General features: G+C 38.3%; 2 protein-coding genes across 7 annotated transcripts in view; both read right to left on the bottom strand.

The window, feature by feature from the left end:
• Positions 1-29060: 29060 nt before the first annotated feature.
• On the bottom strand, positions 29061-65951 carry trim36 (tripartite motif containing 36). 6 transcript variants are annotated; one of them, XR_015936026.1, is made up of 11 exons: positions 65584-65949; positions 57486-57723; positions 53193-53536; positions 48386-48532; positions 47381-47476; positions 43697-43950; positions 41705-41826; positions 39135-39428; positions 34404-34701; positions 30668-33194; positions 29061-30074 (listed from the first exon to the last, which is right to left on the bottom strand). XR_015936026.1 is itself a non-coding variant. In XM_088629937.1 (11 exons), the coding sequence occupies exons 1-11, from the start codon at positions 65911-65913 to the stop codon at positions 32834-32836; spliced, it is 2514 nt and encodes an 837-aa protein (XP_088486063.1). In that variant the 5' UTR covers positions 65914-65951; the 3' UTR covers positions 29061-32833. The 6 variants fall into 6 exon arrangements, 5 of the variants coding, with proteins under 5 accessions (XP_088486063.1, XP_088486064.1, XP_088486060.1 ...); XM_088629937.1 differs by adding an exon at positions 55703-55732 and having other exon boundaries at positions 29061-33194; positions 65584-65951; XM_088629938.1 differs by lacking the exon at positions 65584-65949 and adding exons at positions 55703-55732; positions 58467-59155 and having other exon boundaries at positions 29061-33194.
• A 4678-nt stretch (positions 65952-70629) lies between these two features.
• pggt1b (protein geranylgeranyltransferase type I, beta subunit) overlaps positions 70630-72089 on the bottom strand; it is a 20161-nt gene continuing 18701 nt past the window's right edge. Inside the window, exon 9 of the mRNA XM_088629933.1 lies at positions 70630-71732. Within this exon, the coding sequence (XP_088486059.1) occupies positions 71551-71732 (182 nt within the window). The 3' untranslated portion in view covers positions 70630-71550. The remainder of the gene's footprint in view (positions 71733-72089) is intronic.

Genomic DNA, 72089 nt, shown 5'->3' with positions numbered 1-72089 from the left:
TAAATTTGTTTTGTGATTTTAGCATCTATAAAACGATTCCCCTCAAACTCAAGCGATTTAATAGATATATACTGTATATGGTATGTCATCTTATCCTGCTTCATTCTAATTTTTCCAAGTCTTTTTTGAAAATGTAACATTTCTGCTTTTGAGTCTACCTGGAACAGTTTCAAAGTACTGCTCAAAGAATATATCATTCCAGTGCTTTACTTACTCATTGAATGTTTGAAAGTATTTCTCTTGTACATACCTCAACTACATCTTTTGATTTCTGACTTTTGTGCGCTATCCTAGTCTTTGTATAAATAGAATTCTTATAATACAGAATTTTAGACCCTTAATTAATCTCCATTCCCCCTCTGTGCTTTTAAGCTGTTTTTGTTTAACATACCTCCATCTCTTTCATTTTGCCATCGCTATAATGGAGCGATGGAGCTATGTTGTTGTCCATCACTTTCTATCAGCAATGTTTCTATGTTTTCAATTAGATTAGAGTCACGTTAAAAGCAGTGAACAGCCACTAGTTCTGGAATACGTTTAACACTTAACGCTTTCAGGTGTTAGTATCTGCATTCCTAGTACTTTGAAATATTTTTTCTCTGGATTCTCCCTTTGTCTCTTCTCCTTAGTCTGTATACATCCCTCATGCACCTTTTCTTCAGATCCCCCACCACAACCCCAGTCTGATTTACATATATTGGAGTTTCTCAGATCCTTGCTCTGAACAGTTTGGCACCCGTCATGTTTAGATGTGTTTGCTGAGATAATCCACTCCAAGGAAAGTGTTAAAGTTGAAGCTTTTTTGATATAAATAACCTCAGTGCTGTGATCATGCATCAGTAGTGTTTATGGGTATGGTTGTGGTGTTCTTGTGATGAAAGTGTTGGTCTGTTTTGCATGGTGAGAGCATCACCGGTTTAGTTGTTTTTTCCACTTCATTCATCAGAGTTGTGTGCTGCTGATGCCTGTTTATGCTTATGTAACTTGTCCAAACATAAATAATGCCCGAGCTTTGTGTTTCTTCATGGAAGTTTTTGTTTTACTGATATATTGCTTCTGTGCTTTGTGGTGGGGTAGGCATCGAAGGAAGTAATTGTCAATGTGAAGAAATCATGATTGTGTTCTCTGAATGTTCCTCCTTGGATGAGCCATGTTTTAAATACTTATCCTAGTATCGCATCCTCATAAAATCCTATTCTACTACAAAATTCAAAACAGTGCCCTCAGCACCAGAGATAATTCTAACTGTGAACAGAACTGGAAGCAAAGAATATTAATTGGCTATCTCCAGCTCAAATATACTATCAAAGGGGGACTCTCTATATAAACAAGTCTTCCAAAACATCCTGAGAACACAAAAGAAGTTTAAAGTGATCTTGATATCTGTGAGCTCGCTCTAGATTTCTGCTGTTTTTCCAACAGGGTGACTTATGTAACGATTTATTCTCTCAAGTGTGTGGGGGGGAGACACTAATATGTTCAGATAGAAACAAATGTTTTCTGAAATGACTTTCGAGGTCATCTGAATATACAACTGTGGTAAAGTAACAAGATAAAAGTTTAAGTGTTTGTAAAAAGATTACAGTAATCACATCTTGAAATAAAACCTGCATAAGCACAAGACTATTTTGAATGACTTAATCTTGAGTTCTTATCTTGTGTTTTTGTTCAATCTTTCTCAATAATAATTTAGAATCTGCAGTTAAGTCCTGTTTTCCCTCCCATGCTAATTCACCATCAGTTCCATGACAACCTTTAGGCACGAGGTGGCATAGTAATCCTTTTAACTGTTCCTGGTAACTTTCACAGGAGCTTGAATCTGTTGTTCGGTGTTTGTGAGGGTTTCATACCTTGTAGTTTTGCAAAAAGCAAATTTGTGAATGCATGACTTAAACCTCTATGGGGAAAATGGAGTGGGGTCCCATAGCTCGTGAAACAAGTATTTAAGTAGCAATATTTGTGTTAGAATTGTTAAGAGTTTCAGAAATAGTTTTAGCAATTCTTTGCAGTAAGTATTGTTAATGAAAATGAGCACTGGAACCCTAAAAGAGCATTGTTTTGCCCTTATTATTCAAGTTATGCAAACAAATTAATTACCATTATGACAGCAGTGAACATCCCTACACTCCAGTTTGGCAGCTGGAAATTGGCACAGAGGATGCTAGAGTCAAGGATTCAGCTTCAAGAAAAGGGGGTTGATTGCACTTTTCTATTACAGTGGGCATGCTAGTCACTAGAGGAGAGAAACCTCTGACCACAACAGGACATGAGCTGAAAAAGAAAGGGGTCTCCATTTATAAAGGATAATGCAGAAGAGGAACAGACGGGGGGTATAGGCGAGTGCAGCAGAAGGCTACATTATAGCTTGCTTTTTTAAATCTTAGTAGAGCACACTTCCTTTACTCTTGACTATTTTTATTTTCATTATAAATACAGCACTATAGTACTGTAATATTTCATAACAGATATGAACAGTAATAACAAAAGAAAGCAAATTAAGTAAACCCACTCCCTTCCCACTCAAATCACTTACTGTTACAAATGGTCCAATTCTCATTCTTATCCTTTCCACTCATCTTCTTTGGCAAGAATTGAGTGAACCAAGACTGATAACTTTGGGACCACAGAGAGATTGTTTTGTTAATTAACTTTTTTTATTTCACAGAACAACCCTGACATACAGGTCTCATTCTGATAACGGGTCTACACACAACACATCAACAACCGACTACAACAGACTGACATTTTTCTTAAGGAAATTGAATGACGCGTAACCCATTTTGAACTTCTGCATAAACATGGTAACTCTGTTAACCAAACTATGCCTTTACTACAGTTTTTATTTAGTTTGTACATGTATAGGTTCAAGATCACACACCAAAAATCAGCAAAGGTTGTTTGGGCCATCATAGAATCCTTAACAGACTTAACTATTTTCATAGAGGCACTGCCTGCTTTGTTATTAGGCCTAAAAGTGTTGGAATCGGCTCTTCCTGGTTAGTTTCTTATCTAGATTGCTCAGTGTAGTAAAAGTCTGACTTGAGTTTCCTCAGACCTCAGAAAGGCATTCTCTGAACAAGAGTGAACCTTCCTTCCTGAACCTTCTGAAGATTTCTTTGGTAAACAAACAGTCAAATGTCCCAAATTTAAATGAACTGATGCCTCTGGGCCTTAGTTATCTGGAAAAATCCTGAAAAAAAAAGGCCATAGGTAAAGACGTTTTCTGTCCCACCACCTTTGATCTGCATCTGCTGCCTTGTCCTTCATTGAACTCTTTCAAACTTAAAATTTAACGTTGCTCAGCCAATTGCAGGCTTATGTATTGCCCTCCAAACTCTATATGCATTGTATTTCAGAATTCTCTGAACTTATACCAGTCTGCCCTTCAGTTGACCGAGTTCTGATTTTAGGTGATTGTAATATTCATGTAAACTTCAATAACTATTTTTCTTTTGAAATTCTAATCATTTTTAATTATGATTGCTCCATCTCGGTCACCAACCTTCTTTTAAAAAGTTATTGGTAAATTGTGCTTATATTACTCTCAATACTATGAATTCTTTTTCCTCTTAAAACTCGACTGATCTCAAATACTAGGTCATGTCTGTAGCAGCAGTGCTTAATAAACCACATAATTAAGAGTTGGTTTAGATTCTTAATTGAGGCCTCTCTCTTTGATGCTGAAGAAAGATGTGAAGACGGGGGTTTGAATTTAATCTTTTCTGTAGGGGGTTTAGACTTCCAAGTCACAAGCTGGGGTTTATGGCAGGAAAGGGGGGTCTGATTGGGATAACACTTGGTATGAGTGTGATAAAGACGGATCAGGGTCTCCCCTGTTAGAGGGAGGGCGCCCGCAGATCTGTACTCTCACTCGAAGTGGGAAAGGACTTGATGTAGCAGGGGCTGGCGCCGTTGATGACAGCGCCACTCTAACACTGTCTCGCACCCCGTCCAGGGGGTCTGCAATGGCACCTACCTTCCCTGATTTCCCCCATACGATCAAATCCAAAACCGTAAGATATTGACCGGTGGGCTAAAGTACCGCACCCGAAATTAGAAATGCAGCGAACCTGGAGTGCGCTTCAGGAATTAAAAGGATTCATGTAGAAGTAAAACAAGAATACAGCACATTGTATTACGAAGAGAAAAATATATTCTCGATGTGTATGTGTGTTTTATGAATTTGTGTGCCGGCATGTATGTGTGTAACTGTGAGTTTTGGTCTACTAAATGACGGTGTGAGTGTGTTTAGCCAGCGGGACTGGCTAGAGACGTAACTAAAGAGACTTGACGAAAATCAACTTAAGGAGATTGGAAAATATAAGAGCGTCTGAAACGTATAAGTACAGTACAGGTGGACGTAAAAGTAGTTAAACAGTTTTTGTATTTTTATACAATTAGTTGCAATAATGGAAACAATTTGGTTTTATTCGAATGTCTCGAAACCAGACATGCTGAAACGCTGTAGGTTTAGAATCGAGACTGGAGAGAATAACGTCTTGTGAGAAAATCTGTTTTCCTAACGATTAGATCCTGTAAATCCCTTGTAGCCTCCCTAAGTCTGTCCCAGTCCAGTGGTTAAAAATGTACTGTTAATGGAGTGGTGGTTTCTCTGTTAGGGGATACTGGAGCACTACTGTCATGCTTGTTTCACTCCTCTGTTCAACAGTGTGCTATAGAGTAATGCATATAGGAAGACGGCAGGAGGCCACAGGAGCATTGGGGCAGCAAGTTTTACTTGCTGAGTACCAGATTTTAATGGGTGGTTTTATCCCAGATCTATTGGGTTGGAATATTATGTATTACAAAGAATGACTATCCAGAACAGGGTATCATGTGGCTTCAACTGGCTGTGATCACTCAGTATGTTGATGGTATTCTGAGTGCTTCCCCTGACGAGGAAACCCACAAGTCTGAGTTGCTTCAGCTTTAGAGTGTCTAATAGAAGCAGTTATGATAAGGCCCTTTTGTGTCTAGCATTGTGAAATTTTAACAGGGCCTGGGTGCAATGTTTTTTTACAGGGTGAGCACAACTCTTAACAGATCTGCTTAAGGGGGGAGTGCAGTACAAGGACAAGATTGCCTTGGTTCCCGCAGCAAAAGCCTCCTGTAATAATTTGAAACAAGTTCTCTTACAGGTGCTGAGACTGGGGTTTCCTCAGATGGATCAACCATTCCTTTGTATTATTGCAAGTAGCTGACAGAGGCCACCCAAGGAGCCCGCGAGCAGGTCCTGGAGGCGTGGGGACCACCACCTGAAGGAGGGCACAACCTCATCCCAGGAGAGTGGGTGTGGATCAGGAAATTTCCTTCACAGGTTCTCCAGCCCAGGTGGGACGGACCCTACCAGATCCTGTTGACAACCGAGTCTGCGGTTCGAGTGGAAGGAAAAGATCGCTGGATCCACGCGCCACACTGCCGACGAGCCTCATCCCCATTTACAGACTCAGAATGAAATCATTTCTGTTTATAACAATAATTGTTGCTGTAGAACTATGTTCCGCAGGGATTAATGATCATCTCTCCCACAAAGGAGAACATGGAATTAATTCCTTTTTAGGCCTCTCCTATCTGACAGCTAAGAAAACCAACCAAAGTGCCTGCTGGGTGTGTGCCGCATTACCCAAATATGTACAGGGAGGACTTCCTATGGGGGCCATTCCTTGGCGTCTCGAGGAAGTCATAGGCATGATCAGAGGGATAATTTAGGAGATTTTAATATGACAAACTATGGGGGTTGCCATAACACGACTTTAACCTGCACAACATTACAATATCTACTGGAGCGAGGCTTAGAGCCCACGAGTTTCACAGGCTCTTACGCTCCTAAATATAACAGAAGCCATACACCACCATACCTGACTCTAAATAAGGAACGTGAGGGAAACATATGTTTCCAGCACACTAATGGTTTGCACTTGGTTGGATGGAGTCGTTGCAACCTTACCATCGCTGCAAATATATCCACCTCTACCTTCCAAATTCCAGGAATGGGATCGGCACACCCCACAATTCGGTATAAGTTTCTTATTTTCAGAGGCATGGGGAGCGCCAAACGGAACATCTTTCATTTGTGGAAAACGAGCCTACCCATGGTTGCCAGCCCAGTGGTCTGGGTCATGTTATTTAGGATATGTGGTTCCTCATATCCGGGTTCAAATCCACAGCCCCTTCGGACCTAACCACAGACCACAAAGAAAATTGGCTGATTGGGAATATTATTTAGGTATTAGTTAATTCAAATGGCCTCGACTTTAGAAGAATTAGCAAATTCTACCTCATCTAGTCTGAAGGCTGTTAATGATGAGATGGTAGCCCTCAGAACAGTGGCCATGCAGAACCGACTAGCTTTAGATTATGTACTGGCGGCCCAAGGAGGAACTTGTGCAGTAATTGGCACTGAATGCTGCACATATATCCCTGATAATTCTGAGCACATCTCAGATCTGGCCCAACACATTTACAATGAGGGACAGAAATATCAGGACTATTATACTGAAAATTGGGGAATTGGATCTTGGGTAAAGTCTGTGTTTGGGGCCTGGGGCGGAACTTTTTTTACAGTGTTTATTTGTAGGAATAGTATTGTTTATATGTATAATTGTAATCATCACGTGCACAAAAACATGTATCACATCTTGCCATAACCGTGGAACGTACAATGTCATGGCAATACATACCTGTTCGCCAAGAAAGGAAAGATCTGCCCTGACATTGTATGTATAAAAATAGGCTACACTGACGTATGCCATATTTTATAAGGGGGGAATGAAGAAAGATGTGAAGACGGGGGTTTGAATTTAATCCTTTCTGTAGGGGGTTTAGACTTCCAAGTCACAAGCTGGGGTTTATGGCAGGAAAGGGGGTTAACTGATAAGGATTGCAGATGCCAGCTAGGAACCCCCCTGGGTGTAATGTTAAACTGACCATTTGCCCAGAACATCGTAAACTGGCCAAATACCATGAACCCCCCTCTTTACCATCAGACCGAGTGACGTCAGAAACGGAGAAGAAAACTGTATATAACCCAAAAGTTTGTAACAGTACGGGGAACAATACTTCGGTTTTGTTGTTTCTTGCGGGAAACAAGACTTCGGCTTTATTGTTCCTTGCATGCAATAAACTCATCTGTTTTACTTCATCTCGGGATCAAGAACCTTATTTCTTCTGTTACAACAATGCCAACCACAGACTAAATCACCTTTGTAGTGTGGAATGTAGGATGGAGGAGTTTGTCTTTGATAATAGCATCTCCCAGGAAGGTGATACCAACCAGTACCAGCACTTCCCATGATTGAAGTCTGCTCCTGGTGCCTGGATGATGGCCTTAAAGTCATAGTAATTTCTGTATGACGGTCTTAAATCACAGGTTATGGTCCATCAATCAAAAAGATGGCCAACCAACCGTGTACTTGTAGGGCATGGAGAGGTCACTCTACCTGGTGACATCTTAACCAATCGCCAATCCCAATATCTTGTTTGATTTTTTTTGTAAAAAAAGCCATGCTTATCATTTCGAACTCTACTTCTCTCCACCGAACCAACTTGGCTGGCTGACAACGAAACCATGTCACTGCCAAAACAGTTGCCTAAAACTTTGGGACTTTAACTCGACATAAAGTTTGAGTGAGCCTGTGTGTAAAGGCAGAACTCTGCCCACAGTCTAGCCTTCAGGCAGGACCTTGCAACCAGCTAGCTACCACTGTGTATCCGCTTGATCCCCAGAGCCCTACGATTGGACTTTCATCAATACAACTGTCATTATTCAGCAGTAGCCTATACGCTGGGAGCAAAATGAGTTTCTCCCCTATTTGTGCGACTCACCCTTACCAAGGAAGTCACCCCACTGCACAGACTTTGTCCCAGTTCAGCTCAACGCTATCCTGGACATCCCACTGAAGACAACAGTCAGTGTGAAGTTAAAGCAGAACTTCTCTCTCTCCCTCCCTAACAACTCAAGCCACATCAGGAGTGGATGAGCATCAAGTCAGCAGAGGAGACTGGACAACACTGCGACAAACCCCCATCACCTGTTCCCTTATCCTCCCATTTGTAAGTTAAGAATCCCTAGTTGTGGAATAGTTCAATATCGAACATTACTGAACTCGATAATTCAATTTCTGTCCTAATATCAAATCAAAGTTTATTTATCAAATGCACAACAATACGGCGTGCAGCAGTAGTTGCTGGCAATGAAATGTCTTTATATGACATGTTGATATCAATTGAATTCACCTAAGTAATATTCACTTATGAGTATCTAAATGTTGATTATAGACTTAGTATAAGCCTCGGTGTACTAAATACATAATCCTTGTTTTTCTATCTTTACTTGATATCAGCTATAGCTTTATAACCCTCATGTAATGACAGTCGCTTGTATTGAAGCTGACTACATGTATTTACTTTGAATTGCTTTTATGTGCACGTTTTATATCAATAAATGTACTCCATGTGTTGGGAATCTGTGTACAGACTGCTTGTTAGTCTATTGATTGATTCTTGATAGCCAAGGTAAGGAATTTACTGTTGCAGTTGAAACTGTGTCAGTAAATTCACAGAAACCCTACATCATCCTGGTCCACTGATGAGTAATGCATAATGAAAACAAATGGTTGCAGACCTGAGTGCTTGTGGGAGAAAAGTGCTTTCTGTTCACCTTGAGCTCATATGGACAATTTATATAGTTGGCCTTGAGGTCGGCTCGTGCTTCTTACTATTCCAATATTATTGAAAGCGTTTAAATCCTTAATGCCTCTTTAGGGCAGTAAACCAGCTTCTAAACCAAATTAGGATGTCTTCTTTCACTCTCTCGGCTGGGTAATATAACAGGTAGCTTAATATTTTTTAATAACATCAATACTATCAGGCATACCTTATCAACTGTAATTGATAGCCATGCAAGTTGTTTATTTATTTCTTTTATGAGTCTCACTGCCACTCTGGAACAAATGTTTTCACACTTACAGAATTTGTCACTCTATTCTGACTTACTTAGCTCTGAAATAAATTTTAATCAACAGTTCTCTAGATGTACAGTAATTCCTTCTCATGTATTTAGGAAGTGTTTCTTAGCACCATCTTCTATTATTTGTACTACAATAATTCCCATCTACTTCATTATTTCCTCCCCAATTGAAAGCTTTTAAATTTTCACATAAGCCTACTTCAAAGTTGCCCTTTTTAGCAAAACTATTGTAATGTGTTGTGGAATCCCAACTAGTTACACTGGTATTAGGGCTGCTGATAGCACTGAAATTGCTCTTAATCTCTGCAGATGCTGGGTTTTCACTCTATGCTCTTACTATTAGACCTTTCAGCAGATTTTGATATTCAATTGATCAACTGGAGCAATCAGTTATGCAGGTTTAGTAATGTGTTGTATAGCAGTGGTTTAAGTCTTACCTTTCTGAAAGAATTCGTTAACTTTGACAATTTTAAATACATTTCTGCAATCTCTGGTGTTCCTTAGAGCTCAGTCCTTGGCCCTTACCTTTTCAATATTTACAGTATATCTTGCCATTAATCCAGGTTATCAGAATATATGATGTCACCATCACTGTTATCCCGATGATCCTCTGCAAAACATCTTGATATACATTTGTCAATGGGTTAAAATTACCTCCGGATAAACAAGAATGAGACAGATTTTAATTGGCTGTCCCCATCAAGTCTCTAGATTAGGCTATGTAAAACTCACTTTTTAGCGATATCAATTTTCCCTGCACATTGTTAAAAACCTGAATCTTCCTTTTCTTTCAAATCACATGTCTGTAAACTGCAGCACATCCTTCATCTATCTGCACAAAGTATCACAAATTAAGACCAATTATTTATCTTACTGATGCCAAGAAATTAGTTCAGGCTTTTTTATTCTCAAGGTGAGACTACTGCAATGCCATATTAGCTGTTTCATCCAAGAATTTATTTAAGAAATTCCAGTATGTCCAGAACTGGACTTCTCAAGTGCTGACCAATACCGTAGAAGCGGAACATATTTCTCCTGTGCTGAAAAAACTGCACTGTTTACCAGTCTCTTGACAGATAGATTTGAAATTTATTTTGTTGACCTATTAGGCACTGCACTGTCTGTCCCCTGTGTAGATTCAACAATTACTGTCCCCACACATCCCAGTTCACTCGTTTCATGCATCTAGTTCTAGAATCCTTAACATTCCAAGGACTTCATATGGTCTATTAGGGGTACTGCAGCATCCACCGCGAGGCCTTGACAGTCAACAGAATGCCTAAGGATTTAAAATCTGTTAGACTCCGCTAACAAAGTTGTGAGTTTTCAAGGCTCAACCAATAAATTCAGATCTGCTTTGCTCGACTAAACAGGCTCACCCATCTCACTGAAATTGTAAATGCTCAGTGCTATTTTTATTATATGTGTGTGCGTGCACTCATGTTGTCATTGAGATTTCTGTGGTTCCTATGAGAAGATGATTTGTAGGTGGTACTTGGATGCTTTGGTTTGATCAGGGGTGGCACTTGGTCCAAAACGTTTGAGAACTGCTGTATAATTGATTGATCATGGTGGTCTTATCCAGCTGTTTCTTGAAAGTCACACTTGCAGGACATGTAAACATCAGCTAAAGCATGTCAACACAAATTTGAACACTGCCCATTACTCTGGTGTCCAGGGATAGAGCAGATTTCTACCTCACTTTATTTTAGTTTATAAGGCCTTTGTGTTAGTGTAGTATGATTTATCTGCTAATCCCTTCACTTGAGAGGCAGAAAACCTGTTCATGACAGATTGCCACTGCACACACTGTGCAAACACAGAAACAAAATTGCGTCAATGCTAAACTGATGTATTATTCAAACAAATCAGATGCCAAAGCCTCCAAATTGTGCTAATTCATTTCTGCAGAACAATGGGGTTTAGTCAAGATTTCTTTAAAAATTAATCTAAAAGAAATGAAGTGTTAGGTTGCAGAGATGTACACATAAAAAAAGCTATAAAATTTAAGAGGTCACAGACTAGCACAAGTATCACACCATTATCTTGTTATATTTTAATATGTTCCTGTTTTTAGCCAGATTTCAAACTGGAACCTTGAAAAGGAGGCTAATAAATTAAGGCCTGGATCTGATGACAATGTCGAGATTTTGAACTACCAAAATGTAACCGTGCCATACATTTCTCCATAAAATCAAAATGTGAAAAAATGCAGCTAAGCACAATTTAATACAGTCTCCACCTGACCTTGTAAAATAAAATAGAAGATTTTTGGCTAGAGTCACATTGACAAGTAAAAAGATCGCTAGTAATTTGAAAATCATCAAGCCTGACTGATAATAGTACAGCCACACCAATCACATTCAAAACCACTTAAGTCCCAAAACATCCAAAAGCGGGTCTTCATAGCATACCCAGTACATCTGTGACAAATGACAAAAAGCAATCGTCTGAAACATACAGTATAGTATATTTTCTACATGCAAGTTTCAAAAAGATGAGCTGATGTGCTACATTTTTTTTTAAAGTCACTAACAAACCAGATTTTTAAACAGGAATGTCTTCTACATCTAGTTTTGCCTTACATGTGTTTCAAAGGACAAAGATATGATCATTCAAAAGTGCTTTGAAAAACTACTTATACCACACATTAAGGCCAGCATCCCAAAAACACTTGATCCTCTCCAGTTTGCCTATCGCAGAAACTGCTCCACAGAGGATGCAATCTCTATAGCTTTACACACCACACTAACCCACCTGGATAAAAAGAACACCTATACAAGAATGTTGTTCATTTACATTAGCTCAGCATTTAACACCATCAAACCCATAAAACTTGCTACCAAGCTCTGGGTCTAGATACCACCCTGGACTTCCTCACCAGCAGACCCCAGACTGTCAGGATTGGCAACCTTACCTCCAACACACTCACCCTTAACACCGGTGCTCCTCAAGGCTGTGTGCTCAGCCCACTGCTTTACTCCTTGTTCACCCACGACTGTACTGCCACATTCAGCACAAACACCATCATTAAGTATGCTGAAGATATTACAGTCGTGGGCCTGATCACGGAATGAGACTGCCTACAGGTAGAAGATAAGACACGATTGGTGCAGAATCAACAACCTACTGTATGTCTCAACATCAGCAAAACTTATGACTGATCGTTGACTTCAGGAGACAAGGAAAGGTCCACTCCCCCATCTACATCGAAGGGACTGTGGTGGAGATGGTGAATAACTTCAAATTCCTAGGTGTTCCTCACATGGGCACTCGACACCTCCAGTCTCATCAAGAAAGCACAACAATGGTTGCCCTTTCTGAGAAGGCAGAAGAAAATACGCCTGAATCCACAGATCCTCACCAACTTCCACATACTGTATGTACAATGGAGAGCATACCAGCTGCATCACTGTCTGGAACAGCAACTGCACCGCATCCGACCGCAAGCCCCTGCAGTGAGTGGTAAAAACTGCCCCACACATCAATGCCTTACCATCCATCCAGGAAATCTACAAACACCAGGTGTCCGAAAACAGCCACCAAAATTATGACTGACCCCACTCACAACTTGTTCACCCCCCTACCATCTGGTAGAAGGTTCCTAATAATCCAGTCGCACACACCAAGACTCCAAAATAGCTTCTTCCGCAGAGCCGTCAAGCTGGTGACCCTCCCCAACTTCCACCCACCCAACTGTGATCTCACTTCTTCCTGTGCCACACAGACTGTACTCCTACACCACACCTTCCATAATCGAATGTAAGCCATTGTGTAATTTTGCCGTTTTTAACAGATATGGGTAGTGCCACACTAGTACCATACTCGTTGTTTACATTGTTGTTGTATTTACGGTCTATTGTCTTGTCTGCTGTTCTGTATATACTGCACCTGAGTGACTAATGAGAAACTTTTCATTATACTACTCACCAGTGTAAGTATAATGACAAAGTTTAATTGAATTCCACTTAAAGTTGTTAAGCATTGGACAAATTTCAGTCACATTTGAAATAAAGGAATAAAGGAAGAAATGTAGAAATCATGAGCTATAACTTGCAAAGAAGTTATGCAATTTTCATATACAGTATGCTCTGCCAGTAACAACACTATGGTATAAGGGTATCCAAAGTTCTTTAGAAAAGATTTACAGGACTATCAAATGTACTTCAACAAAGAACTAAGTTGCATATCTGATGTAATTTCAGTTTGTCTTTGACGTTTTTAACAACTGGTAAATGCCTGAAATAATATACCTTGTTTAGAGGTATATTAGTCATACTTGCTGTATCAACAAATCATTGTCAAGAAATGATAAAATATCCTCATGATGTAAAACCAAAAAGTTTAATAGAGTCATTGTATAACATCACCACACATCGTTTTTATCATGCAAAAAAACTTCATACATTTATAACTTTATACATTTAAAATTCCTTTAGAAAGTATTGAACTGAAGACACTGCTATACCAAAACAATTGCTCATTGTTCACTTCATGATTTCATGAATCATGTTGTGATTTGGGCTGCTTCTTTTGCAGGTATTACCCTTCAATGGGACACCAGTCCACCACAGACCACATACACAAGGAATTTATGGAAACCCATTAACCTAAGCAGCATGTTTCTAGGGAGAAACCAGAGCACCCAAAAAATGCACATGGACAAACTGCACACAGCAGACATACTTGGAATTTTCTCAAGCCCAGTACCCAATGAGATGGCAGCTCTACAATACCACCATGTCTACATTTTAATTTAGACAATATTTAGTTTTTATGTTCAGGGCTTCATGGAAAGCACAAATAATTAAGAAAAGGGATTTGATATCCTGTCTGAAGCTGGCAAATAATAAACATTTGCCACCAAACATGAAAGGAGAGCCCTACAGCAAGAGAACTGTTTACTTAACAGATGTGGTGGAAAAATATGCATTTGAAATATGTTGGGTCTCATAATTATTGTGCTTAGCATAAAGAGAACTTGAACATTCTTGAAGTCGCATGCCATTTTAGCATGCGGACAGATTTGTGCTTCATTTCCCTTGATTTATGTAGTTATTCTTCCTCATAAATCCTTTACAGTACAACATTTATTCAGTGAGACTACTATTATAGGAAAATATTAATTAAAACGTGGGGGGGAAGAAAGGCAACATGACAAGCTTTCCTGATAAGTAGTCTGCGTTTAAGTGTTTTTGGCTGTAGCTCATTCATTATATTGTAGTGGTGATGCTCTGCAAGAATGATATACGAGACAGAAAATCTTGAGCTGGGTGGTTTATATGAAGACTAGTAATAAAGATGGTAGGGCAGCTTCATCAAAGAAACACTAAGTGCCATTCATAAGCTTGGTGGTCCATACAGTAACTGTGTGGGAGACCTGCCTGCACACAGAGCTGTTCTGTACCTTTCTTTCACTCCCTCCGTTCAAGAAAGTGTGAAAATCTTCAGAGACTAAAGCAGCTGCTGAACTTGACATCCTTACAATTCATACAAAATACCCACTTAACATTACAAGGGTATCAGGCAGTGGGATGATGAGACAACAGTATGGCCCCTGTCCCACATGGAGACAAAGACAAAACCGACTGCAGTGAAAGTGAAAACGCTATAAGAGGCAGATGACACCCACAGGAGGCTGTGAGAATAGGGTGGGAACAGGCTCAAGTTCCTCCCAGGACTGTCACCAGTTGTGGTTTTGGACTGCTTGATGAGGTCACCTGCCAACCTGTGGAAAACATCCTTGAGCGCCTTCAATGAAAAGTTCAGTTCAAGAATGCATTCCAAGACTTAAAACATTGTTGAGGTGAATAAGTACACCAAGGTCCATGACCCCAGCAGTCCTTCATACAAGGAAGTAACAAAAAAAAGTCTGGAATACCATTTCATCTGCTGTTGGTAAATGGCACAGTTATTGTGTAGTGTTAAATAAAATTAACACTTACGTAATGGAATTAAATGGGACTTCTTTAATGCTACAATCTGCACACAGCAGTGGTGAAATGGGCAGCACTAGGGTCCTGGGTTCAATTCCTAGGGTGCTAGCTTCATGGAGCTCGTATATTCTCCCCATGTTCAAATGGGTTTTCTTCCAGAGTCCAGAAACATGCTGGTAGGTTAATTATCTTCTAGGAAAACTGGCCAAGTTCAGTTCTGGGGTCTGCGTGTGCCCAGCGATGGACTGGCACCCTGTCAGATCACATGCATCCATTGCTTGTCAAGGCTCTGGCTCCCCACTGACTCTGAATTGCATAAAGTGATTGGTATATGGTAATGGGGTCTATTGTAAAGTTATCAATTGAGTTGCTTAGTTATACAGTTGACATCAAAATGGCAAAGACACAGAAGAACTCAAGTTGTTGCGCAATAGGATACACTTGAAAAAAAAACTAAGTAAATTACCAGCTAAGTAAAAAACACTATGCACATAGAACACCCATTTCAGAAGCAAAGTAGATCCATCTTTATTTGCACAGGCTGGTGTCAGCTCAGTTTGTGCAGTACTGCAATCATCTGAGAAATCACAGGCCTTTCTCAACTTCTTTCACCTCACACTTTCAAATTTGATGTGTTAGTATATAGACATTTGTTCAAACATTCTGTTCGGTGTCTAGACTTATTTTGAAGTCTGGAAGCAAATTATGCTTCTTCCATTACTGCAATTGTTGCTTAAAGTGAATCTGTGTATGTCGTGTTGTTTTTGCTTTTTTGGCTAATATTTTGAGTGAATTGCAAGGGAGGGCATCAGACATACAGTTGCTCAGCTATGTCAAGATATCTAGAACTATTTTCACACAGTTTTGTTCATTATAATAGCTTGAGAAAATTAATAAAAATTAGCACGTAAACAGTCATGGTAACATCAGAAAGGATGGCTGCTTTTTACCTTCTAATACTTGAGTACTGATAAGGTTTGCTACTTTTGTTCTTTTGCTTGAGCGGTTTTCTCCAATGGAAATGGAATTACTTTTTTTTTTTAAAGGAAAAGCACTTTTACTCAAGTAACATATTTGAGTACTTTTTACACCCCTGCCAAACACCTGACAGGGTATTTAAATCCTCTTTGCATATACTTATTTGTCTCCCTGGTAAGTCTCAACAAGTTTCCAAAGTTGCAAATAAAGTCATCCTCTTCTGCAGTAGAAAAAAAAAAAAGAAATCAGCTTTTCTACTTTACACTTCATAACAGATGACTAAGAAAGGCTAAAAGTGTACAGTACATCCATCTTCTTAACAATAAGGTAACTTGATTTTGGAACTAATTACCCAAATTCTGCTACCCCCCCCCTCCCCAGACCCACCAATACAGTCCAGTTTCTTCAAGAGGGGTTGGTGGTGCTAGTACAGAAATAACTTCTTGAACTGTCCAAACATATGGTCATCATGGGGATACTGGATCACAACTGAATTATGTACCTGCATTCATCATGAAAATTCTTAAAACTTACTTTGGGGTAAGTCATTTGGGTAGCTTTTTGAAAACAGTTTTTTTTTTATAGGCAAGGTTTTTGCCATGTTCTAGAAGTGCCCAAGCAGGTTTAGGTTTAGGGTTTGAACAACACCAAGACTTAGTGATGCATTTGCATTGCTTTAGGATGCTTTTGAAAAAGTGTTGTTTTGTTGTTTCCTCAAGAATGAAATTGCAGCCAATATCACAGTTTTTGCCAAGCCATATGTATGCTAAAAGCGTTTATCTTTTGGATTTAAAACCAAATAAGACAAGTATAGCCAAACTTTAATGGTAAATGCATTTGTAACATATCAAGGGCACAAAACATTCATTTTATAGGCTTTTGGAGCAGCAGATTACAGAAAAATAAGTTCTGGACTACAGGTAAATGGAAGCTAAGTCTTAGATGAGCTATACCTGAAGTGAACACAATGAAAACACACTGCAAAACAGGAAGCCTTATTCAGGTGCACCTCAGCTGAACTAAAGTGTAACTTACAGTGGCAAGATGAAAAAGTATATTATTCCAAGCCAACAAAAAAAATTGTTTATGCCCCTGTGACATCTGGACCAGAGTTCTTAAAACTGGCGAACTTAATCTCTGCTGGAGCCTGTTGAATTCGATGAGATTCTTTGTGTACATGTGAACACAATCATGAATCATACACTTGAAAGATTTAATGTAATCGAGACATACATTACAGTATCTGAAATACACTGAGAAGTTGTACAGAGCCATGCAAAAGTATTCAGATCCTTCCAAAAGGGTTGTGCTGTACAGGGCATGAGTTCAAAACCTTAGCCAGAGAATTTAACATTAAAATTGTACCTGAATTGACAGATATAAGTAAGTATGAATCTCCTCTCCCAAACTGCTGTTTTTTTATATATATAGCACACTATAACAAGTTATTTTAGATGCACTTTCAAGCAAAATTGATAGTTCCCTGGTTTTAATTATGGCCTTGTCAATTGTCACAAGACCCCTACATTCCAGTAGAAGGCCTGATTAAGGATAATGTCTTTCATATTAGCATAAATTTGCCTTTGAAATTATGAATTGAAACATGTCCAACAATTTGCTCCCCCCAAATGCTTCTTTACTTGAAAATAAATTCATTCATAGTGCAACATTCTTACAAATGTCTTATAAATGGATCATGCAAAATTACTGCTATGGCACTCAACCCAGCCATTTGTCACATATGAGACTCCACTGCGAGGATGACAGGTGTTTGGAGTGACCAGGACCTACCACTAGAGGGCGGCAAATGCTTTCTACTTCATGGTTAATTTTATGTTAATTGGTCAATAAATTGTATTGTTGGTAAATAATAATTTAGACACTAGGGTTTCCCTTAGCTCATATATCCCAACTTGAGGATCTTGTCTTTTTTATTATTAGAGGTCTTTTAAGTTTCATACAGATCAAACCCTTTTGTCTCTGTCATCTAGAAAAGAGAACGTAAATGTACCCTACCTTTTCTCTTAGTTGGTCAGATTAATCAGTTGGTCTGATTAAGGGAGAACATTTATTTTTGGAAAAAAATTATTTCCACTTTGCTGGAGCCCCTAAATGAACTTACCTTCTGCTCCACAGCTGTCCTTTTAAAGACTTTTAAAGAAAATAGAGATCAGCTGCGCATGATTAGAATTTCCGCAGGAATCATTCTCTTTAAAAGGTGGGAATTAAACCGTGATGAAATGGTTGGAATTGACTGGACATGAGTGCCCTCTTGTGGCTCCAAGTGGAATTACCGGATGCGTTGTCACAGAAAGTTATAACAAATTTCGGCATGAAATTTTAGGGCTGCAACAGAAATACTTCATTTGGCAGTCACTATCTGCACTCTCCATAGGTGCTCTTTATTGCTCACAAAGTAAAAGAATGGGCCCTTTACATTCTGTTTAGAATCCTGAGACCACAATGGGCCACTTGCAAGGATTTGCATTCATTTCCCAGAACAGTTCACTTCAGCCAATCACTGAGCTGTGCCCCAAAAAACTACTGTGTGACACATAGAGAGCTTCTAAAGAGAAAGTGCTGGAGGTCACCAGGGGTGGAAATGCACCTGGTTTTTCATGAGCATATTTATGAGTTACCAAGAACATATGCTACTTCGGGAGTTGCAGGTCTTGATACTGCAGAATTATTGGCTGCTTTGGGGTCCTAATGAGGTTCTAAGAATCAAATGGAGGAACTCCCTTTTTCTCGGTCTCCCAGGAGGTAAGGGGGTTAAGGAAATAAAGCACCTCAGGACACTAATCGTGAAGGAGCCCTCACATCAACACCCACCTCAGGGGACTAAACATAGAACTGGCCTAATATTAAAGCAACTCCTTCTTGCAATGCTTCATCACACAGATCACCAAATTGGAAATATTTAAAGAATAGAATGCTCCATAGTAGAGGAACTGTTTTTCTTTTTCATTCTGCATTTTTTGATGGATTGTCCCTCTTGCTTAGGTGTGGTGGAAAGTACAAAAATGAAAGGCTTGAAATGGAAACCCCAAATTCGGCTACACTTCACAAAAATCATAGAACATGTTTCACCATCAAAATCCATCAAAATTTCTCTATATGGCAAAAAGGCTCTAGCCTTAAGCTATAATTATATTATATTTATTTGTCTGTGCTTCGCATTACGTGGCATTTAATTGAACAGACAAGCCAATTCATATTCCTGGCAACAAAGAAGGAGAAACAGGTTTGGAATAATGCTGCATAAATCATTAATGTTGAAAACCTGTCATTTGGGATGTTCATTGGTGCTTTTTTGTTGTGGTGGAACAACCGAGAACCTGAAAGTAACAATTTCCCTCGAATGTGTTTCAACAAGAAAAAAATGAATACAGCTTTGGAAAACAATTCCATGGGAAAAAAGCCATAAGTATTTTTTACTGTACTTTACAATTTTAAGATGGGATAGTTTAGGATGGCTGAAATTGCTTTCCAAATGAACATGGTTGACATATATTCACCAAATTTGTCAAATCTCAGAAGCTAGGCAAAGTTGGGCTTGCTCAGTAGTGGGATGTCAAATCTCTATGAAAAACCAGCAGCCATATCACCATGAAACTCAAAGCTGGCAGCCCACCTCAGCAGGTATGAGTCTGGCCGGTATCTGAATGGGAGACCTCCTGAGAAAGCAAAGGTTGCTGCTGGAAAACAGTTTGTGTGGCCAGCAGGGAGGGCTCACCCTGCGGTCTGTGTGGGTCCTAATGCCCCAGTATAGTGATAGGGACACTACTGTAAAAAAGTGCCATCCTTCGGATGACACATACATAAAACTGAGGTCCTGACTCTCTGTGGTCATTAGAAATCCCAGGGTGTTTCTCAAAAAGAGTATGGGTGTTACCCCATCATCCTAGCCAAATTTCCCCCTGGCCTTTAACAATCATGGCCTCCTAATAATCCTCTTCTATGAATTGGCTTCACCACTCTGCTCTCCTCCCCACTGATAGCTGGTGTGATAGTTCTGGCGCACTATGGCTGCCGTTACATCATCCAGGTGAGGCTGCACATTAGTGGTGGTGGAGGGGAGTCCCCATTACCTGTAAAGCGCTTTGAGTGGAGTGTCCAGAAAAGTGCTATATAAGTATAAGGAATTATTATAATTATGAATTATTAAAACCAGATCACTGCACTTAGTGGTGTGAGTGGACAATAGATAGCAATCTTCTCTCTGGAGCAGAATTTTCTAAATCTCAGTATGGTAATTGGGGACACTGTTCTGGAAGGGATCATTCTTCAAATGAGATGTTAAACTAGACGTTCTGACTGAGGTCATTAAAGATCCTGTGGCGCTATTTTTTAGGAATAGAAGTGTTAAACCTGCTAGAGTTTAGATTCTACTCTGGACTTGCAAAATCTAGCCTACCTAAAGCTAACACTTAGTTCAATCAATGAAACAATTTCTCTCACATCTCTGCCTGACATGCTGTGTAATGGGGCTTTTGACATTTAATGGCAGGGCGTGTATCACCCAGGTGGATGCTGCAATGTGTTGGAAGAAAAGGGTCTCCTATAAGTTGCTCTGGAATCCATTTGGGTGAAAAGTAATATAAATGTAATTAATTCGACAAATCCAAATAATTATTTTAGTTTTTGCTATCAAGTGTTTGTCCACCCACTGTCCACCCAGCACACCAAAATCTGGAATTACATTCTCTAATCTTCTTAATTCAGCCGGACATATTTCATCCAGTCATTGCCTTGTTGTAACTGTACTGATGAACAGTAGTGGAAGCTTACCAATTCAACAAAATAGTTTACAGAGAATTCTCTCTACATTTCTTTCTAAGATCGTTTAGACCTTATTTTGATCAATGCAAAGACAATGGACTTTTTATTGCATTATGTTAACCTTCAATGACCTGTCCTCTCATGTTTGCCATACAGTAATCTTAGATCCTTCACTGAAAGACTTTCCCTTTTTTATTTGAAAAGTGATCTCTTGTACTTTTCTTTTGCTAATGGAGAAGCTCCTGCATTTCACCATGAATAGTAAATGAGCCCACTGTGTTCTTTCACACAATCTGTCTTCTGGCACAAACGAGATTCATTTCTTTCACACTGAAGCTATTCTTGTTCTGTTGGCACAAAAGGGAGCCAGCTGCTCCCAGCATGGTACCTGCACTGCTCAGAGCCACATATAGAGCAATGAATCACAATCACTGTTTACTTGAGGTGGCCTTCTGCGTGTTATGCCATCCAACCACTGTCAGAAAGCCACTGATCCAATAAAGAGACTTTATAATAAAGTTATATAACATGCAAGTAAGGCCTCATTTAGAATGTATTTGTCATTAGGCAAAACAAAAAGATCCTGCTTCACTGGAATCAGTTCACAGAATAGCAACCCAAAACATGCCAGGGCTGAAGGGAATGTCCTACACTGACAAGGTGAAAGAACTGAACCTTTTAAGCCTTGATCAGAAAAGATTTCAAGTTGACGTGATCCAGGTGTTTGAGGAGTCTGAATACAGTGACAAAGCCAGCCCAGCAGACCTTTTCAGAATGAACAGTGGAACACAAACCAAAGGACACAAGTGTTTCCAGAGGAAGGCACTTCCTTACCTTGTGGGAGTGGAACAAACTGCCCAGCAATGTCGTTGAAGCCATTACCCTGGTTTCTTTCAAGAAACAGTTGGATGAGAGCCTTGGATCGATAAACTGTTAACTAAAGGGGCAAGAGGTTCCAAATTGACTCCATGACATCAGAACAATTACACCAAATATACAATCCCTTTACAGCAATCCTTGGTGGAGGCTGCACATTGGTGGTGGTGGTGGAGGGGAGTCAACATTACCTGTAAAGCGCTTTGAGTTGAGTGTCCAGAAAAGCGCTATATAAGTGTAAGCAATTATTATTATTATTATTATTGTGTTTCCAGTGTCTATCGAGCGGTTTCTTGATATCCCTTGAATAGGAATAGCTTGCAGTTTTAACATCACATCAGTTTTAATAACCTCTTATCCAATTAAGGGTCACAGTGGCCCAGTATATTGCATGGATTGCATGGATATGGATATACCATGCACAGGACTCTAGTCCATCATAGGGCACCAACACACTCACACCAGGGCCAATTTCTTACAGAAGCCAATTAACCTACCAGCATAGATTTGGACTGGTGATGGGAACTCAGGCACCCAAAGGAGACCCTCTTGAAGATAAGATCACTTTATTGGCCATATACAATTTCTTGTGTTAGGAATTTGTCTTTGCACATAAACCCACTTGCTCAGCCATGTATACTGCACCCCTGGAGCAGTTGGGGTTAAGGGCCTTGCTCAGGGTCCCTACAGAGAAGGATTCCTCTGCCGACTGCAGAATTTAAACCAGCAACCTTCCAGCCACAGGCACAGATCATTGCAAATCATTGAGATTATGCAAACTCCACACAGATAGCACCCCAGAAACCGAACCCAGGGCCCCACTGCTGCAAGGCAGGGATGGTCTAATCCTGTGTCATCTGTTCTTTCATTGCTGATTATTCACATTGTAAATGCATTTCACATCCAGCACTCACAGCCCTTTAAAAACATCCTTCAAGGGACCTTGTCTCCTGCAGATGTAAGGATTTTGCTCAGCTCCATTTCTATACACAATAAGCATACAATGTATGACAAGGTTTCAATTTATATGGATATTGCACCCTGAATAACCCACTTTAACTTTAACAAGGACTTGCACCACAGTTCAATACTGCCAAATAATGGTTGATGAATTGAAGTAAACGTTTTTGAAGTTACTTGAAAACAAGAAACCACAAAGCTCTCTGGATCGTAGTGAAGTTTATCCAAAATAAGCAATGGCTGACACACCTATCCAGCTGTCAAAGCATTGTACGGATCACACTGTACTATGCCTTTGGCTAACTCGTTTTTATCCTTATTATTAATTAATTTACTAATGTAAAATTAGGAGATTTTAAAGCTTCATAAGTGCCAAGCTTTAAAACTCCTAATTTACTTTGGGGACCTAAGCTCAGACAAACTAATCAATCTACCAGAGTATCTCCCTCACAAATGTCCAGTTAGGAAACTCTTCAGTCACTGCTCTATAAGGTTAGTAGTATTCTTACAAAATAGCAGGTAAGGCAATAACCCAAATGTTATATAAACTGTGAAGCATCTGGGTTCTTTCTGTTCTCTGTTCTGAGTAATAAAACAGGTATTAATACAAACTATGAAATATAGTCTTCATAAATGGATCCTAAATCAACCTAAATCCATCCATTTTCTAATCATTTCTTTCAATTCAGGGTCATGGGGAGCCCAAGCCTAGCCCACTGCAAGGTGGGATACCTCCTGGGAGCTAAAACTCCCTTCCTAAATCATTGAAGCCCAACAGAGATTGGAAATGCATTTTCCTACTCCATCAAATGCATAATGAAACTAGGAGAGGATTCAAGCTCTGTATAACAATGCTAAGATCACCTAGCCAGAATGTGGTCTTCCAGACTGGTCAGAACAAGGTCCTCTCGCATGGCTCGAGCTTGAAAGGAAGAGAAGGAGGTTGACGATTTTGCTTCTCTCTATATTCTTTTGCGGATTCCCTCTTGTCTTTCTCTCCTACCTTTTCCTCTCCTTTGCCTCTGTTTGTATGCTGTCTTCCATCAATGTTGAATGCATGTTTGTCAATATGATGGCCTTAAATGATTCCAAATGAAGACAATTATCCTGAGTAAATCAGAAGCATCCTCTGATAGTCTTCAGTTTACTTGTCTCTTAGCTCACATATAGTTGGGCAAACTTCTCCAACAAATACCCCTTGTTTCAAACTTCCTGGCTGAGGAATGTACAGTACATGCTTAGCAAAACGTTAGTACCCCCCAATGAAAACAGTACTCTGGAACAGGTCTAAGGTGAATCTTCTAATACAGCAACTTGGGATAAGAAGATGAAATGATGAAAATAAGGAGAATGACTTACAAAAGAAATTGATTTAAACAAAGTCCAAAATAAAAAAAAATTAATCCCAATGTCTCTATTGTAGTTGGCTTATGAAAATACTTATTTGGACAAATGCTGAACAATTGGACAAGAGTGTGCTCAGCCTTAGGCCTTTTGTTCAGGACAGTGTTGATCAAATACACAGAGGCTTAATGTCAGATAGGAGAAGAGGCCAATTACTAAATCATGCAGACATTTACCAAACCTGGCAAATGCAGTGGTACTCTATCACACAACTTAACAAGTTTTCAGTATCAATTAATCAATTCATATTTTTTCTCCTGAGCTTATTGTGGGTGCCTTAATCATTGGGTGTCATTTGAATGGGTCTAATCCCTAAATCTTTTTTCCTCATCTCTTCTTTCAAGCACAGACATTCTGATCTGTAATGTTTAATGAACAGTTGACAGTTTTAGGGATCCCTTCATTCTAAGATCTTTTTCAGTTTTCACTGTCATTAAAGTACCTTTGTGTGCCTTTGCCAGTTCCCCTCTGGCAGCTCATTACATACCAGACATGAACAGACTGATGTTTTTTAATAATCGCTGCCCACTAAATTCCGTTTCTCGAAACGCAATTTAATGGCCTTAATGGTTTACTCTGAAAAAACCTCAAGTCACTGGAAGTGCATACCTTGACAGCAACATTCCTTTTTATACTTATACTGATCATTTATTATATTGGTTATGCTAATCGGGAAAAAATGTACTTCATTGTCACACATGGCTTAGTTTATTTTGAAATATAGGTTTTGAATTGGAAACAGTACATTATTTTCTGACATTTTGCCTCAGTGCACAGTATGTGCTCACACTGACCTGAGCAAAGAAGGACCAAAGACTTTGCTTGCTCTTGTTCAATTGTTCAGTGTTTGTCCATATAAATGATATTGTTACCATTGGGTGGTATCACTGTGGGGACCAGACTTTTTCATGTCAAAACTGGCAGTGTCTGATGTACAGTATGTCACCCCTGATGTTTTGTACTCAACTACGATTATTGCCGTCATTTGAACACCAGTAATCGGACTGAAACAGAGGTGAATGCAAAGCGCAGCTTTCTTTTATTTGAAAAAGTTTCACTCTCAGTCCCAAAAAAGCCAAGTCGCAAACGAAATATATAACTGTCTTACTGTTTTGTGAATTTGTAACTTCGTTACAAATGTTTATGTTCTTACCTTATGTGGGTAGGTATACCTTGCTCAGAAGCCGTTTCTGATCTATTTTTTTTTTAATTTCGCGCCTGTATGTAGATTCGTTTTTTAGTAAGGCTCCTTCTGGAACCATAGTGTGAGGAAGGGGTTTAGGCACGACCCGGGTCGGTCGTAGTATCTGAACTCTATGTGTATCTTTCAGAAGACGTTTTAATTTTTTAGCTCTTTGGTGAATCTGTATAAAGTAGTATTGATCATTAACCCTGCCTTGTTGGATACATTAGTATCGCCTACCCTGGGAACTAGGGGATTTAAACTTTTAATTTTGTGGAAAAAAAATTAATTAGGAGAATTTACACTACAGTATTTCGGTAATCCCCTTGCCTGGAAAGAACTAAATGTTACGCCAAGGAGTCTTTTCAGGCATCTTTTGATCATACAGCTGTGAAGTTTAAGCCTAGTTCTTTTTTCCCTCAATCCATTGTGTTCAGTCTTGTTTTTCTGAAAAGGGTTAAGCCTTTGTCCTCGCATCCGTGCACAATAAAAGGGGTTCTTTCATATTTAGACAGACTTTTGTGCTGTTTTTATGTGGGAAAATCCGCCTCCCTGAGGGCTCAGGGGCATCTTGGTAACATTCCCTCTATACCATCTCTTTGGAACAATGTCACTAAAAACATAACGATAAAATTACACATCACAGTACCTGGAAAACACTGGACAGCCTTGGGATATATTCACAGCTGTCTTTATAAGATCATGTCTTTGAAGAAGCAAACAGTGAGAAAGACACTACCCTGAGCTACACATGGCCCACATGGAATACATTTTTAATATAATAAAGGTAATACAGTGTTTAAGGTAGGCTATTCAAGCTTTTTATATTTACTGTATTGTTTTCCACATGCAGCACTCCTCACTTGTTCACATTATCTGCTGCCTGCCAGCTGTTAGCTCAGTCCTGACATTGGTCTAAATCCTGAATTTCTTTTGCATCTTCTTTGGTGTTTGTTGGTCTTGTTTGGCATCATCTACAAACTTAGTGAGCTAGCTATACTGGAATCGCCATTGACATAAAGTGCAGATACAGATATTCTACACGGATCTCTGTGGTACTCCACTGTTTCAAATTCATAATCCAAGTACAGTAGATTCATTACCTTGAATGCCACCTAAAATGTGAAAAAATTGTCATTCACGAAGAACCTTATCAGAAGCCTTCCAGAAATCTAAATATACCACAAGCATAACAAACTTAACAGAAAACTGTAAAAATGTCACAATATACAGTAGTTTAGTTCTGCACAGAGGTTTGTCTTGAAAAGTAGACACAAACTGCACACACTCAAACAAGTAGCAGACAATCCAAGCCTGCAGTGCCAAAGGGTTTGTGAACCCCTTAGGGTCTCCCATATTCTTGTATATGCATATTAATACACCACACCACACTGAACAAGGTGGTGCAGTGGCTCCATGGCTAAGGATCTGCGCCTGTTGCTGAAAGGTTGCTAGTTCGTATCCTGCGGTTGGCAGAGGAATCCTACTGCATTGGGCCCCTGAGCAAGGCTCTTAACCCCACCTGCTCCAGGAGTGCTGTATAAATGGCTGACCCTGTGCTCTAACCCAAAGCTTCTCTCCCTGTCTGTATGTCTCATGGAGAGCAAGTGGGGTATGTGAAAAGACAAATTCCTAAAACAAGAAATGGCATATGACCAATAAAGTGGTCTTATATAATATACATATTTAAATCTTCTTTAAAGTCTCACTAAAGGATTAAGACAGCCTGAATAAACATAACACAAATGTAAGACATTTGGATTATTAAATTATAAAATGATCAAACTCCTTCAGCTGCAATGACTTCAACTACATGTCTCCTATAACTGTATTCGTCTTACACATCAGAGTTTATGAATATCAGCCCATTTTTCCATACAGGACAGGTTCAAGTGACATTTGACAGTTTCCTTGCACGAACAGTTAATTTCAGGTCTTGCCAAATTACTTCAGTGGAGTTTAGATCCAGACTTTGACATAGCCAATCTAAAACTTGCCAGCAGCCATATCACCCTGCAACTAACAACTGGCAACCCACTGAAGCTAAGCAGGTGTGACCCTGGTCAGTACAGAAAAACTAAAGGTTGCTGCTGGAAGAGGTGTTAGTGGGGCCAGTAGTGGGTGCTCACCCTGCGGTCTGTGTGGGTCCTAATGCCCCAGTTAAGTGACAAGGACACTATGGCTGCTGTTGCATCATCCAGGTGGGGGCAACTCATTGGTGGTGGTGGAGGGGGATCTCCATTACTGTAAAGCATGTTGCATGGAGGGTGTCCAGAAAAGCACTAAGTGTAAGGAATTATTATTATTAAAATGAGCTTTCTTCTTTGGCCATTCTGCTGTAGATGTCTGAATATTTAGGATCTTTGTTTTGCTATATGATCCACTATTGGCTCTGCTTTTGCTGATGAATTGATGGCCTGACATTCTCCTCTGGACTAAAGCAAAGATAAAGCAGCAAATTTACAGTTCCATCATTGATGGCACACCATAAGATGTGAAGGTCAGGAAGAGGTTCTTCTTTTGGAAGCCTGTACTGGACAAAGTGGTTAGAAAATGGATGGAAAGTGTGAGAGTGGGGAGGATTTTCCCACTGTACACCACCAGAGGGCCTTCTAGCTCCCCTCTATCTAACCAGTTTCACATGAGAATGTACACCTGGGTCCTCATTAAGAAACTATACATAACATTGCCACGCGACCTCCCTGTGTTCGCCTCAGAACCACGGTACCAGCTATAAGGCTGCGGACATCCGTTTTATTCCTAGAATCTTCTACCCTCTCATAGCTACACTAATTTGTGCGGGCTAAAGAGAACGCATCCCTGTGACTTCACGTCGGCTCTCTGCCTCAACCAGAAGTATCGACCCTCCACTGCTGAAAAAGGCAGCCCATAAACCGACTCCGTTACAATGGTATCAATGAAACAAGGGTATCAGGGAAAGAAATTATAATTCCAAGTTACATTGCGAGTTCAAAAACTTTCAGTACTGTATTCCATTGCACAGCACTTGTAACCGACAGATCGTAGAATCTTGCCATAGTTTCACATTTTGTTTAATCATTTTTACAGCTCACTCATTTTACAATTAAAATATAAATTAACTATTTTATTCTACAGATATATGGTCAGAGCTCAGGACTTGTAGTACAGCTTTAACTCTCAAAAAAATGTATAAGCTAGAGGGAATTCTATCTGTGGCTTGACCTTTCCTCTGAGCAAATACGGGTCACAGATCCTTCAACTCCCCCAAACAGCTGGTTTGGCAGCAGCTCATCTGACCAAAAGGCATTACAGGGGGTGATCACGTCAGCCCAGTCCATTATTAGAGTACAGCGCTCATCTATTGTGGACTTTTTTACAACTTGCTGTCTCAGTAAACTTTACAGCCTTCCTAAGGATACCAATCATTCTATTTTCTCAATTTTCTCTCCCCCCTTCCCTCTGGTAAGCATTATAGGAGCATAAAGGCACGAGCCTCCAGATTCAGAGACAATTTCTTCACACAAGCTGGCAGATTACTGATCTCTAACCCCTACCACTGACTCAAGCTAATGTTTTTTTTTCCCCCCACACTGCTTGTGCCGACTTGTATTTAATTAGGAAATTATTTAACTTTGTTGTTGTTGCTGCTGTTCTGCGTTTATGTCTTTGTACTGGGGCACACATGCAAATACACATTTCATTGCACTTGTGCGTAAGACAAACTGAACCACCACCACCATCGCAGTCATTGTAGCAGCCTCTTGACTCACTCTATGTGGGGACTCCGAGCGCCTCATGCTCATTGCCTAGCTGACACTGTAAAAAGTAGTTTTTAATTATCTAGACCCATTTTTTATAGCTTTTAAAGTCATGCAATGTCTAAGTTAAGCAGGGACACGTCCTTGTATCTTATTTTGGATTTCTTTAAGAAAAGTTTACAAAAATGAGTTGCCCATCATGCCTCTGGTAAACGAATAACACTCAGGAGCTATTGTATGTATATACTTTTATTTTTTTATAAAACCAAACCCATAAATTACAGCAAAAAAAAGACCATGAGAAAGACATACATCGCAATTCAGATTTACAGAAAAAAAGCCTCCCGTTAAAGTCTTTACATGTTTTTCCCCAGAAAACCATCTCCACATATCTTTATTGCTCCACTTCCAAGTTTTAGGTCAATACAAGAGATTAAGAATTATACCAGTCTAGCAGCCATATTGCACAAGAATTCACACAGGCCTGCAGAGCGCTTTGTGAAGTACATGCTATAAAGTGCTGTAGCTTTGCAAAAAGTAAATTGTAGAAAGTTAAAATTCTCTTAACATTTTAGTGTGCATTACCTATTGGTTGTCTTATAACATCTCTTTTGAGGAATCTAAATATTAAGGCTACAAAAAGCATCAGACACTAAACTGCAATATGTTTATTAAATACAAGGTAAGAGGAGTATTACAAAACTGATCTGAAGGAAGGCCATGCAAAAGCACTCTAAGTTTATAAGGCTGTCTACTCACTGTTTCATTGCAATCAATTTCAATTTCACACCCTGATCTAGCATAGAAGGAAAGATCTTGTTTTGGTATAAAAGCTCTGATCAGAGGAAAAAGGCTGTAGGGAATTTAAGTAGAAAACACAAACAACTCAGATATATTTTCCTCAGTCGCCAAACTTGTATTTTTGAAAGTTTGACTGGAGAAAAGAATCTCAAATTCACCACTCATTTTAAGAGACCTAGGACGGTAATTCCTCACTCAAAACACAAAAGCATGAGGGAGATATCACAAGAATGTTCACACTTTACAAAGCCCATGTGGAGTGCTGTCTTTTAGGCACAGGGCAGCTGTTTACATTCACAGCATTCAGCAATACTAAACCCACTAACCATACAATCAAAATCTAAGCTTTTGATTGTTCTTGTTTTGTCCAAGAGAGCTGGAATTAAGCAGAAGGGGATTGTTTTAGACTGTGAAGGCCTTGGGGTCTAGGGGATTTCCTCTTCAGGCTGCGAACGTAAAACCAAAATGTTTTATTAGAACACAATGTATTATTTTGCTTTAAAATTGGATTCATGCACTTACTTCAAATTAAAACCCCCGTTTACTGCTGCTGATAGTGTTTTCATAACAATAAGTACTAAATTGAGTGACGTGCTTACAAGCAAAATAACCACCACTTTAATGGTTCGATGACATCTTTAACAACCATTTCTTTTAAACTTTTTGTACCTATGAAGAATACAATCACTGTAAGATTAGCCTGGGGGGAAAGTGTTGAAAGGCAGTGTATTCTCATATTTAGGCTTCTGTAACCTAATCCTGTTGCTAAAAAGATCTGACAAAAAAGGGGAAATTATTAAATCAAAATTGACATAGAAAAAGTGTGAAAACTCATTGATTACAAAGTACAATATTTCTGGGAGTGTCTAAAATCATATAGAAAGGAGGTAGGCATTGACTGGCCCTAGATTAGGCCATGATCTAAGCACCACTAATATTCTCTCAGGAAGCACAAAAGTAAAAAAAAGGACTACAAATGTAAATATTCTCCAGAATTCCATTAAAATTACAGTATAATTGAAAATAGTAAATGGCTTACTTGATCAGGCTAAGAGCAGGAGTTTAAGAAGTAGTGATTCGGAGAAGGCCCAGTTTGGTCCCTGAACCCAGTTCTGTTCCAAATGTCCCACCAGTTCACACATACGAATGCACACAGCCACTTGCCAAGCTGCTTTCCTGCATATAGTGGGCAGCAATTTCCCTTTCCTCAAATATGCAGGCCTGCTTAAAATCAACATAGTATGCTGTTATGATGGCATCAGTCTTACTACTACCTCCATCCTCTTTAAGGATCTTCACACCAAACTGTTAAAAAGTCAAGTAGTTTCAAGCACCAAGTTGTTAGTCTCTATCTGTCGTTGCACACATCACACACAGCGGACTATGTAGAATCATTCAAGTTAAGTCCACACCTCAATACCGCAGCCAATAACGGGGTGCCCAAGTGCATGTCCTTTGTTCATCACACAGCAGCCTTTCCCTATTTTTGAGAAAGGGAGGGTAAACAGCTACAATGGTCAAACAGTCTTCCACTAGATTGTTTTTTTATACTTTTTGATCTAAACCTTCCACAACAGCAAAAATATTACACATCCATTTCTCGTATTCATAAACAACAAGAAGAATATAATTCATAACGGGAAATTCAAGTTAGGAAATATCAAATTCCCCCAAAGGATTAATCATGCTCCAACCTGCATTCAGTCCACCAATTTTAAATGTTTTTGTCTTTTGAATCACTTAACTATTTATGAAACTGTGAATTTCTCTATCAGGTATGGCTTTCATTAACCAAAAAGATGAATTCAATATTTTAATACAAAATAAAAGATGTTTTGGAGTACCTTGTGGCAGGAGACCGATTCTTTACATTTGCTCCTTTCTTTTTTTCCCCATTCTGCTTCTGAAATCAAAACTATGTTCAAATAATTTTTGCAGATGTTTAATTTCAATGATTAAAAAAATTAACATTTCTCTAAAATAACAAACTAGTTCAATTAAAAGACTCTGAAAACCTCTAGTGCCGATTGTCAAGGAGTCTGCTATCATTACACAGAGCCCCAGTTCCACTCTCCAGCCTTTACTTCACATCTTCAATAGTATTTGGTTTATTTTCCAAAGTGGAATGGGCTCTGTTAATTTCAAAACTGCCACTTTTGATAACTTTTATTCAAAGCCCATTAGGTGACACACCAACAACAGTCAGAATATTACTCCCTATATACTGGAGAAATGTATTTAAAAATTGCATGGATAAAAAAGGTCTACTTTTATCAAAACAAACTAGAAACAAAAGGCTTGAGTGAAATCCTAAATACGTCTTCAAAAAGGAGAGAATTAACTGAACTATGATCCGCTTTTATAGTCTAAAGAAGCAGCACTAATGTTGGACCCTAATCTACTGGGGAAGTTATTCCTAAATTTATGGTGAACAGTGGTCCATGAAACCAGTGAGAGACTGAAGACTCCATACTGTAACAAACAGATGCTAGGTCTTGATATCTAAATTATTTTTGAGATAATTTCATGTTGTTGAACTGCTATTTCACCCTTTTAAAAAACGGATGGTGTAGAGAACCAGTTTACTTCACATCTGTGCCAATAATTTAGACTTTGGGATTTACAGAAGTGACATTATTTATCAAAATTAGCTTTTTTCCTTTTAGAACACACATTAATAGAAATAAGCCTTATTCAGTAAAGTGTTGTAATCATGTCAGGGAAACAGCAAGCAACTCAAATGGCTGAGTACGAGATACGCTGTTATGTTCCAGTGAATTTTAGGATGATGCAAAATATAAACCTTAACATACATGCTTTGTATCAGCAGCCAATAAATTTCACATATGATCTCGCCGGATCTTACGGAGCCCTAAAGGCCTACAAAAGGCACACCAGTGATCAGACGTGAGGTTACCAAGTTTTCACTTGTCATGTGCATTACGTGACCTGTAGTGTTATGCCACTTATAAATATTTAAGTCTCATCACAGAAGTGAAAAACCAGGTCTTCAAAGCTCAGAAACCAACTACAAAAACTAAAAAAAAAAAAGAAAAAAAAAGACTTTTGCCACACCATGATTCAAGTCTTTAACCACTATTGTGCACCCATAAAGGTTGATCGTTCATTCACTAAAGCAGTGTAAGTCTCACAGCCAGGTGACAATCAGGTGAAATGAGACGTGACAGATCAGTGACGTCCTTGTCTACTGAGTGTCCTCAGTATATGCCAAACGCTTAGCTGTGATAAACTCCTCCAAACATACTCCGCCACTACCCATAAGCCCGAAGGCTGGAAACATGGTTCCTGTGCAATCCACTTGTCGCTCATAAAGGCACCTCATGTTGTCCGCATCATAAAAGTAAACCTTTCCTTTCTCATAGTCTAGACAGATGCCAATACGATGAGGCATAGGCAAGACACGGCTGTTGTAGTCTCCAGAGGCTGCAATGGACCCCTTGGGGATGATGAGTTTTCCCATTCCAATGGTGACCAGCGTGAAAGGCTGAGAGAGGTCATAGCAGGTGTCTTCACTCCCACTGTCATGGCCACTGTCGTGGTCATACCTGTAAAAAAGAAAGTGACAATCACTTTAAAACAGCAGTCATTCCCCCCACAAAAGCCAGAAAGAATTTGTAACAGACTTAACCAGTCCAATGGGGGGGAAAATGGTTTTACATTAAGTCAGAGAACACATTTACTATATACATGTATATTGCATTTAGAAAATGAAACTAAATATTTAATTTACTGAAATATCTAGAGATTGTGGAAGGCTTCTACAATGTTAGTATTCAAAATGAAAATACTGTAGATTTTAATCAGGAGAAATAAAAAATTAACAGGATTTATATTATTCTACTATCATACAATATATTCTGCTATCATATTAACTTTTTTTTTTAACCATCATGTTTTTCAAGCACAGAACAGAAACCGCACAAGCCAAATCTTTTAGGGTGCATTATTCACTTTTATGACTTCAAGTGGGGAAAAAAAAAACAACTTAGATGAAAAGTAAACCGGATCAATGCTAAATGTTATTGTTGATTAAGCGGATTTGTTTTCTTGTTGTGACTAACAGGTGCCGAACAGTTTTACATCAGGATGTGGTTCTTCAGGGACTTTACATAAAGCAATAGCTCTTACGAGACGCACAGAAAATGCCCAAGAGAGATATTTCTTTTCAAGTTGCAAAGTTAATCAAGTTTGTTTCTAGGAAAATTAATGATGTCTGAATTGAAACATTTATATAATGCACTGTCGTCAGGTGGTTTCTAGTAAAAAGACTGTAATGAATACAAGTACAATATTCCTCTAATTCCCTTCACATACATATAAGATCGTCCGAGGTCCAGGGGTGCAGGCGGGAATCCAGACCTTTCTATTTGCTGGGATCTTAGCGATCACTAGTAAAATAGAGAGCATCTGGTGCTGAAGAACGTTTTGACACACAACGTTATCTCCTCCGCCTCCATAGGTAGGATTCCATTAAAACTTGCTCCCCAGCTTCGACGCTAGCATACCAAACATGTTGATCAGCTGGTTATGTCGGCAGGCTGAATAAAAGATATGCGTCAAAGTTTAATCTTACTGCACTTGGCCTAGCGATTGCAAATATAGGCAGTGCATAGAACACTCATCGTCTCGCAGCGTCTAACAAAGCTCGACCTTGCCTACAACTGCATGGGCCCTGTGGCGGTGTGGTTGCAGCGGGACAGCCCCAGCATTGGGGACGGTACCGACATGGAGGCTTCAGCTGGCGAGATGCTCACCTGGGGCTGCTCGTGTCCCGGGGGTTGTGGAACCACTCCTTCAGCTTCGTGTCCGAGGCCACGCCCACTTTCACCAGGTAGGAGCGGGGCTCCACTTGGAAGGCCCAGTAGTGCCTCCCCCGAGAGATGCCCGTGTCCCCAACGATATAGTCCAGGCAAACGTAACTGCCCATCTGGATTCGCTCCGAGCCCAGCAGGAGAGCCAGCCCCGCGACACTTTCCACCGAGTCCCGTTTCTTGCTCAAAAGCAGGCGCTCCGGGCTGAATCCACACTTGTCATCGAACAGGAAACTGAACACTGCAGACAAACAGAAGACAGTAGAACCTTCAGGTGTCTGACACACCGCCCCTGAAGATGTTCCAGAAAAGTAGGGTTTTGGTAGTGTAACTCCTACCACCATGGGTTCTCAGTTTTATTATCTGGTTGTCTTGTAGAAATTAGATCTAAGGCAGAACCCTGACAGATTCATACATACACCCCATCCTGTTAATGCTGCTCCTGTAACAAGCAGTAATAGTCTTGCCATTACATTGCACTGACTTCCATTGTCGAAGCAAGTTTGTGCAATGAGCATAAGAAGTGATTTATCAATCGGTAGCAAAGCAGCCCAGAAACCTCCCTCCACATAGGCAACAGTTTATTTATAGATTACTCAAAGCTGAGGCTCAGATTATTTTTAAAAGCAACAGGAGAAAAAAAATGGAGACAACAATAATTAAAAAGAAAAAAAATGATAAAGGGAATAATCAAATGAAACGAATAATGGAAATTGCAATTAAATGAAACTGGATTATGGAATAATCCATTCCTTTTAGAGCAAATTTGTTTAGAAAAACCATACACATAAACAGCAGCTTGGGAAAACAGAAACAGCTAACAGCAACTACACAATAAAAATACTTGTATGTAAGAATATATGTTGAAAAAGCAATCTACTTTAACAATTTAACGTATTGAAAGCAACAAACAGCTCCAGGCTAGTTCAGCTAAACTCCTTAATGACACAATGCCTGACTCCTTAATGCCATCTGTGCAATGCACACTATTTAAAAAAAAAAGGACAGTGACAAACTTAAAGTCAGTCATAAGTGATATATTAAAAAATTGGAAAATGTCACACAATGTTCTGGGTATTTTTGGCGTTATTCGAATCATTTTTGTCAAACACCAATTGTTAATGCCATTTAGTTTTTTCCTCAAAGTGAATTGGTAAATATTAAAAGCTGTACTCCTGCTACAAACACTCCTAGTCAGGAACTATTACATGGTATCATCCAAAGAGCCTTTTGACCTATTATAGGTAAGGGTAAACTTAGCTATGAATTAAAATTCTGACCAACAAATCCATGTTACTATAAACTGAAATTTTAAACAATAATATAGGTACAATAGGGCGGAGCGGTGGCTCTGTGGCTAAGGATCTGTGCCTGTGACTGGAAGGTTGCCGGTTCAAATCCCGCGGCTGGCAGTGGAATCCTACTCCATAATATAATAAAGCTAATAAAGCTAATAAAGAAACATTAAACTTTAAACATGAATACATACAATACTTTTCTGAACATGGCACTTATGTTTACAGCCCTGAGCTCCACATTAACACAGTGGGGGAGTTCTGATAAAAATAAATGAAACCATCGCATTGTTTGAGGTCTAGAGCACCAGGTGGGAATCCTGGCTTCTCCTTCTGCTGGGAGTTTATCAGTAAGCATTAAGATCGAGAGCATCTGGAACCAAGTACGTTTTGACACTCAACATTATCTCCTCCACTTCAGTAGGTAGAATTCCATGAAAACCTGCTTTGACACTAGAACATCAAACATAACCAGCTGATCTGCTGATCTGTCAACAGGCTGAATAAAAGGTATGCGTCAACGTTCATACTTATTGTACTCTGCTTAATAACTGGAAATGCATACACTGCATAGAACAACACAATCATTTCATTTGAATCAACCCTAGGTTCCCAATGACAATGCTGAAGCAACTTTGCATGTTTGTCAAATTCATCATCATGGTAACTTCAGTAGCCAGAGGCCCACTAAGTTACACTTTCCTTTACCTCATCACAATTAGTTCAGCTAGACTGTTTTGGTTCCATCTGACTGAAGAACATTTGTCCAATACTTCACATTACTTGCAGTTTGAACATTCAAGCAAACATCGAAACAAAGTTTGAAAATCAACAATGAATTACTTAAATTATTGTGAGCAAAAGAAAATGATTTGCAATTATTCAAAATAAGGCCTATATACACTGTAGATCAAAGAATTGTGACACCTTCTATCCCAAAATGATCAGACTTAAGAAGCTTGCGTGTAAAAAAAAAATTATAAAATAAAACACTAAAAGGATAAAGGTGTGAAGACAGAAAAATCACACATAATCCTAATTATGACAACTTTTAAAGGGCTCAAGAGTCAAGTCTCTCACATTTACACCCACTTCATCTCTTGTCAAACCATTTCAGACAATCTGAGTTACTTAATTTTGTTCACAAATGGCAGTCCCTGACACATGGGGAGGCTTAAAAGTATAATATTTTTTTAAAACTTTAGTAATTGTCACTATGTCCTGTAAAAACCTGCATTTCCAACTTCATTCATGTTTGGCCAGCATACCCACAATTATCTGGATTAAATTACTGGTAAACAAACCCCTCACATGCAAACCAAATTTTCCACATTAAATATTTAGTCTGTCACTCAGTAGCTACTTCAGTTTAAAATAATGCACCACAGCCTTCGATAGAAAAACAATACTAGCTTATTACGGTTCTTAAGATAACAATTCTGCTTTTAGCACAAATCGGAATTCCTTTTAAAGTGTGATAACTGCAATTCACCTTTTAATCTCCTTTATGTTTCTCTGAAGTGCTGCCAGAAATCAAAAAAGGTTTTATTCCACATGGAACATAGTGATAGACATGGAACTAATCTGATAGTTGTTTATCAGATTTCTCTTTCTGAACTGAAGTGAAGAGAAACATCCTTGTTAGGTGCTATGATCAAATTCAGGCTTGACAATGTGAGCAGCCGGGAGAATTGTTTTCACAAAAACATGCATGTACATCAATAATAAAGGCTGATGATAAATTAGGAAAACGGACAAACCAGCTTCATTTATCTGGCACTGGTTAGGAGACAAACTGAGCTGCTTCAGTGAGAGAATACCCAGTATGCAAGTTTAACATTAGAAATAGCAATATTTAAACTTCACAATTCACTTTAATACTACAATCTGCAAACAGCAGTTGAGATGCACTATGGTGGTTTCAGACACTGTGCATTTCAATGCTAACTGGCAAAAGATGTGGCAGTGTTCCCAAGCCATCACCATCAGCTTTTTACCAGCATGGAATTCCAGCTCATTAATAACCCACTGCTCATTTGCTCTTACAAGTCCTGAGGAATTAAGGAATTTGGATGTGTTTTTAAATTAATGAAATCTGGGACACTTTCCAGCCTTAGCTTAGAGCAAACCTGCCAAGCACAGAGATAAATATTATATATATATATCAATAAATAATGCAGCCCTGTCATTTGTCGGAAGTGTTTTAAAAGGCGTTTCAGAAAAACCCTTTTGTGTCTGAACAGGAAGTGTCCTGCTTGACAGAATCTACGCTTTGACGGCCTTCTGGAGCCTTCCACTGGCAGCCACTCTGTTCACCCTTCTTATCTCCCCCAGATTCAGTGAGCACTCCTCTCCGAGGCTACAGGCTTTCAAGGCCTTTCTGGGCCCCAAAGTGTCAAGGAAAGGGAATGTCTAGACTGAGAAATATAGCACAGCTTCTCCATCAGAAGCAAAGGGAGCCTTCCAAACTGCTGCTCTTCACTGTCCTCTACTGGGTGAAGTGTGAAATACAACTAAGAATAATTGCAGTCAAAACTTCCACAACATTCTCCATTTGATATAGAGAAAAGGATACTTAATGGAGGTTAACAAATAAAATCCAGTTCTGTATGAAAAGTAAATAATTTTTCCTCAAATTAGTTGATTTCTGTACACTGCCAAGATTGTGCATAAACCTGACAACGTTTCAAGTCGAGCCCATTCTCACCCACCCCAAGGAGTTAAAAGCATATTTATAATACTGTAATCAACTCTGTAAGATAATAGTTAAATGGTACATATACATGCTTGAGTTTAAAAAAAATCAAATCTAGTCAAGAAAAAGGAGTGGTTTCAAAAAAAAAAACCAAGATGTATTAGGCCGGTATCTGAACACACCAGTCAGAAATTCTTCCACTTTTCCAATGGAAAAAAAAAAACTCAATTCACAAAGTTATGCAAGAAAAACCCAGCAGCAACCAATCATGATCATTTTCTGATCAATCTGACAATATAGAGGGTCTTCAGGAAATGAAGCAGAGCAGAGAGTGGTTTCAATTGTCTGAAAGTGATACTTCACAAACCTCATTAGCTTAAATACCTCTGCTGAAGTACTTTCAGGTCAATCTGGAGGCCTCAGTCAATATCTAAGCACTCTGCTAGATCCAGTAATACACAAGGCAAAGCATAAAAGATTGATATTCATCTGTTAATGGTCATGTAGCTTCTTAAGTGATTGTGGATAGAATTGCTTCCATTAAAAAAGGCTATATCAGACAAAAAGAAATTTCAATCCATATTACTGTATTTATAACTTTTTAGAACTTTTAGATTCTGCATTTAATCCAGGATAATAAAGCAGTAGACACACATTTAACTTGGTAATTGAAGGATTACCCACCTGGCGCTGGTGGTGTATGAAAGGCCACTTCTCGGCTGTAGGGACTATAAACAGAGTTGCGGCAGCTCCGAACCCTGAAGGAATACATGCTGCTGGAGTCGAGTTCACAAACAACTTTGCTGTTCCCGTACACCTTGTCACTGCTCTGCCAGGAGGTCTCCTCTTCATTATCCAGCTTCTTGTACTCCAGGACGTAGTGGTCAGTAGGGGAAGAGTCCTCTGGCAGCAGCCAGCAGATCAGTCCTTCATTGTAGACGCGACTCAGAGACTGGTCAATGACTGGCACATCAGGAACTGAGAGAGAAGAAAAACTGTAAGAAAAGCTCTGGACTGCAGACTAAGAACACGCATATTAAAAAACACACCTCTTTAACTTTATATATTTATGTCCAATTAGCCAGTTAAATCTGAGTTTTTTTTTCTTTAAAAGTATTAAAAAGATATCTTCATAAATTAAGTACGTGCACATGTGAATATATTTTTCCAAAAGTCGTGCTGTTGAAAATCATGAATCCTTTGTCCTTTGTGAATGAGGTGCTCTTGCCAGAGCTCCATGCTGAAATCACCTTAGACATGGTTGCTCATGACACATCAGCAAGTTGAGAAAGAGGTCATTTTTGCGCATGACCCTGAGCAAACTTGGATGTTATTATCTACATCATACAGCTACATTGGTGTGCCATATACTCGGTGCATCATTTATCCAGGAGTTTCTATTTGTTTGTCCACCAACCATAATTGATATAAAACAAATTACTATTACTGGCATTATTCTCAGAACTGTATTTCCAAGAGCCTCAGATACGTAAATCCCCCTTCATATTAGGTACACTTTTTTTAAAAAACAAGTAACTCATGTCTAAAACTTTGGAAATGAATTGTGAACATACAATACAGAATGGCATGTTATAAATGTGTTTAAATCACAACTTCCATGAATAGTTCTAGGTGGTGATGCAACAGAAATGGACAAGAATATTCATTTTAGTCAGTGTACAGGCCGTTATATAAACAACCTAAAATCATACTGAATAATTGTACTCCTCCTTTACTGGTGTTTATGTGTCGATTATTCTGGAGATGTCAAAAAAACTAACTGAAGTTCTAGTGTGTCTTGCTGCTTTCAAAGACTGCATGTAGTTGCAAAAACATGGCTCTTTATTTCTTTCTTTTGTTGCAATGCTTTGATTGAGGTAAGAGGATTAAACTGCTTTCAGGTAGAAATTAATGGTTGGCCATGTCTGTCAGCTCTCTCCAGCAGTCTGGAATCCTTGATTTTGCAAATTAAAAGACCAGACAGGATATAGAAGAAAATTATACCATTTGATTTGTTTCTCTTTTCATTTATAATTAATTAGTTTGCAGACTTGGCAATGATGCCACAGCTGTCTTGGGGTTATTTTCCAGCACAGAAGGCATCATTCACTGCTAGTTAAATACAATAGAAACCAATGGATACTTGCCTGGAATTCTAGTGTAGCCAGTTTAGTGTGTATCCAAAAATAAACTAGTTAATCTTTAAACAGAAATAATAGCATAAATATAATGACATTTATGATATTTAATTTAAACTGGGATTTGTTACAGAACACTATATTAAGCTCATGATATTACAGGCTGGATCTCACTCAAATTGTGAAGTTTTAAATGTTTTTCCACCGAAAATCAAACTGGCAGACGATACATTTGTTTTTTAATGGTCTATTCCTGAACTTCAAGAACATATCTAAAATACCTCAGAAAATATTTCGCCTTTAAATACTAAATGTTTTACAAAGACAGGAGCATATGTAACCCACGTTTCAATCCACAAGGCATAAATGTATCATTTGTGTTGGTTTGTCCTTGTCGGAAAACCTTGCTTGAGAATAGGACGTCACTTCTCAGAGCTCCAGAGAGTGTTCTCGTGTAACCCTGCTGATCAGTCTCAACCCCTGTGCTCTGGGGTAGCCATCGAAAATGGACTAGAGAGCACAGATTAGGCTTTGCGCCCATGTTGTCTTAGCTTATCACGAGGAATCTCAGTAAAGATTCACAATCGCGCCAGTCGTGGTTCTTTTGCAGGATGAGACAGCTAAAAGCTAATTTTGATTAAGCCGATTAAACCTCGCACTGCATTACTCCTTTGTACGCACAATAGATTAATTGGATTTTATTTTTAAAAATCATCTTCCCCTTTTCCAGGGAAACCATTTTAATACCACTTACCCTTGACTCTTGCCCTAGATTATAAACATTCATTAACCACAAATAGTTGAAATATGAAGTAAGTTTGCTATGTCTGACCTTTATCTGAACAAGACTGCCAAAAGGTGGCACATAACATAATCCAAATAATTAAAAAGATATGCAATAGCTTCTGATATGTACAATACATGTGAAATTCCCATATTAAGAAAACTAAATATCTTTTAGCCTTATTTAATTAAAGTGCCTCCAGCAGTGCAGACACAAGCAGGCTGAAAAGAATTTGATGACTAAGGAAAACACTCACAGCAGTAAAGTCTGGTTAAACAGATTTAAAGACATGCCAGAACTCCGAGCCGAAAGGTATCCAAGGAAAGTCTTACCTCCTCTAAAGCACATATCCTTCAGCATATTCTCTTCCTTGGAAACATCCAGCGCAAAGTCCTCAAAGGTAGGGTCTGCAGCTGGATGGAAAGTCTTCAGGGACTCAGTAGCCTTCTGGATTCTAAAAGACGAGACAACAGCATTTCGGTTTTTTGACAGACCTAAAGAGGTTTCAGATGTGATGACATGGTTCCAAAACCAGAGGTAAAATAAAAATTGCACATCCTAATATAAAGGAAGGATAACAAATTTCAGCTAATATAAGCATTTAGTAATACAAAAACTAGAATCTAAAAACTATGCATGAAAAATTACAATATTAAGGTCTTGAATTCATTAAACGAACTAGAAGACAGAGGAATGGAATGCAAGAATAAATAATCCTCAAACGTACACTTCACAATCCCATCAGAACTATATTTTGATGCACAAGGCAATGAAAATTAGTAAACTGAAAATAAGCATTCAATTTCTTGCATGGTGATCATAGCAGCAAGCAAGGATAAGGCATCAGTTTGCCACTGAGAGATCAATTATAGGATTAAAGCAAAGAGCATCAGGGCTATAACTGTACTGAGAGTTCAATCAAGTCTTGGAGCAGCTTCCATTATTCAAAAGCACATGGTTAGACAGTTGCCACGTGTAATACATGAAAAAAAAGATTAATAGGTGTAGCCCAAATATTCAAGGATGTATATCTTTACGATCACTGTTAGCAGCAATATGCACAACTTGCTTACACTACATAATTTCACAAATAAGAAAAGTGCATATATCCACTGTCTAGCTCTGGTTCACTGTTAACTTTTAAATATAACATGAAAAATCATTGGAAATCAAGAAACTATCAAGCCATTATCTGCCTGTATGTTATTTTAATTATTTTCAATTTTTAAGCCATTCATTAGGACCCTGCCCATCTCCAACACAAAAGTCTAGATTGCCTACATCAAAGCACTGATTTAAAACTGGGCATCACCATGACTAGAATTATGTGACTCACGTGAAGATAAAAACGTATTGTGTTTGTATCGGTAGTAGTGTATTAGAAAAATGTTTTGGGACACCAGGCAATTTAGATGGGACCCTATCTCCTGCTCACGTGTAAGGAACTGAACCGTCGTGCTTCATCTTATTTGATGGGATTACTGCATTACTATAGTCCGACACTTAATCCAAGACCTGCTAATTCAGGTCCTCTTACTATACCAAAGATCAGGCTCCACATAATGGGTGACACAGCTTTCTCTTGTACAGCTTCCCATCCGCAGAACTCACTGCCCGGATACATTAAAGGCTCTGTGACCGTTTCTAAAATCACTTAATTTCATTATAGCTTTTAAAAGTACCATTTTGCTTAATTCGGTTTTATTGGGTCAATTAGCTGTGCTCCTCTTCTACTAATGTGCATTACACTTGCACCATTTTACAATACTTTCAAAGCTTTTTTATAAAGCACTTAAAAAATAAAACCCATCAGCCTGATAAATTTTAGATTAAAATGTTCTTTTCCTTCCAAAGTCCGTTATCAGTGGTTACTTGCAGGGACACTATGTTTTACTATAGCATCTCCTTATTAGCAGAGATGACACAGCTTTAAAAAGCAGATCACAGAAAACAGTCATTGACCTAAGGAACAAGTTAAAGGTTAATTCCATGCTGAAAAGAGAAGAAAGGAAATGCAACGTTTCGGCTGTGGAGCCTTCCTCTGGTGTCTCAGGAGTGTCCAATCCCATCCAATGTGCCTACACAGCACTCATGACAAAGTATATGGTGTGAATATACTGTGGAAAGGTCTTTAATAAATTCACTCGACTTCCCAACTATAGTGACTACACTTCAAAATAAATTGACATTGGACATCTTCCCTTAAGTACATAAACCCAATTTAAAAACATGGGAAAATGCATATTAAATGTAACCTTTCCTGAATGAACTTCTGAAGGAAAGCAGTTAAGAGATGAAACCAGTTTAACCATCTCTTTCCTAACCTGGTGTGCAGTTGCTTTGCAGTCTGGACAAAGCAGGACTGGTCCGTTTCCTTCAGCACTTCCTGGGCATAGCCTACCAGCCCACTGTTCTCCAGCATGCCCTGGTACTCCTCCATCTGACTGCGCAGCTTATCCAGACGCCTGGTCTTCGAGACCTCAATGGACTTCAGCATGTCCGTCTTCCTCTCTTGAATGATGTCAAAGAGGCGCTCAAAATGCTCATTGACTTGCCTTTCTGCTTGCTCTCCATTTTCCTAAAACCAAATCCCAGCCATTGCGAGGAATTAAAATGCGAGACATACTTATTGCTCTGACATTTCTGAAGCTTAGCAGATCTCGGCAAATAGAAGACAACAGAAACATGAGATACAGGGGGAACAAAAACCTAAAGCAAACTAATCCAGCACAGTAACAAAGACTTTAAAAGGAGGTCAACAAATCTTTTATCACTGATACCTAACCTTGGTCTGAGAAATGCAGCTCTAGTTAGAACAGTCTCCGAGTCCTAAATTAAGGTAACCTAAATAAAACATTAAGGTTTGGCCTAAATTAAACTTTTACTAGCTGGCCTGGTACAAATTTAGCATAACAGCTCCTGATGCATCTTTACATTCTCCCTAATTGTTGACTTTTATAAATTTACCTTTTTTTGTACAGGTTCTTTGACATCTTAAAAATTTCTCCACTAAAAACCTTGAACAATCAGGTTTTGTAGCACCATTTCAAATCTTGTAAATGCTACTGTAAAATTGTACAACTTGTTTGTGTACTGCACCTCTCTCCTGATCTGCACTGATAATGTATACATAATTTATGAGCTGCTGTAAAGACATGCATAAATGATTGCACTGGGAGGCACGAGGCGAACCAATGTGTAACATGAAGATTCCTTCAGCTGTTATCCTATGCCACTGTCCCAGTTCTGGAAGTGCACATCACAATGAAAAACATCAAAATCTCAAAATATAATTTCCCTAAAGTTACATTTACAGCAGTTGTTGTGTGTAGTTTACCACACATTGACTAAAGCAAATGATTACGCCATGCTTTTCATACCCTTGAGCAAAACTGAACTGTAAATTAAGGCCTTCTATAACAATTCACCGACCCCTGTTATTGTTAATAGGGATATTAGCTACTCAGGTTCTCTACTCCTGTTGGATGATGACCATAATCATTATTTCTCAAAGATTTCGGCAGAAACGGAACTGTCTGGCTTGTTTAACTTTAGTAAAAATATTTTAGATGGCATTGTGATGGGATTTCCTCTTCAGGCCCATCTTGATATTTCCACGCACTTTTGGACAGCTAGGATCAAAGGTGCCAAGCAAGTGGACAGAGGAGGCTTGAAGTCTGGCCACTTGTTGCATGGGGGGTTCCCTGGAGGCAGTTTGACCATCCTTTAGGGGTCCTAGGAAGGGTGTTACACTAAAGGGAGAATAGCTATTTTTATCCTGGCACTGTATTTGTGAAAAATTGCTTTTCAAAAAGAGTAGCTTGAAAAAGACACTACGGACAACAGTCTTGTTTTCAGCAAACGTTTAGTCTTTTTCTACCGTATCAGATTGTTAGTGACATCAACTAAAGATTATGTTCTTTAAACTCAGTTCTGTTTTGGCTTTTTATTCACCCCCCAGTTATGAACTCAATGTAACCCTTAGGTCTTGTTGATAAGATTAAGTACGTTGTACAAAATCGACCACCATGCTGATAAATAGCTCAACATCACAAACACGACCCTCAACTGCAACTGATGCAGAGTGTGTTAACTTTAGTGTGAATTAACTAAATCTTTATATTGGTGGTAGGGAACAATTTTGATCTTTGTCCTGAAAAAAAATATGGCTTGAAATTATTACTTGTAATGACAAATCATCTCATCTTTGAAAATCTAAGCATTTTAGAAAGATTAATATTTTTACCTTACATAAATGACATTTCAGATAGCCATTTGAAAACACACAAATCCCTATAACATGCAGTAGGCCTAAAAGAAAAGTAACAAGGCTGCAAATACAAACACAGAGAAGTTCATGTATAAACTTGCAAAGATTCCTTTGAAATAACAGATTTCCTACATCTTTCCTACCAGAAGCATTTAACCGTAATTCTTTAAGTGATTGGATTCAAAAAGGTTTCGCTTAATGAAGATGATTGCCTTCATATCAGACATTGTCCAGACTGATTTAAGTCTCAGGCACATCTCTATTTTTGCCTAGGAGGCTGTACCTCAAGTTCACTGTTGAATCTTTCCATGATGTATATTGTTTTTTGGGGTAACGACAAAAAAGAATGACTCGAAAACTTCATTTAAATCATCACTAATTCAAAATGATGGAAGAGAAAAGTTCCATACAAGGTAACCATTGACAGAGTCGCCTTAGCTTCCAGGCACAATGCAAATCCCCCAAACCTGTTACCTTCAGCAGGCAAATTCTTACTGTTCCCATTATAAACTACACAAACCAATATTTTTCATACAGAAATTATTCAAAATAATAGCTAACCTATTGCTTATTCTTCCAGCATGAGAAGCCCTCTGACTTATCTTGATTTACATGCATTTGCGTTATGGCACTTCCTCTTCTATTTTTAGCGCTGGGTACAGACATACTTTCTGCTTAGGATTTTCTTTGTACTGGATTATGCACACACTGATGAAAAGTCTAAGAAACTGAAAGCCATCAAAATCCAAGTTTTCTTTTTAACATTCTTAAGCTAGTGCAGTCTTTCAGTGGATTTTCAAGGATAGATTCATAGCTAAGATATGCAAGACTGAGGTTCCTACTTCTTCCCCACTATTAAATTATAATTGATTATTGTAAAAGTAGAACATGAACAAGTACAGCCAACATATAATGCTCATCCAATAAGACTATGCACTATAAAATATATTATATTTACTCCTATGCAAAGTAACGTAGAGGCCAGATGCACATACTGTAGGCATAAGCTCTGTGGTTGCTCAAGCAATCACAATATTTTGTAGATGATACCAATATTTTAAATGGGTGTACAATACAACTGTTATAAAGCAGTTGCAAAACACACTAAAATAAGCACTAAATGCAATTTTGTTTTCCGTATTCATGAAAATTTGTTTCACTGAATGCTGAAGACATGTTCTCCTTAACAATATTATGAAGCCTTCATTGATGGTAGGAAATGTTTTATTAATGTTAATACATGCTAAGTTGAGAGCCCCATATAATACTGAAAAGCTGACATCTATGACTATACAGCACATCACAAATGAGATCAGCTCCTTGATTCTGCAAGGAAAGCTAAACATTTCATCACACACAGCCTGCAAAGACAATAAGTCTGCAAATCAAATGTACTTTTGAAATTATAACTTCACAAAAAATGCTAAGGAAACAGTTAAGTTATTTGCACATAAATGTTGAATGTGAACTCTTATGTAGAATCCATTTAAATTTCACTTAGAAAGCTTAATATTACCTAGAGCAGTTGCCATTCATTGAGGGAATATATTGTCATCACAACTTTGTTTTACGCATCTTATTCCTTGAATATTTCTTTGGAAATGTACAGTATATATACCGGTATATCATTAAACAGCCAAAGAAATTAGGACCAAATTACTTTTGGGCTTTTAGAAGAAAAAGCCTAGGAAAGAGTGCCAATATGGTATTCTGTATCAGTATTCAATGAGATTCATACCTCTGTCTGATTAATCAAAACCGACAGCTCAGTGATCTGGGTCTTCACTTGGTCCTCTTTGCTGATTAGGTAATGGATACTCTTGGATAGTTTCTCCTGTTGGCAAAGAAGAACATCAGGATATGGAACTCACATTGGAGGAAACCTGATCATTTTGTTGAAGCTGCACAACATAGGGACAGATCTATATTGTTCTGCACACCACTGATAACACAGGAAACACGAGAATCTCAAAAGAAAATGAGGAAGTTTAAGAAATAAACTGGGTCACAATACACGTCATATACATCATTCAATTAAATAATCGACTAATTACTAAACAAATGGGCTACCAGGGTCAAATGGTCTTCTCTTGTTTGTAGCTGCTATTGTATTCTTAGGAATGAGCTGTCAATAGTAAGGGTCATATTAAATTGCAAAACGAGGGAAGAGATCTCTGAAACCCAACCACCCACTGAAACTATTCTTACAGTTGTGAATCTGTAAACATGTAGCACATGGTAAGCTCTTAGTCTGAACCGTAGGTTTATCACTGAAACCAGTGTTTATCTGAAAGCTGTCTAAGAGGTATTTGATGGTAATCGTAATTCATTTTCTTTTCCCCCACCATGGGAACACACAGCTTTTTATTTACAGAGATCCAGGTTATACAATAAATTAAAAAAAACACAAATAGCACAGGAAACTACATGCACAAACCCATTAACTGAGGGCAGGACTGTCTAGGTATGTTTTCTTCATTGTGCAGTCACCCAGAAAGACCTAATGGAAGTTGCTTGTATGGTTTGGAGTACGACTCAAAACGTGGCAAGACGCACAAAATATGACTTCCAAAGTGATAAAACGGGAATGAGATTTGGGAATTCTTAACAGCCTGCAGGGTTTGTAATTTGCACATGGGTTGCAATTTCAGATGACAAATGTGCTTCTGAAAGTGCAAAATTGATTAATATCAACATGATGATGCATTTATTAACTTTCATGTTTTCATTTTAGAGAGCATACCTTAAGAATCTTATAGGCATTGGTCATGGATGTGACTTTATGGTTGGCATGAGAGCCGCCGAGTTTACAAAGATGACAAACGGGTCTTCGGCAAACTTCACAGTACATGTTGACTTTCTCCATTTCATGTTCTGGACACATCAGCACCTTAAAAAATAAATTTGGAGAACAAAAGCAGATATTCCTGAGAAATTTTAATCAGGTTAAAATACAAGACTAGATGCATGCAAACGTACTCACTTGTAAAACATATTCTAGATCAGCCCAAAGCCAAATGCCCTAAATTCCTAGAAGATATCAAACTTGAAAAAAAGGGATCTTTGCAGACACTCTGAGACACAATGATCATTGTGCAGTTTTTCTCCCCTCCGTTTTTGGGCATTTCAATTATTTCAGCTTCATGCACTAAAATAAATACAAGTGAGCAAAATTATGAGAATAATGGTCTGCTTTCATATGATTGCTCAATCTTTGGGTGTAAAGTATTTTTGAATAAAGGCTTGTGAAATACAGGAGGTGGCTAAGCAGTCCATAGTTTTAGTAGTAAATAAAAAATATTCAGCAATCTGTGTACCCGATATGATTCTCTTCATTATACTCAAATTAAGCGCTTTGCAGCCTAAAGAGGAAACAAAACTAGGCTCCATTTGCCAGCATGCAGACAATGAGCCTTGCTTTTTAATTGCTCTTGATTATGCAGCAGATGCATATTGGCCTGCTGCTAAAGTCCCCCAATTGCCAAATAAGACATTTTCAAAACAATTCAAGTCTCTCTACTTTTACGTCCCTCACAGAATGACATTTATACAACAAATTGCAATACATGCAAACATCATTTTAAAAAAGATAAAACTGGAGACAAGGATTATTTACATTTCCAGTGAAGTTCCATGCTTGCAAACATCGTGTAACTAACTTTTAAAGTACAACAACAATGGTGACATTTGGATTGAATCTCATTTTCCAGAGTAGGATTCACCGAGTGTGCTGCAACAGTTCTTAAACTATACAATCTTGAACAGACAATAACCCTAAACAACTTATGAATAAAACAAGAATCCAAGTACAAAGCTTTTACTATATACTAGTGACACCACACAGGGTCAGGCATAGTATTCTACTAACACTAGAAGTTAACTAACACTTTGAGGGTTCTCCCCATACACACACCAGGTAAGGTCAGAGCTGTACAATCATCTCACCAGATGACCTGAGCTCAGGATTCCCAAAGGGCTGGCATTCAGGATCAGTCTGTCAGGCTGCTGGGGCTCTCTCTGCTCACTGTGACCCCCGTGTACAATTTGTAAAAAGACTGCTTTGGAACCAGTTCAGAAAAAGAACAATCTGGTATATACCAGAGGAGTGTCTTGATCCTTGAGGCTGAAGGGACTACATATTTCAATCTTGAACAAAAAGAGTTGGGACTGAAATGTTAAAAATCTTCAAAGGCATTTCATAACCCCATGGACGTCTTCAGAATCAATGAAACATGAACCAAAAAAAAAAAGGAAATTAAGGGAAGAAGTGCATTTAATGCTAAGAAAATACGAAGGTATTTTAGAAAAAGGGATGTGGGAGTCTAGGAAAAACCTAGTCAACCGTGTTGTCAAGGATGGCTCTCTTTCAAACAGCTGGATGATGTTCTCAAACCACTAAGCTTCTAAAAATCAAAAGTGAGTACGATGGACTGAATGGCTTCTCATTTCATTGTCCCCTGTACACAGTGAATATAAGCCTACAGGCTTACTGAAATAAATGAAGAACATTTTCTTTTGCCTCCCACAGCACTTGGAGGATGAGACAGATGCAAGCCACAGTTAAACGCCCTGCCGCAAGAAGGCTCTGAGGGTGAAGCCATACTCTAGAGAACAGGTTGTCAAAGGTCACATATGGTTAAACCAATAAAGGTTTACTGTACAGTACAAGTTGAGTACTTGGTAGTTTAAGTCCCCAAGAAGTGGCCAAACATTCAAGCATATTCATGCACACTCAGCACTGGTAGTACCCTTGATTTTATATACAACATCAGACCCCACTCAGAGTGCTATAGTTCTGTCGTCTATAACTAAAAGCCAAAGTGCTCGTACAAATGATGCCAGGCTCTACTGTGAGCAACAATCCTAAAAATAGGATTGAGTCATGAAAATAAAAGACATCTTGAAAAAGACATCGATAAGGCATCCAGTTCTTATATACATCATTACAAATAATTACCAACAACAAGTACTTTATTACTGTTCTTACAAACTAAAGTATTAACCCTAACAAAGATGCAATAATAATATCTGGATGACACTGTAATATCAAAATATGATTTAACAGGTTTAAGGAGGTAAACAAGATCTTAAAATAACACTATGGTGTTAAAACATTTATCTGCCCATATAAAGCAAATGTGTACTTTTTCATTTGAAGAACTGGAATATACTAAAATTTCATCTACCCATCTTTACTCTGCCCCATACAGGGCAGTGCAGCCGGTTTATCTTGAGGTTATCGAAAGGTAACTGAGCCTTTATCAGAAGCTCACAGAGACAAAGCACTACACCTTGACCACGGTGATCAACAGTTTAGCTCAACAATCTGCTCTAGACAGATGTCTCCCTCTCGGGGCCACAATGGTTTATGGAGGCTGCAGCTCTGTGATATTACCTACTGATCAAACACATGCAGTGATCTTGAAGATGAATGTGCCATTGAGAGTAGACAAGATCCATAAATTTTCCATTTTCAGTCAAATGTAGCAATGAAGCGGTCAAAGAGCGATAAAAAAAAACAATACAAAGATTTTCTAATTGTCAATCTCACTGGCAGAATACAAGGAGTGATTACAGTCATCTGCTACATTGCTGGGTAAGAGTATAGTTATATCAGAATTATGCAGGCACCATAAAATTCTTGTTCAAAGTATTTCATTATATTGTTTAAAGGCCAATCTCCAATGATCATCGGTTACTACAAATGGCATTTGCTTTGCTTTCTTTTGTTTGTAGAACATTAACAGCTGAAACTCAGCAAAAAATCCAAACAGTTTAGCTCTGTCAAGGCCAGCTGCCGTCTTCAATTTTCTCGAGTGATTATTCTAATTGACCTACTGGCGGATTTCTTACAAAACGCCGGCAAAACTCTGGGAGACAGAAGCCCATAGATGTACATTTCAGGTGATGGAATAGCAAAGTAAAAGTCCTGTACAATACCCAGAGGAGGAATTCACAAAAGACGTATGCCTGCATGTGAATCTTTTTGCAACCACTTATTTGACAATCCAGTCAATGCAAAGGAAAAAAAAAACAAAGAGAATCAAGGTGATAAAAAAAATAAATTTGCAGGCTTGCTACAGATTATGGATGTGTGCTGTCAGACAACCAGATGGCCAGATCTGATGTCCAGACGGAAATCCCATAGTTGAGTAATGGAAGAGGGATCTTATTACGGTAAAATCACTAACTGCAGCCTGAATGCGTTCTAAACAATCTGTTCATGTCACAAGTGCATCCTAATCAATGTTAAATTAAAAGTTTTAATATTTCTTAATTATCATTTGAAGTAAAATATTTGTTTCGTAGAAGATCATGATTATTTTGAGCAAACCATGCTCTATGATTAAGATCAGCAACTAGCTATCCAAGCAAAGAACTAAGGAAGCACACATGGCAAAGGGACTGATACAAAAAGCAGGTCAGGCCTGAAAACACGCAGCAGCAGGAGCAAAGTAACACCCTGTCCGAGCACATCTGGAACAGAGACGATTACAAAGGCTCCTGGAGAAACCGCAGGTCAGGAACAAAGGTCTCAATTCGGTTTAAAAATCAACACCAACTGCCATCTGACAAGTAGGATAAGAACACATATAAATCAAACTGGCAAAGAAACTGCAGCGACATGCTCCAAAAAGGATACAATATTCTCTTGCTCCATTTGAGCACATCTCCTTGCAACGCATACCTTAGAACTCTAGGTTACAGGCTGTAGATGTTGAAAGGCTACTTGAATTCAGGAATTCAATATTGCCACCACAACTGCACTGGTTAGAAACCCCCTTTCAGTTTAAAATGTGAAAGAAATCACTTATTGTAAAGTGAGCATTAACAGTCTATATTACAAAACAGAAACTACCGATATATTTTTTGCAACCATTTGCATCAATTTCTACTGCATAAACATCTGATAATACAATAACACACACAGGAGGGGGAAATGATAACTCTTTTTGAAGGTGTTCCAATTTATCCTTTCTGTAACTTACAGGCCTAGAAACATGGCACAACCCACCGATCCATTATTGGAAAGCTACTGTATGTACTCCTGGTTAGGGATTCTGACAACCTGGAGACAAGCCAGTGGGCACAGGTACAAGCCAGGACAACAACCCGGACAGGACACTAGTTCATTGCAAGATACACACAGGCATACAGGAACAATTCAGCTACACCCATTAGTGTAGCCAGCATGTCTTTGGGAGGCACCAGAGAACCCAGAAAAAGTCTGTATACAGTCCCCTCAGAATACATATCCCAGTTTATTAAAATTAGTACCCAGCCAAAACCTAACTCCTTACAATTGTACTACAATTGTAGTGTTAAGCAAGTATTCCTAAAGGCCACACAGATGCCAAACTGCCAAGTATGAATCTTCAATGACAGGAATACTAGATATCAGCTCTGCTTTGCCAGAAAAAAATCAAAACTGTATATGACAGCTCTGAAGCAAACCAGTGCTGGGCTTTCCAGATACTAGGGGGCACACTGATTAAACCATTACTGTACACTGGACTTCGTGGGTTAAAGGGCGTGATAGTGACTAGTACCTTGGGTCTGAAGTTGGTGGTGGGGCCCACATACTCGTGCTGGGCTTTAGGAGTTCCCCAGGGGTGGTGCACCTTGAAGCACTCGTTGCAGTAGCTGGCCTTGCAGTCCATGCAGCTCTTGGTGGCCTCCTGGGGAGGCGCTTTGCACAGGTTACACATGATGGCCACAGCAGCTCGAGCGGCTTGCCTGTACCTTTCCACGATGGCCTCCAGGGTGAAGTTTCGAAAGAGCATGCTGATACCTCGCTCGCCGAGATCGATACCGTGCTGGCATCCCGGACAAGGAAACATGGTAATCCGAGGAGTGAGGGAGTTGCGTTTCCATCCTGACGGGGTACTTGACCCTAATTACACAGAACAGTGAAAGAACAAATCAGAGGGGGAGAAGGAGTATAGAAACAGGGGCTATAAAACAACATTCTCAGGCACCTCAGCTGACCAACTCTTTCACGCAGGCTTTTATAGACAGAAAGGGCTTTTAGTAGTCAGTGATCTGACCCAGGGAACGCACACCGATTAGAAGAGATGTAGTTAACCTGATTTTCAAGAGTTAACTTTCCGGTTTCTTTATGATGAAAATTAAAGAAAAAAAACCTCCAGGCTGAAAACTACAGTATGTTGAATTTCAATGAAGCATTGTTTCCAGAGGGTGTGTGTGTGTCAGGTGGGGGTGTCAACAATGCCTGAAGTAATATGATTACTTCTCATCCTCCAAAGGGGCTTTGGCATTGTTTAAAACAACAAATTAGAAGGTCTTAAGGCATTCTGAAGACTACTCTACATGTCTTACAATATGCATCTGTAGGGGGTCTTTTTGGAACCATTACCTTGATATTAAATCTGGTTGTGAATAGGGAATGAGATTAGAGTATAAATTTACAGAGTACTTTATACCATTCTAACAGCAGTAAGATTTAGTTTCTACTTTCTGTTTTGATTCTTTGAAAATTCCTGCTAAGCAGCACATACTCCTTTCCCTCCCCCATCTGATAAAGCCCAAAAACACATCTGAAGTCTTGTAAACTGTTGTAGATCAACAACAGATAACAGTCTTCTTTTTCTTCGATGATCAATTTAAGATTTGGGGCCCCTCAATTCCAACAGAATAATAATGAAGCAGCTTGAAGTTAGTTAAACGTTAATTATTTCGTTTTATATAGAATCTCTCCAATTTGAAAATAAAAAGCCACAAAAGAAAAGGCTGATGAAGCTTGACTTGATAAGATTGAGACCTTTGAAAATACATCTCTGCAATTCATTTCACACAAAATGGGACTATGGTAAGAGGATTTTGGCTTCTCACTGTCTTAAACATTCTTTTTTCAGTAGAATCCAGTGTCCACTGTAACAAACATCCATCTTTCAGATACAAGGGCATTATGCCATCATATGTTTACAGAGGCTGAGCTTATACAAGACAAAACTGGTCTTTGCCTTGATCAACATAAACTGCATGTCAGAACACTGAAATACACTGCAAGCACAAGCACACAACACTGAGCAAAGCTAAAAAAGCAAGCAAAAAAAATGAAAACTAGCAATGCATATTACATCGCCATTTTTACAGCACATCAGCGACAAACAAGCACATAATGGACATGCTGTGAACACAAACATGGTTATTCAGACAAGTGTGAACTTGTGTGCCATGAAGAATGACTTGGTAGTGGTCAATTCGAAGCAATGTCACATTATTAAAATAATAATGGTGTACTTAAGACTCTTAGGTATGCAGGGCAGGGAGGAAAATTGCAGATACTGCCTGCATCACAGTGAGCTACGTCTTTCTGGTGCATCTAGACTCAGATGTGCTTTACAGTGCAGAGAAAAGGGTCAAATCAGATACAAAAATAAACTATCTCATGACGGCAATAAAAGGTGTTTGTGCATCTCCAAGGAAGGTGCTTTAAAAAAAAAGTGGACACATATTTTAGGTTATAAATCTGCAAGACATATGTAAGAATTTAACCCTAAGGCTCGTAGAAATGTTGATACTGTAAGGAAATAATTAAAAAGAAGAGCAATTAATCAAAATATTGAAAGAGTATTCAATTTCTGTTTGAAGATTTTGTTCAGGTCATCTTGTCTCCAAAACTTAAAATGATTCCAGCAAATTGGGTCGTCCACAGTTTTTGACAAAGTTAGAAAACAGAAAACTATTCCAGAAAAATAAAATTAACTGTTCTATAAATGCTATAGTCCACTTTGAAGGGGAGATGCACACTGGATTTGCACTTTGGGACAATGAGAATTACAGAAACAAAATCCAATTGAACTAATTAGATATCAAGTAAATTCGAGCCAGCAGAAAGGCTAAGAGTAGAGGGAAGGCAAATGAAGATCGATGCTCCTTTACACTGCCATAAAATAATTAATTGCTTGACCACTGTTTCACAAGGTTGACTACTGTGTCAATTGTGTGTACATAAAACTATATTATGTGGGTGTTCACAGAAATCTAAAAACACTATACTCACTACAGCTATATAAAAAATGGAACCCATTTCTACCTCTCCTTCCGAACGACCTCCGCAGAGAGGCTGCAATCGGACAGAAAGTTGGAGTAAGATACACAGGTTTGACAGCACAACTCAGACCGATATACCTCCCTGGAGCCAGAACTCGATCAGGGAAAGTGAAGGAAACAAAAGAGTAACAAATACCTTTTTAAATGTTGCTCCGTTCATATTCAGACTTGCTCATGAGATACGAAGGGTCTAAGTGGTAAATCACTGGAAGAGCTCTTCAGGTTCTATACAATAATTGTAGCTCAATCATTAAAAACACTAGTGGAAATGTTAGATTATGCATTGATATTTTCAGAAATTAGACTCTGTGGGGAGTGTGGGATGTTTCAGATATTGGTTTAACACAATGCTACATTTTTAGTTTGTTACTTACTGGTTACAGTCAAAACCTATAAAGTAAAATGCTAAATGGGGACAAAATGCACAGGTTGGCTTTGCACATCTGTTAACATTCAAACGCATCCCTTGCCAGTAACAAGCAAATGTTTATAACCATCATCAAGGCAGCCACAAACAGGTGAACTGAATGCACATCAGGCATTCCTGCACTGACCTTCACTTTCACCAAGTGAAGTTTTTAAATGAAACAGTGGCTTAGGATACTACTAACAAACGTTCATTCAGAAACATTTCAACCAAATTAAGCTACGAAGGAACAAGCAGAGGTTAGTTCCATGTTGAAAGCTGAAAAAAAAGATGGAAAATTTTAGTGAGCCTTCTGCAAAGCCAGACTTTTTTCCTCCCAGCTGGAATTAACCTCTACTTGTTCCTTAATATTTCAACAGTCTGCCCTTTGACATGACTGAGCATGTCTGACCTACACACCTTTAAAGGATAAATGTCAGTCACATTAAGGACTTTCTGTATTTTTTCCCCAATTCTCTCCCATATTAAAATAAATATTTCCTAAAATATGCATTCAATTAAACTCAATTTGCTACTAAAAGAATGTTGTTCAGTACTGGTGGCAAAACAAGACATTGCTGTTTGAAAAACAAACAGGAGTCTTCAACATGAATGGCCATTTTGCTCTCCAAAGTCTACCAGCGAACAAGCTCCTGTCTTGTTTGCAGTGCACACATGAAGAATGAATGCATTCAGGCAGTGCAAGCCAGAATTGCTCTCCTCACACACTCTGCAGCTGTGCCTTACATGGGAGATGACAGACCCTTGGTTTAGAGAAAGGCTGCCTTGTCTAACCAATACTGTTGTCAGCTCCTCCACTTGGAGAAAAAAAAAGTTGTTGCTTTAATATCTTCAGAATGTAACCCCCTTAATGAAAGAAAAGGCAAACAGGTTTAAGATGAAATAGAAATTAACCCCATTTCATGTTCAATAAGATTAAACACTCCTATTGCCAATATCCACATCAGAAGTGTGTACATTTACTTGCCTATGAAATGAGTCATCTGTTCTCAGTTCAAATTAAAAGCCACCCCCCACCTCAATATGTTCAATCGCTGCACTTCATCCTCCAAGTTTGTACTCGCGTAGAAATAAGGAAATAACACTTCTTTTCACGATTTAGTTAACATATGTTGAGGTTGGGGGCATGCCAGACAAGACAAGTGAGACAAATGATGACTATTAAAGCACAACCAAAGCAAAGGTGTGTTCAATTGAAGATAAACAAGACAAAAACAGGCCGCTGTGGATTTACCCACATTTAACCCCCCCTCTCAGCTACCTCTTAAACCGAAACAGTAATGCAAATGGCATATGTAAATGCTGCAGGAAAACAAACAGACCCGAGAGCGGCACAAACCTGATCTAACAAGCCGGTCAAGTCTCTCCATGCTGGGAGAGGGGACGCGAGAGCGGGGGCTCCCCGGGGTGGAGCACTCCGAGCCCCCATCTGTGAAGGAGTCCTCGTGGGTCAGGAGGAGTAGCTCTTTCACACACTTGTGACAAACGCTGTGCTGGCAGGGGAGAATCAGGGGGTGTGTGAACAGCTCCTTGCATACGGGACAGATCAGCTCCCGCTCGATGTTTTTCATTGGAACCTGAAAGAGAGATGTTGTTGTTTTGCAGGTTAATACACCCCCAGGTAACAAACATGTTAATTAAAAATACAGCCCCTTATTTACACAATAAGCAGGTTTTGACGAGCTCGTTTAACCGAATTGTGTTCCGAGACCACTGTTGGAAGTACGTGCAAGAAATCTTGTCTCTTTTAGTTCACTTTTATAGGCGACATTCCTTTGAAGTGCACTGATCCTTAAATAAGCCCCAACAATGGTTTAAAAAACAATTAAATAGGCTGATAACCTCGGGGGCCTATTCCTTCATTGTTTTCTTTTTTTTTTGGTGCTGAAGTGTGAAAAATTGACTTTTGCGCGTGACAGGTCAAATTCCTGGTTAGCTCATGTTGACGCATGGTTAAATTGTGAAAGTCTGTAAATCCACTCTTCAGTTTTTAAAAAAGGGAACTAAGGAACACAGACAGTACTTCTTGTTTCACAGACACACACAAACTAATCTTTAATAACGACGTAAGGGTGAATAAATGAACATCAAAATATCTATGTATATCAGGGTGATCAATATATTTCAAAAGAAAACGTGCTTGACAAATCTTCCACATAACGCTCGGACCCTTTTACATACCCACCAAAAGAGTGTGGTTCTTTACAAGTTAAAAAAAAAACACGCTTCGACCTTGTATGTTAAAAGCCACTCTTTGGTTCAGAAGCGTATGCTAAAAACTAACAAGAAATCGAAACAGTCGCATAAACCATTTACTTACCAAAATTGAGCTACGCCTCTGAGAAACAGCGGACATTGTAAACACAAGGCACAGCGCTGGAGACGTTTCCCAGCAATGGACTGATTAAAAATTAAACCCCCATCCGCAGTAAAAAAAAAGCCGAATGAATTAAGTTCCCCGGCCGAGAGCGCACCGTGATTCCGCAGTCGAGCACCAGCGTGTCTCTGCTCTTTAAACAGTGAGGCGCCCGCAGTACAGCAGACGGGGTGGAGACACAGGCAAGATCTCCATAGAAACAGCTCCTGTGCTCAGTGCATCAAGAAGGGGGTTCCCGGTTTGTCTGCGACCTTTGCAGCATTGAGAAGATTATTTGTTTTATCGCTAATAGTTAATTCTTTTTTTGTTTGTTTTTGCTAATAGTTCAAAATGCGTAGGCTAGCTAAAGATCACGTCAAAAAGGCAGACGCTTTGTAACCTGTGAGTTCTGTAGTTTCAGTTTTACTGTATTAAGTATGATGTTAAAAATAGCCGAAAAGTTGGCCTGTGCGACTTGGCTGTCGTCTCTCTTTCACTAATTGTAATTGCTTACAAACAGGGTTAAAGCTACACGGTGACCCGGAGATAAGTGATGAGTCGATAGGCCTAAGCAGGTCTCTTGAAAATGTGAATCTCTCAGGAGACGGTAGACTATTATTTTGTGACGTATTTAAGAAATTGGGTGTCTGTAAGTTTTATGTCTTAGTTACTAACCATTTAAAACTCTCACGTTTTGAACAGCTGGTGTTACGTGATGTAATAAAACAAAAGTGACTCATTTAAGTACGTGATAACGCAGAAAGCGCTCTCGGCAGTCCCGCCCCTTAAATCTCCTGCTGGAGTAGCTAGTTGAAGTGCTAATTGAGTCTGATAACCTTTAAAAAGTGCGCAGAAACAAGTCTCCTTTCTCGAGTTTGTTACCTTTCGTAAGCACACATCTGTTGATTTTAAAGTTAGCGTCGGGCACGTAAGGAGAAACACTTCGCCTTTCATTCGAGTTTCGGATAGTTTAGAACCACAGTAATAGACAAATACACCTCTTAGTACTAGGAAATTATACAATTTGTACCCAAATGCGTAATACAGATTAATATGGCAGTACTGCGTGTTGGTGTTGATGGAGGTGGAGGGGAAATGACTAGTACGTTAATGAAATAATAGTTATCACAGTCTACTTGGAACTAAAAATATATTTGCATATACATATATTGTGCATAGGATTTATCAGTAGAGGTTTATTGAAGTAATCTAATCTGTGATTTGAATTTTATTACATGATTATGGGTATTTTAGGTAAGGAAATGCTGTTTTTTCTTAGAAAGAAAAAAATTCTTTCTAAGAAGAATAGAATAGAAAGAATTATTTTCCTTAAAAGGCAATATCTCTACAGGGTTTTGGACAGGGTTAAGAATAACAGGCACTTTGTCCTTATTTGAACTAGGTTAGAGTTCTTCACAAGTTTAACTGTGTTATGGGACTGAAGGTTATCACGGTAATTTGCCATATTAAGAAATAAATGATAATGCAAGACTCCTTTTTCTTTGAGACGGTATTCATTCCAAAGATGGGCACACAACATGGTACCTGAAATTTATGGAACAAGTAATAGGTTTATTCCATGCTGAAAAGAGAAGAAAGAAAACACAATGTTTCGGCCGTGGAGCCTTGTTTAGGTGTGAAATGTTGTGTAAATGGAACTTTCAGCCAGTGTGTCTCAACCCCATTCACAGACACGCTATCTGGTGAAGGTGGGGGAGTGGCAATGCAGTCTTGATGCCCATCAACCCTAAGGGAATTCTGTTTGAGCGCAGAATCCAGCTGTGCAAGGTTTTCTGTGATGTGGCAACGATTAATGAACCCAAACCTTCAGTACTCCCAGTATTGAAAGACTAGTGAGAAACAAACCCAGTACTTTTTCATAATATGAAACCCACAATTATTTATCATAATATTATGCTTCCAGTGCTCAGACATTAAGTTAAATCACATAAATGTGCCATCTGAAGATATTTAGGGAGATTGTATTTCTAAACCTACTTTTAAGCTACTGTTTTTGGTGGAGATAAGATTTTTCTCAAGTTATGTCTTTAAATGTTGTCAAAACAGATGATAAGCTATTAATTAGTTATTGAGAAACAGGAAATGATTCAAAACCAGTACTGCTTTGAGAATGGACAGAATTCATGCCAACATAGAAAATGTGTTATTCGGAGCAGCTGGTATGGTACTTCAAACAATATGGTTATATATAAACAATAGGCAGCAACTGTTTTCTGTGTGTTGCACCCAGCTGATTCACCTTACTCTTTATCTACTTCAGCTTCCCAAAAAAAGCCTCAGGCTCTCTGCAAAATGCAAAGTACAGCTACTTAAACTTGAAGAGATCTTCAGTGACTTCACCACCAGATGCCAGAGTAAGACTTCAGTAACACTCTTTGTAAGGTTCTAAAAAGTTTCATAAATGATTTTCAGCAGTCAACAGCAGACACACAACCCCTATGAAATTCATTATAAAGCTATTAATGCCTTTTAGAGTAGAACTGCTATGCCTAATTTCAGAAGAATATACTTTTTTAAGATCGAGGGGTAAAAATGTAAATCAGAATTACCAGCACTTACTCTAAGGATGCAAGAAGATCGTCTGTAAATGTCATCATGGGCACATTGTGTCAAACTTATCATCCACACATTTTTAGTCCATTTGTCCTGGTAGGGTTCAGTGATTAAACTTACTTGACTTTGGATAATACATCAAAACAGAGTTGTCTTTAGCAGCGAGGGTGAAAACGATATTTATAACAACATCATGATTTTTAGGAATTGATGATATACTGTATTGGAAGCACAAGTGAAAAAAAATCAGAGACGCCAATATAAAGTAGGAAATAGTATTACTGTGGGTTTTAAAAGGTTACTGTGTGGCTTGACCAGTGAAGGTGCTGACCCAGGTGCAGGATCAGTTCTCTCAGTCAGGGGGCACAATTTCGAGCCTGTGACTGGGATTCACCAACTGGCAGTGTACGATTGGATTGGCACCACCAAGCACAGGACGTGATTAGTCAGCCAGGCCTCTCTCTACTCTCAGTGACACAGCAACCACTGCATGATGTGGTACAAAGCTGGGTGGGTTGGCGGATTCTGACTACACTCCCTCATTCACCTCTGCATCAAGCTGTCTGGCTCATAACTTTGAACTTACAGTATGTGAAAAATGCTCAACTGGCAATTACAAAAGCACCAGGTAGGTATAACAAAGAAAAGTAAAAAAATGGAAATTCTAAATATAATAAAAATGTCATGTAATCATTGACCTACATGTGGGACAGCTAAACAGCTGATGGAATTCAACAAATATAGTTCTAAACAAAAGAAATGCTATTTTTTAAGATGAATCAGTCTCTCATCTAGTACATAAAGCAGTATCATAATTATAAAACCATTCTAGTTTGGATGGCTGAAAAATGAAAAGGCACACCCTATTTCGCCAACCTGTTGCATTTCTTCACTACGTTTTCAGGTCAAAACTGGCAAAGGTACAGTAGTATTGTATTTTTACATGAACTGCAAATTAGTACACAGAAAAGTGAGTAGTTGCAGGTGTTATGTCATTGTGTCATTAAGAAACAGCAGGGTCAATATTAAGACTGTTATCCTTTCTTTTATTCTTAATACTCTACATGACAGGAGGAAACAAGAACAGGATGAGGACAAGGTGGGTCATATCGCTTGATTTTAGAAAAAAAGCCGAGTATTTTATTATGTTGTCTCATAAGTGTTGTACCATTGAGTCACAAGGAGTATGGTTTGGGGAATCTGACAACAAATGACAAGTTGCATTAATCCTAACAAGAGGCCATGTAACCTATTGGTTATTTATTACTAGTACCTAATTGATTCTAATATGTCATCCTGCTGCTTCTTAAAAAGATCTTGGAGTGTAAGCTTCAACAGCTGAGACAGGCAGCTTTGTTCTGGACGCTCACAGCCCTTTCTATGAAATAATTTGTCTTTATTTTTCTCTCCTCTAGATTTCCATTTACGACCCTTTGTCTATGTGTCTTCATTGCACATTATAACAAAAAACCCTTTGGGTTGACATTTCCAAAAGTTTTGAGAATTTTGCAAACTTAAATTGAAAACCCTTGTAATCCCTTTGCTTCAAGGTTGAAGAGATTCATTCACTTTGGTCTGTCTGCATGTGACATTCAAATGATCCCAGAAATTAATTTGACCACTGTGTATCCATGGCTAATTTCAGTAATGTAGTGGTCAATACTAAAGATAACATTCTAAATGAAATTGAATTAGCATATTTTATAGTAACAGCAAGACATCCTTCAACTTAAATTCAATTTAAGTGTTCACTTTGCATTAAAGTAAAATGCATTAGACATCTTTTATATGTTGTGTATGTCCTTAGATTGGCTTAGTCAATATGATTATGCATGTGTCCAGAAAGAACAGTTGCCTTCTCCAGCCATAAAAGGGTGTTATGTTCAAAATCTACAAAAAAAAACAAAAACTAGACTGAATAAAAATCAGGTTAAGAAAAACCTCTAAAAGATGTTTTAAAGTTGCAGAAGCTTAAATGTAAAACAATATATAACTTACTGTATGTATCAGATCTCTTGCCCACATAGCAAGCATGGTAGTTCACTGAAATTTATGTTTGACACAGAACTACTTACATTAGTTCTTAAAAAACCTAAACTTTAAAGAAGATAAATAATTTAAAGAGAGAATCATAACTTTAACTTAATATTAAAAACAAACTTAATAGCAACTTACAAATGCCAAAAATATTTCCTGTCAGAAAAGCACCTACAAGTGTGTTTTTACTTCATCACATTTTAAACAGCATGGGTTAAGATAATCCTGCTATAGTTAATGTAGGTAAAATCTTTTTCAGAAGGGTAGTTTTCAGATCTCTCTGTATCTGGGGTGGTTCTTTCTGTCCACAGTGCACGGGGCAATGATGTGGCTGGTGTCATGCCCGATTATCTTAGCTTTCCCTGAAAGGCAGCTCAGTGGTTCAATGCACCACTAATAGGATCTGAAACCTTCTCTGCTAATCGCTTGTTTGGATCTATTCCAGCACATAAGTAATCAATTTTAACCCCTTGATAATGCCAGGGAGAAGATTTTATATAATTTGAAAACAATTCTTCAGGAACATAAACTCTTAACCCCATTAAAATCATTATTATGATGAAAACAATGGATCTGAATTAATTCCGTGATTCAGCACATTTATCTTTGTCTTACATATATGCAACATACTTACAAATTAAAAATCAATCATGTTCAAGGGAATGCTGAATCAGTGAATAGCTTAATTCCAGGAAATCAATTCTGTAATACAATAAATTAACCCTTCTGCAAACATACTGTATGATATATATATATAAAGATTTAAGAACATACTGATATTTATTTACTACTTAAGAAAATTCATAATAAACCTATAGAATATTTTCTATTTTAGTTTTCTCTGATTCCAATATTTGTTACTCTGATTTAATACATTCCTAGCAATGTGAACAGTCAACTTTAAGTACTTGTCATACTGTGATGAGCCCTGTTAGACATTTTCCTCTAAACAGTTACCTCATGAAAAAGGACACTTGAAATATGCATTTACCCTCTGTAATGAACTTTAATTTTGTATACAGATTGTAAGTCATGGGACACTTTTTTCTAGTGCAGTAGTGCAGGGTACCACTCCCTCAGTTAGCAAAGTCAGTGGATATCCATTACTGAAAACAAAAGCCTGTTTGGGGTGAAATGGTTTCTATTAGTGTGCAATTATCTCCTGGTAGAAAACTTCCATCTTGTGAACTTCATGTATTGATTTTTTCCTTGGGCAGTAATACTGCATACTGTACACTTTATGCCTTTCAAACATTCCCCAAAAATCATTATTAATGATTATTAATTTTATTAATATTTTTTAAGTCTTAATATCTGAACTAAATGTGAGGGAAATAGAAAAGTTTGCACATTAAAATCTTTCATTTCTTTTCCTTAGAAATCAGGTATGGATTATGTACCATTTTACTATAGGACAATTCTTTAGACTTGGTACTTGTTTCAGAAATTCACAGTATACAGTCATATATTGTTATAAACAAGCGTGCCTGACAATATTCAACATCAAGTCAATTCATTTCTGATTGGCTTTTGAACCGCACGGTTTCTGTACTTTCCCCCACATTTTAATTACAAAATTGCATTTCTGAGAGAACTGGATTCCTTGTATGGAAGGAACTGTATTTGCTTTGTACTATTATACGAATACAATACGTCCCCTGCAAAGCAGAAGATCCTTGTTCTACCACGCCGTTATCTCCAGCCTTGCTGTGACGTCGGTTTCACCGGTCCTTCACAACCTGTCATATTCAATTGTTACATTGTTTCCTTATTGTATTGGCGAGAAACAACCCTTTGGAGAAAATCTGCATTACCATGGTAGCACGGCTGTGTTTCTGTATTCTCATAACGAAAATTATGTTACTAGCACATCATCAAAATTAATCGATGTCTTACTTTTTAAGACAAAGAATTTGCACTTGCTGTCTTGCAATTACTGATAAACGAGTCACAGCTTTTACACGCAGTTAACGGTGCTAGTATACTGCGGACTCCTTCATGGACCAGAGTAAGGACAGCATAAAACTAAATATTCATGCATACTTGCACTTCGGGACTTCTCCAGCAATTCTGAACGATTGTGTTTTTTTTCCAGTTATACACGCTAGTAACTTTCACCTCAAGAAACACGTATTTTTACTGCCAGAAAGCTAAAAATAGGCTTTAAACCGCGGTAAGGAAGCTTCAGTATTCCATGACTGGCAACACCCACTTTTTTGTGGCTTTCATAAAATGACAGATGCGGTACTTAGATCTGTCATGACTGCCATTATCATCACTGTTTATAGCTGGAGTTCAACCACGTTTAAGGACACTGCTTGCATTCAGTTTCTTTACTACGTTTTAAACGAATACATTAAGGACCACACAGAAAGCTCAATTCAGTAATAAATTCGAATTTTTCACACATAGTATTTTAAATTCGTAATAGTTCTTAATGGTAAAAAAAAAATGTAGTGTTTGCACTTACCTCGCCTTTTGTTATCCTCTCGACTATAGACCCAAATTCAGACATATCTTCTGAATCGGACATGTTTAGAGAGTATATTACCAAAACAGCGAGAGTTGAAATGTACTGCAATATGTGCGAATTTGACCTCCACCAGGTCTGCCCTCTCTGTTGTACGCGTTTCGGGATCAATGTGTCTTGGACACACTGAAGACGATCAATTACTTTTATCTTAAGTACCCGGTATATCCGACATAAAAGATCCACAACCGCAAATGCATCAGGCTGCCTTGAGGTTAAAATGTAAGTACCAAAGGACTCATCTTTCTCCGGACGAAACCCCGCCTCCATTATGCTTCCCTGGGCGTGAACCAAGATATTCGATTACCTTGGGTAGCAGTGTCTGCAAAGGAGTGCTTTTTATTGTTTTATTATCCTTGGTTGAATGGAGAAACTTTTTTGCAGTAATTGTACTGTAATAAAAAAAAAGTTGATTACTATTTATGCTGCAGTTATGTTCCAGCGTTCTGTATGGTCTTAATTCTTTTAAATTAAACAAAAATAAAAAGGGAAGGGATAACTCATAAGCACTATATTATATGGGTGGAATTAGTTTTATGTAATCCAGTAATGAAATTAATTAAAATCGCCATTTGACTTTTATTAGAAATACTACATGGAACAAAAAACATGGTTCATTGTAAATCACCACTGACTTCTAAGCAACATTGTACCGATGCTCCTCAAGGCGTATTGCTGACCTGATGTTGCCCGCCGTCGCCAGCTATAAGCTGCTTTTTTCATTCTTAAGAAGGTCGTAAGAAGCTTAAAGCGAATATTTCAAATAATATAAACGCGTTTCAAATTGATTTAAAAACATTTCACCTCTTTTGATTTTTCTAATCTACGAAACAATCATACGTTATCTAATTTAGATAATTAGAAATATAAATTAATCTACAGTATACGTTGCTGCATAACCAAACTCGCAGCAATCACGATGTAAAACACAACGTATTTGACAAAACGGCAAAGCCCGAAAAGACGGACAGGTGGTGAAATTTATTCTCTGCGCTCTGTGGAAAATAGCTAAGCATATTTGCCATATGCAGTGTTGGTCATCGACTGTAAGGATTTTACAATTGGCATTGTGACGCGGACTGATTAAGTAGCTGCATTCATGTGCATCTGGTCGACAAAGGTTAAACTGACCTCATTTAATACAGCTTTCTTTCATTTCAATATTCAAATTTGTATATAAGACGCCAGATTCCGAGCGAAGGGGAGAAAGGCATTAAAACCACTCCTATAAATGGTTGGACACAGGGCAGGGGCGGGATTTAGCAGTCATTAAGCAGGCCTGTTACTATACTGCAGATCCGTTTTATTTTCACAATAACAGGATCGTATAAGAGTGGGACATTCGGCCGTTTAAGTCACAGATCCCAGTACTGGTCATATCTGGGACCACCACCCCCTCCCCTGTGGGAAAGGAGAGATATTTAGAATAATCAATCACACCCAGCCAGCACATTTCGGGGAGAGAGAGGGAAGTGGAACACCTGACAACATGCAAACTTCACACAGGTGCTCAAAGCTGGAAGCCTGGAACCCAGATCCTAGGGCTTGCGAGATAACCAACACCAACAATTGCACCCCAATTGTCAGGGAATAGGTGAGCTATTGTGTACTTAAATAGGAATTATGCCATTGAATAGTGAACAAAGACAACAGGACAGTCACACTTAAGACAATAGACAATACAAATAACTGTTCCTTTTTATTTTAGAATAATTGTACATGTAGCACATGTAATACTCCCTGGCAATAAAAGTTTTAATTCAGTCTTAAGTGGAGTAGAACTACTTTCATTCACTTTACAGGTTTATAGGTAGGTACTTGTAAGTACATTCTGTTTATTTTCAGCAAAGCAACATTTGATTTTTAGAATTGCAGCAGTGTAATTGCCAGTATTTAGTGAAATGGTAAAGAAAAACTATCTTACGGTGTTAAAACTGGAGTATTTCATGTCTTCTGGAAATGCAGACAAATTGAGAATGTAAGATTGGTTACAGAAGGCAAGATGTCACTTGATCTTTCTCATTTGATAGCAAGTAGGTTAGTGATTCAAGAACTCCTTGAAGAAACTAGCCAAATCAGTAAAACTGCTCATGTAGTACTCATCTCACTTTTACTTCATTTTAAACACAAATTGCAGGTGATGTTTGTCAGTTTCTTTCAGAATTCAGAATGTTTCAAATTTCAAATCTTCTGTTTCAGTTTGCATACATTATTTTTATCATTTTATATGTACTGTGTACCTTTCCAGACCGTTAGAATACACAGTATTTGACATATGACTATGCAAATATAATTTGACTTTAGAATCAGTAACTGTCTATATTCAACATTTTACAATCTGTTCAAGTGTCCTGTTCGCTAGAAGGGGCTCAGATGATGCAACATAAGGAATGCTTTAAATATGTTTTCTAAATATGAAAATGATTTGTGAATCAATTTTTCAAGAAAAAGAAACTGTGGACACAAAATACAACAGTTTAAATCAGTTTAACAGGAAAATGTTTAAACCTACTGCATAATAAGCCAGTTACAAATTAAAAGTTTAAAATTATTTTATACATTCAATTGCATTTTTTATCTGAGGTTTATCTGGGCTTATTGAGGAACATGTCACGGAGCAATATGACGAAAGATGTAAACAAGCTTTTGAGGCCTTAGCACTATAATACAATTTTGTTAAACAGTGTTATTGCTTGGCATAAGGAAAAAATGCAAAGAAGCACTTTCAAAACCTTTTAATACATAAAAGTATTAAAATGTAGCTAGTAGTTGCTAAAACCTCTCTAATAAAACATGTAACTCTGCAGTTCTTTGCAGATAAATGAAGTTAAATTTACTTGAAAGAAGGAGCTAAAGTTTGAGACAAACAGGTGGAAACGGACCATCTCCGTGTACACTAGATATCCTTATTGTAAAACTACTTTAAGCAGCAAGACAGGAGACAGCTTCCTAAGCATAAAACACTTCTGAATTACACTATTATAAAAATGATCTCATCTAGTTTATTTTTCAGTTAATTTTTTCTTTCACTCTGTTACCATTCTTGTTTGAGAATTTATATTTTGACCTTGTTTAGAAAGTGGCATCACCACGTAACAAAAAAGATATTGCTGCAATGGAGTCTCCAGAGAAGTGTGACCAGATACAACCTTGTCCTCAAAGAAATGTTCATCAATGCCAGACTATAAGAACAGGTTTAATTTTGGTCTTGGTCTTGGTCAGAGAAGACAATCCAATGACCATCCTTAGAATGGCAAAACAATTAAAAACTAAGAATAGGAAGCACATTTTTTTAACCTGGAACATGCTATCCAGACATTTTATTGAATGGGAACATATACCTTCTCCCTTCAATAACAGTCTGGATGAGATCCTCAACAACCAAATACTAGCAACCAAACAAGGTCCTCTCATTCATAATCTTACTACTGTTCTAACACCTGCGGCTTTGAAGGGGAATTCTGGTTTTGGTGCCTGGGGAAACTCAACAACATAAAATGTTCACACCTGAAGAAGGCTCCACGGCCGAAACATTGTGTTCTCTTTCTTCTTTTTTCAGCATGGAGTAAACCTATTACTTGTTCCTTTGCAGCCTATGCATGCTGACGCAACTACCCACCTGAACATAAAAGGTTAATGCTTAATATAACACATCTTGGACAAATCTGTGGATTATTTTTATTCCTGGAAAGCACCACTTTGCTGCACACATTACCTTGTTAAATAAAGCGTTTCCATAGTAATTTAAGTCCTCACAACGAATAATTGAGAGTGATTGGCAATTACAGTACATAGGAGACCAAGCCAAAAGGAATGAGGCACAAAACATGAGATTTAGACAGGTAACTGAACAGGGGGAGAAAGTGTATCTTAGATTAGCTCAGAAGATTGAAATGGAAATAATCTTACCTTTCATATTTTAATGGCATTGTGAAAAGTGAGGCTTTGTTTATTGAGACCATCATATAAGATCTTACACAAAAATAATAAAAGTCTCCAGTGAGAATGACCCTTTCATTTTTAGCATCAACTAAAGCTTAAAATGCAGATATTCCAATCTCATCTAAAACTAACCATCAAAGAAATAAGATTTTCAAAAACTACCAATGGAATTCAGCTTTTATGACCTAGGGGATGAAAAAAAGCAACAATGTTAAATGGTAAATTAAGGTTTAATAAAAAACCTTTGTATGTCAAAATTTAGATGAAAGTAGTTTAAAACTAAATTCAGAAATACAATCAATTATATGTGAAGAGATAAGTAAAGAAGAGTCCCAAACAATTTTCATATTGCAACTCATTCATTTTAACACTGAATAAATTACAGAATCTTGTCCCTTGTCTCCAACTTTTGAAATGAAACTAGGCTCACTCCTTTTCCAAATACTTTTTAAAGGCACAGAAATTAAAATAATAAATTTAAATCACAAAAGTGTAAAGTAGCTTTACATTTAACCATGTTAATTATCCAAGGTGTATGACCCTTTCATCAGAAATGTGTTTTACATGTGGTAAAAGCTAGTAACACAACCCCGGTTAATTAAGATTCTTGCAAACCAGTCAGTTCAGAAAATGTGACTGAAAATAGATTGAATAATTATGCCCCTTCAATATTAATAAGTGACATGAGGAAGAGTACAAAGGAATAGCAGATGTGAAGAAAATGATATGAGATCACTTCAGTATTTCATAGATTGAAACAATATAGAAAAATATTAAAAGAGGTTAGTTAAAGGTATCATATAAAATTCAAGAGATACCCACCTTCAAGCTTTTAAAGTAATTAATTTAAAATGTTTGGTTTACAGAGACCTCCACATTTATAACAAAAAATGAAAAGCAATGAAAAATGTAATGTAAAATCTAAAGTGAAAAGCTGCTTATATCAAATATTAATCTGAATAATGATGTGAATTAAGATGCTTTTAAACCAATCCTGTTGTAGGGTCACTGGATACTGAAGAGTTTTAATGAAGAACAATAAAATACTTGTATACATGTAGAGTTTTATTCTATAAACAGAATATTTTGAAAACTCATTTAGAAAAATTAGTATAAAGAACTTTACATTGAAGGCTCAACATTGAATACGTGTTGTTCAAACAGTGCTTGTTATGTATACCACTACTTAGAGCAAACATTCACGTGTCTTAGTAGCAAAGAAACCTAAGAGCAACTAAACTAACCCTTGTGATTTTCTGTGGGTAGCATGCCTTTCATTTCTGCACGCAGTGCAATACATGAATCTTTGTATAACATAAGCTGTCATATTGTCTTTTAAAGCTGGGCTTTTAATAAAAAAACGGTCAAATTAAAAGCTTTTTGGTATTCCCCAAATTCCTTCCAGAAACTTAAGAGTACATATTTTAGGATTATGTCTTGTCTAGGATTTCTCCCATTTTCCCTCATTGTAGAAACTTAAATTGTTAAAGCAAAGTTTTTCTGAGCATTTGAAATAAAGAAAAAAATGTTTATGTAAGTCAAAAGTCTTAAAATTGACTTAAATAAAACTGTCCGAACATTTAACAGGACATATAGGAGACACAAGGTACCAAAGACTGATTAGCTTTCATTAATGGACTCTGACTTCTGAAAGAACAAAAGAAATCAAGCCTCCTTGTTGCTAACCTAACACTAGCTGTTCATCTGGCAGGCCATGGAAAGCCCATTCCTTCAGTCTGCTTTCAATAATTAAAAATCTCAGGCTCTATTATTTATTTATCACTCCATTAAGTTCAATCACAAGTAAGTGTTCAACATGCTACCCACTAAGTCTTGGGATATTGCTAACAATGTTGACAATAATTGATTTGGTACATACAAATCCAGCACTGCTTTACTGCACCCTTAATTGCACATGGCTTTTTAAAATAGTTGCTCGATATTTCCTATTGGAGTGCAAAGGTCTCATGTACAGATGGACTCAGACTCTGTATGGGGTCTGTTGCTCTTTTCTTTCCACGTCTGATGCAGGTGCTTCAGGTGTTCAAAAGCTCTTATGCTCACATTCAGTGCAGGGTGGACTTTGCGAAGGTTAGATTCCCCAATCAATGACAGACCACAGATCCCAAAGTAAGCGTGCAGTGCATCTGAAAAAGAAAAAAAGTTCACACTAGCAAGCAAGCACTTAGGCACTGGTCAAACTTCAGCTGACAGGACTCAGCAGACCTGAAAAACTAGGTCAGCTACAGGATACACATTGTGATTTAAAAAGGATAGTTTACACTGGAATCTGAATCCCAATTGTACATTGAAGAGTGTCAGATTAAAAAACTGTCTATTTACAAAAGCAACTTTGGCCATCTACACAAAAACTGTAAAAGATGAATTCTTGCCCAGTACTATAAGCATATGTTCAATTTAAATAAATCAGCTTCAGCTGAAAAAGCCAATTTAACATGAGCAACCAAATGAGAATTCATTGTGACTTTTCTTCTTAGCATTTC

This window comes from Lepisosteus platostomus, chromosome 4 (assembly GCF_059453375.1).
Source record: "Lepisosteus platostomus isolate fLepPlt1 chromosome 4, fLepPlt1.hap1, whole genome shotgun sequence".
Lineage (NCBI taxonomy): Eukaryota > Metazoa > Chordata > Actinopteri > Semionotiformes > Lepisosteidae > Lepisosteus > Lepisosteus platostomus.
Note: the sequence above shows the minus strand (reverse complement) of the source record. Positions and strands in the feature narration are given on the sequence as shown.

Coding starts and splice junctions, on each gene's coding strand:
- trim36 (XM_088629937.1), bottom strand. CDS start 65,913: ATGGAGGCGGGGTTTCGTCCGGAGAAAGATGAGTCCTTTGGTACTTAC. Junction 55,733..57,485: donor TGACCGGCTTGTTAGATCAG/GTTTGTGCCGCT, acceptor GTCCGATTGCAG/CCTCTCTGCGGAGGTCGTTC. Junction 41,827..43,696: donor GCAAAGCAACTGCACACCAG/GTTAGGAAAGAG, acceptor CTCGTCTTTTAG/AATCCAGAAGGCTACTGAGT.